This window comes from Melospiza georgiana, chromosome 2, assembly GCF_028018845.1.
Source record: "Melospiza georgiana isolate bMelGeo1 chromosome 2, bMelGeo1.pri, whole genome shotgun sequence".
NCBI classification, from domain to species: domain Eukaryota; kingdom Metazoa; phylum Chordata; class Aves; order Passeriformes; family Passerellidae; genus Melospiza; species Melospiza georgiana.
In genome coordinates, this window is record NC_080431.1 from 64,669,647 (window position 1) to 64,741,735 (window position 72,089).

At 41.0% G+C, this 72,089-nt stretch overlaps 1 protein-coding gene across 1 annotated transcript; it reads right to left on the reverse strand.

Annotated features, from left to right (window-relative positions):
- Positions 1-562: 562 nt before the first annotated feature.
- ZC3H12C (zinc finger CCCH-type containing 12C) lies at positions 563-38,418 on the reverse strand. The gene is made up of 6 exons (XM_058018255.1): positions 38,340-38,418; positions 18,404-19,170; positions 6,909-7,048; positions 3,997-4,231; positions 3,009-3,115; positions 563-2,260 (listed from the first exon to the last, which is right to left on the reverse strand). The coding sequence occupies exons 2-6, from the start codon at positions 19,096-19,098 to the stop codon at positions 861-863; spliced, it is 2,577 nt and encodes an 858-aa protein (XP_057874238.1). The 5' UTR covers positions 19,099-19,170; positions 38,340-38,418; the 3' UTR covers positions 563-860.
- Positions 38,419-72,089: the final 33,671 nt, after the last annotated feature.

A 72,089-nucleotide genomic window follows, 5' to 3' on the forward strand; every position in this document is an offset into this window, starting at 1 on the left:
TCTCTTAGCTCCCAAGGGGGCTGCAAATTCTCAGTACCTCTGAAAATCAGGCAATAAGGCTTTAAACATATCCATAAATAATTAAAAAAAATATATTCCCCCTCTGTTTGCATCTGATCTTACTAATTGACTGCATCAACAAAAACATGTAACTATTTAGGCAAAACAAAGAAAGCAACGAAAAGTGCCATACTATAAATTACCAATATATTGTTACCCATTTCACTGTTAACTGTTAACTTAGTTATTTGTTTCAAAAAATGAAGTCAGTGCTGTAGGAAATCTTTGTTTTCTACAAACAGGTGATTACAGCACAAAAAAGCTCACAAAAACAAACAAACATACATCAGACATACTCGTGGCGGTTTAAAAAGTTCAGAAACTTGGCTTGAAAATTGGCTTGAAAATTCCCTGCCAGAAGTAGCAAAATCCTCATTCTGCAGGTTAATATCTCACAGCCCAAGGATAAGCATCCAGCAAGTTAAAAAATGAAACTAAAAATCCCAACAAAATGTAACAATGATAAGAAAGTGCTGCATATAAACCCCTGATGCACCAAAGATTATAACCAGAGACCACAGATTTTTTTTTAATATATATATATATATTAATTTAAACTGGAACATCCTCCAGGTGTGAAAATAGCCATTTAAAAATTTTCAAACTAGAACACAAAACTTATCTGGTACTTCCAATGCATGGGGCTATACATACAGACTCCATGATACAGTATTTCACATAAACGGATTACTATATAACCTCCTTGCTGAGAAGGAGATCCCAAATGCTATTGTAGCAAACCTCCCTCAGCCTTAGAGCTGAGCTGAAAACTACGAGACACCACAAAGATGCGTCATCTCTCAATAACCTAGCTGAGATTTCTCCACTAAGATGGCAGCAGCGAGCTGCTGAGCGTCCGTCACGTGAGGGTTCTTCTTCATCACCATGCGCACGAGATCGGGGGGGAAGATGTTGCAGAGGTTAATGTAAACCTTCTCCCGGGTGTCTTGGAGCCTTGGGGGGTCTTGCGGGGGGATTCCACAGTAAGGGACGCGCCAGGGCTGCTCCTGCTGCTCAGGAAGGCTTTGGAAGGCGAACTGCTCGTAGCACGGCTGCGTGGGGTTGCTGGGCAAGGAGTACGTCTGGCGGTAGCCGTAGGCATCCATGCCGTAACTCTGCCTATCCCAGCCTCCCAGCCCTTCCTGGCCAGAGTAAGGCTTCCTGTGTCTTAAGGGGGAGTTTTCGTACAGGCGCGAATCTGAGATGCTGTCTATCCTCGTGGACACCAGGGCTCTCCCCAGGTGCAGCGCCTTCGAATGAGGCGAGCTCTGAGGCGCGGAGTACTCGTTGGGACAGCTGGAGCGAGCCCCGACTGCTGCGTGCTGCAGATGCACAGCCATGTACGGGATGGGAGATTTGTGGTGGTGCTTTGGTTCTTCGTGACTGTAGCTCTGCACTCGAGCCAGGGGCTCGTGGTAGCTCTGCAGGAAGGGCTGAGCATTAAGGCGGCCGTGGGCGTGCATGTGCTGGCACTTCAAGTTCTCCTCCAGCTGCGGGTCAGGAGAACTCATGTAGGAGCGGTCGCTGTAACCCACGTAGGAATCGCTGCTGCCACAGCTGACGCTCCCCTCGCTGCTGCAGTCGGAAGCTACGGAGCTAATCCGATAATCTGTGTCCAGGGAGAAGCGCCTCTCGGGACTACGCGGTCCCGATATGCTGAGATTTGAATATGCACTCAGCATAGAGTAATACCCTACGTCCACCGGAGACTCACATTTTGGATACTGGTCATAAGGCATTGGTGTTCCATGATTTTTGGTTGCCATCATCACTGTGGGATACTGTCCCTGTGGTCTTTGATCCTGAGGTGGGAAGTGAACTCCGGATGGAAGGCCGTTAGTTAAAGGTGCAGTACTTTGGGGTTTTCCAGCAGAGGAACTTGGTATGCTAACTAAAGAAGGTACAGACCTGGTTTCCAATTTGTTTTTGGTGGGAAGCTTTTCCTCCAAGTCCTGATAGACTTGAGTCCTTATACTAGGATCCGATTGCCTCTTTGGAGCAGCGCGCTTCAGCTCTGAAGTGCCCTCGCTTTTAGTGCTACAGGGAACGCTATTGCTTTTTACCAGTCCTCCTTCACTCGTAGTTTTGGCAGCTGTGCTTCTAGACATGGCACGGAGTTCATCAGCTACGGATCGCTGAGGCTGATTTCCTCTTTCTGGATGATAGTATTTGCATTTGTGTCCATAGGTACATTTCTTCCCTATTAATACAAATATAATCAGATTTTAAAAACTTCAAACAAAATCTGTTAGCCATCAAATAACAGAAATGCCCCTCATTTGAAGTTTTACTGTTGATTTGAAAGATCTTGCAAACAAGATTGGTTTTGTGCAACACAGGGTGTGCTCTAAGAGTTGCTCTCCTGTTTTGTGGGGAAAAAAGAGGTGGTGGCAGTGTCCTGCAGCTGGTGCTCTGGGAATGCAGACCAACTCTACCAGCCAAGTTTTGAGCTGGATGTGGCACTGCCAGGGAGGCTGTACCTGCTGTGTTGAGCCAAGGCAATATACAGAAAGAAAACTTAATTGGGAAGTCCCACAGCCATAAGGCCAGCAGGTTTCCGCTCAGTCAAGATGCCTGTAGGAATGCTCAGTAGCTAAACTTCAGATAACTCAATTAATTCTCTGGAAGAAAACCTCAATATTTCATGACACTAGAAACGGGCTTCTGGAACCTGCAGAATTTAGGTGCTGATTTGGATTTATTCTAATGAATGATTAATTAAGTTGCTTCTTTAGTTCAACTGGTAGACAGAAATGTTTTTTAAGTAACACATGAAAAAATCACTCCAGTTTCCACCATCAGCTCAGCATTTCAACCCATCTCAGGCTAAGATAACAATGTTAAAACCAATGTTAAAGCATTTTAAACAGTTTTGGCAGTGTCAAAATAAAGCAGGATGTTGGTCCCCAGTCCCAGTCCATAAAAATTGATGGGTTAAATCAAATTACCATATGGACATGGTTGCTTCTTATGCTCTGGCACAATAGGCTTCTTCCTAAGAAAATTGTCCAGACTTGGACCATGGCGGCCAAGAGGATCATCAGGAGGCATAAATCTACAAAGAAAGAACAAAGTATTATGGAAGCAAACAAGCCTTTTCATATTTCTCATGCAATGACCAAGAACCTCATAACTGTGCTACACCATAACCTGCCATCCTGATGTTTTTAAATCCGGGAACCTCAAGAGCAGTTTTGGAAAGCCACCTTTCTGCTGCAGATACTGCCTTGGAGGTGGGTCACAGGAACAGACTGTGTGGACACCTCTAGATTGCTAAGGACACCTCTGGTCCAGCTCAGCTGATGCTTTGTGGCAAAGCAGGGCTGCAAATAACCCATCCCAAAATCAAAAGTAAGGGTGCAATACAGGCAGCCATTTCTTAAAACACCACTACTAGCTTTGCAAAACTGTGCTGATTCTTGCATCAGCATTCAGGCACCTCAACACAAGTGCCTGCTTAGGGGAGCACCGAGTGCCTCCCACTACACAAAGACACCAGCAGGAACTGCAGTGGATCTGTAGGCTGGGGTAGAGTTACTATAGATGGATCTAATCAGACAGTTGAACTACAGACCCCCTGAAGTTCATTCCAATTTGGGTTCTTCTATGACTCTAGGACTTAGGAGTCTAACCACAGGCACTCAGAAATGTTGGTTCAGTATATCAACAGAGCTCGAATATTACACCATAGCATACATCAAATATACATTGATTGACATACACCAAAGAGGAAAAAATAGCATAAAAAGACATAAAAATGTTGCTACAAAAACATTTTCAAGTACTTCTGGTAAGAAGATCAAATTTATGATTGACTATTCCTCCTGTTTTCCTACATATACCTAATGATTTGGGTGTAAGATGAAAAATTTGTACAAATCTTCAAACTGTCCTTTCCTCTATTTCAGTGTCACAAGTAAAGACAGAATGACTTACTTGTCATTAACAAAAGAATACATCAACAAGCGTTCATCTATGAACTTCTTCCATTCTGGCTTTTCATTAGCTAGATCCCTGTAGTTATCATTGGAGACAATGATGCCATCTGACTCGAAGGCCAACTTCACTATGAATCGGTCATCGTAGCACACCACCCTTCTCCCCTGCACGCGCCGCGACGGAGTGAACACAAGAATCTTTTCCTTCTCCAATTTACGCAAGATTTCTTGATCTACAAGGAATAAGAATCAAAAGCCAAACAAGAAAGAAAAGAAAAAAGTTTGTTTAGTCTCTAAAGATATTAGACTTGAAGAAGAAAATCCAAGCATTTAGGACTAAAAATGTTTTATATGTTATAGTCCACATATGATATCTAAACTTATAGTCAGAAGTCTTCTGCCAATACTTTCAAAAAACCCTAAAAGCAAATCAAAGCCTCCTGCTCCACACCATTTCTCTAAGACTAACACAGGGAATCTTGTTCATGTTCCTGTGGCTCACAAGAAGAGCCATTTTATCAAAATGCCTGTGCAAAACTCCTCTGGCTAAAGGGGTAATTTTAAACACCACTGAATACAAAGTCTATATCCAAGTACAGCCACAGTTTTTCTGTAACTAAGATCCTTGGTAGAACTCAGCAAGAAACATCTTTTGAAAGAATTCCAGTAGCTCATATTAATGTGACAGTCTCATGAAAGTCTCTGCCCATCAACAGAAGGGGGTACCCACAAGGACTAGAAAACCCATATTCTGTACAAGCAAGCTCTCCGCACATATTAACAGCATTCCCCAGAAAGGCATCTGATGTAATTTTGTAACCAACAGCAAAAATTGTGGTGGTTTGTTTTGGTTTGGTTTTTTTTTTTGTTAACAACAGTAATAGTTTAGATTGTATCTTTGCTTGGATGGCTTACACATGTATATTTAAGTACTTATCAAAGCCAGACAGATTTCTCTTCAACCTTCTAGATAAGCATATTTAGCATTTTATGTAGTTCCTTCTTGTTCTACACAATCTGTCACTCAAATATCCCAAAAGTATTTTATTTTCCCTTTTTTCTCTATAGAACCTGGAGTTCCCAAGGAGCTTTGAAAGACAGACCTCAGGCTACAAAGGACATTGTACCAAGTACTGGGGCACCTAGCCCTTATGTTGATTCTCCTACCTATCACTCTCCTTGGAGCAGACAAACTATGAAGGAAAAATGCACAAATAAACTAGGCAACATCTAAAACAGCAGATGCTTGCATAGTGAATATGAGTCACTGCTATTAGCAATGGTTAAGATCTCAACTCAACTGTTTTGTAGCATAAGAAACTTGACAGGGAACATGCTCCATCTGAGAAAAAAATTCCAACAGGGAGAAATATAGCATTAATATCACATATAAGCAATACATTTGATACAAGCATTTATTTGCTTAGTAGAAAAAGCACACGATTTTAAATGAAATACAACCTTTTTGATTTCAACCTCCCCAATGAGTGAGAATGAGATGGAAGGTGATTTTTTTTCCCTGCTAAGAAAGAATAAAAAAAATCTGCCATGTGATTACTGGTGGGCATTGGTAAGAAAGATGAGGCTCTTGTTCAATCCAAGAGGCTTCTCAGGAATGCTGACAGTCCAGAACCATCCCCATGTTAGTCACCTAGGGCTTTTTCAGAACTCCAGCTGGCTGCGTATCTTAGGTGCGTATCTCCGGAAACAGAGTGTCAGCACCAGGTATTTTACACGCCTGGTGGCACACAGGCTTCCTGCATCCTTAGAGGAAAACAGAAGATGCAATATTTTTACAGAAGATACAATAACCTGCTCTGATCTTCCTCTCATTTCCAGGGATGACACATGGAAAACTGATTTCTAAGTCAATTCTAGCCTTGCTGCTTTCTTGAAACACCTTTTGGGGCACTTAGCCCTACACAAACTTCAAGCAGATGTCACAATTAGAAGTGGTCAAATTTTTATTTCTTAGCCAATGTTCTTCTCACACCCCAAACACCAGTACAGCAAAAGAGAAGGGTTTCAAGAGGAAGGCTCCACACTGCCAGTGCTGACAGGGTAACAACAGCTTTCCAGATGTTTCCTTGTGTTAACATGCTTTATTCTAGCAGCAATCAAGCAAATGGAATGAAGTGTTGAGAGGATCTTTCCAGATATTGGAAAATGCACATGGCAGCCAAAACATGCTTCTGTATTCTTTTAGAAGCTATGGCTCTTAGTCTCAAAAACTTCCCCTCCTTTAATGGTAGTCGTGTAGCCTCCTCCTGCTAAAATAAACAAACCCTTCCTCCTCTCTAACTTCTAGGTTTTTTTTAACCCCCAATTCCATTCTATTTCAACTTCAGGGCAGTTGGAGGATGTCTCTCCAGCCTTTACAAAGAACCTGTTAATTTGATGAAGGAATAAATACTTCCACATTAGATTTTTTTTTTCTAGGATAAACACATTCAAAATTAAAATTTTCAAAAATTGTTTATCTGCTAATAGTAATGACAAAGAGGGGTACCATTCCCTTTCTGTTTGGATAATTCCCATACCCCAAAGCATGGGCAGTGACAGGCCAGCCTGGCAGAATCTGCTCTCCACAAGAAATAATACTCAACAAATTACTAACTTCAAACCTCTTTGCTACTAATGCTGCACGGACATAGCAGATTTTAGAAAAGGCAACTACATTCTTTAAGAAGTAAGTAGCAATGGTATGGAAACTTCAGCAGATGATCAGAACAGAACAGGAGGACTTGGTGAGGGCATTGCTTTGTCTTTTCCCTGCCTATAGATCACAATGAAATTACTGCACCAAAGGTGCTCTCTGTTACAGCCTTTCATTGCTGAAGGTTTGCTCATTTGAGCAGTAGCACTTCTGCCAGGCAAAGCACTGAACAAACAAGCAAAGATGGAGCTTACCTGTTATAAGAGCATCTGGTCTTGACTGCTCTTTCCTCCACGCTGGCACAAACACAGTAACATCCTTGTGGCCTCTTTCCAAAAACCAATCTACTGCCAATTTGATTCCTCGACAAGAAAATACTTCTTTGTTCCCATGGCTGAAACACACACATGGAAAATCTTTATTAGATGACTTTTTCTATGACTATAAATGGAGCTCAGTAAAATGGAGATGTCATAGCCATGCTCTTCACTTGCTCCATGGTTTCTAAAGGCAGTTGGGAGTCTGTCTGAACCTTGCCCAAACACTGCCGTCATTTCCAAAACAGTGTGGGAGAGAGTTTCCAAACATATTTATTACCTGTACACACATTTGACAAGCAAAGAAAAATAGAAGTAGGGGTTTTTAAAAATTCTCATAGCCCAACCAAAAGTACGGGGTGTAACAGGCAGCTCAACGACTTGGTGAGGGAAAGCAGGAAGTCCAAAATACCAACATGAGAGTGCACTGTGCTTAGGAAATGGTAGCAGAGGAGCATAGGTGTGCACAGCAGCAGGGGATGGGACAGCAAAGCCAGCTGCTGCAGGAGCTCCACAAGGTCATGTGTGAACAGGGAATGAGAGAAGAGAAGGCCTCCAAGCCCAAGGGGATGGCAGGCACTCAACGGGACAAATTAGGCAAACTGGAGAGACTGTCCAAAATCAACATTGGCAAAACTAAGAATGTGCTTAGTATGTACTTCAGAAGGAGAAATTAACGTGTATTTAAAACACTGTGCAGAGACAATTAATTGTGATCAGACAAAAGCACAACAAAACATGTGTCTGTTGTGCAATAACTGTCTGCGGTAAGGCAGGAGACGCAATGATGTCATCTTCCAAAGGCAGACAAGTCCTTGCCCTACTTCTACATCTAGTTTCAGGCATGGCATTATAAAGACATAGATGAAATGGAAAAGATTCAAAAGAAAGTAAAAGGAGACCTATGGGGAAAGGCTGAAGGAAGCATATTTAGCTAATCTGGAGAAAAAAAGCAGCTTGTGGAAGAACAAACCAATCTTCCATGTATAGGAAATAACTGAAATGGAGGACAGCAATCAACCAATGGGTGTCCATAGAAAGGTTCTGGGAGCAGGGAGCTGCACGGTGGTTGCTGTGAGAAAAATCTGAGATTGCCCCATGATGGGCACACCCAGCTCTAGCCAGCTCCACAGTGCAGGAGATGGGAATGAGAGAAAACCATGGCATGAGAATGAGGAGCTGCTTCATGAAGAGCAGGTACACCCCCAGAGGGACTTGGACACTAGAGAACAGGAAAAGCACAAGAAGGAAAGGAGCAGCAGAGAAAAACTGTGACATTCTGACCCCAGTCCCCTGCACTGCTCACAGCTGCTCCAAAAGGACTGACTGCCACCTGCAGCTGTGACAAGGTGTAAGAGTCATGCTGTGGTGAGGTAGTGAGGAGGACACATGCTTGGAGTGAAGCAAGCCTGGAAAAGAGGAGAGTCTTTCCCCTAAATATTTTAATGTTAGTCTTTTTTGTCTCCCAATACCTGATTTAGAATTAAATATTTATATTAACTGGCTATAAATTAAATTGAATTCCCCAAGCTGAGTCTGCCTGACATAAAAAATTACATGATGAGTGATCTCCCTGTCATTATTTTGAGCCATGGGTTTTCTTGCTTCTGCTCCTCCTGTTTTCTCTCCCATTCTGCTGGGAGGTGAGCCACAGCCAACCCACTACAGTCCCACTGGATAAGGACAGAAAAGTCCTTAACTAGAGCTAGGAACAGCTAAGCACTGTGTTAGTAAAAGCTTTCTCCCTGATCTGTGGGACAGTGTGGCCATGGATTTTGGGATCTCCTCATGGGACACTTTGCAGAACAAGGTAGACAGCTCCTCTGAGGTCTGTCTAGGTTCTCCATGCACAGAAGACAAACAACTTTTGTGACATCCCTCCCAATCTTGCAGCTCTGTGTAGCAGAAGAAACACAGGGGCATGGAAAGAAGCCATCACCTTTCACTTGGCTGGCTTGTCATGAATAGCAGGTATGCCACAATCTGCTTTCCAGAAGGGTAAAAGACAATGCTTTGTCTGTGATTAGTGAAGGGGACAATATCATGACAGATAGCCACAGGAATTTTAGAAGTCCCTTTCTCCTTGCATGTCTTTGGGTAAATAAAATACCAGAAACTTATTTTAAAACTTTTTCCCCCTCAGTAGGAAAGTAAGTACCTACTTTTTCCACCTTTCTAAAACATAGCACTGCTGTGTCTTCTTGACATTGTGAGAACTTGAGTAATTGTGCAATAGACAAAGTGCCAAAGAAAAAGTGAGAACACTTTTGCAAAAATGTTCTGATTTCAGAAGCCTGTGAAGGAGGTGGCGTACACTTGCCCCTGAGTCAAGAGAGAATGAGTCATGGCTAACACTTCTTACAAAGCATTACTCTCAGCAAAGGCTGGGTTGAACGTCATAGATCCCAAACAAAACGAGGAAAAAAAAAAAAAGGAAAAAGGAAAATAAGAGCCCACTACCATTAACTGGATTTAAGTGAGAAAGTGTCCTACTTCCTCTTGTAATGAAACTGGAGACAATATCTGCAAACATAAGCATGTACTCTGATACTGCAATTGTTTCCAGGCATAATGATTCGAGCTTGTAGATTTTAGCTGCCATGGGGCACTCAAAGGATAGTTTAAGCCCATCCTCTGTGCCTTTAGGGCTACACTAGGAACACTGTCAGGAACAATATATCTATGTACCTCAATATCCTATTCAGCTATACTTATAGGGCTCTGCAGTAACACATCCCCTGTTTTCTATGATCACATCACACAATACTGTATTACATCATAACAACACTGTAATAATAGAACACAGACCAGAATATTTTTCTAGGCATTGTTTTATACTATACAACTATCCTTGTGCTTTTTTGGCTGCAAGAGTGGTATGTCTGTGTATTTCAAAACTTACCAGGAATAGGAAACCAAACCACACACAGATGTGAAACACTTAAAGTGCACATGCACACAATACATAGCAAAAATGGGCAATAGTATTTAATCCATGGTATAATTCCATCTTCCCTTGAAAACACAAGATTGGGACACTTGGTGCACATTCAGTGTCCAGGGGGCAGCCATAAGGCCTCCTTTGCAAAGCCTGAGACAAGAGGTTACTGCTCATGCTATCAGCAGGCTGGGTGCAATCATAAACATATTGTAATCCATTTTAAAACAGTCAGGAAGATCTTGTTCCAGCTATTAAATTCCACTGGAATCACTGTACTGTGATTACTCTAAACAATCTCCATGGTTTCAAGTGGATAAACCCACTTTTCATTCCTGACAATGAAAAAGTGGTGCATTAGACTACGTTTTAGCAGCGCTATGTTTCCTTCCGCAAATCTGAGAAATAATTTCAGGAAAAAAATCCTGGACTCTTGGAAAAAAAAGACGTTCTTGCTTGTTGCTTTCCATCAGGTTGTAGCTCAGGCCATGCTTTTAAAGGCAAAGGGAGAACCAGGCAGTTCAGCTGCTTAGTTTTCTATTGCATAGTACAGAGTATTAAAATTCTTTCATCCAGAATAGAAGTTTTAAATGCACTTAAACTGTATGAAACAGAAGTGGGGAATGCATTACAATGCATATCAGCTATTCTGCACTGCTGAGTAAGTGAATTTATAACTTGTATAAATCTTCACTGTTTTTTCTGCTCCTTTTCAGACACGTGCCTGAGCTTGGATCTGAGCGGATACAAATTCCAAGGAATTGAAATAATTAGTGAGAAAGTCTGTGAAAGAGATGTGCAATTAAAATTTGTTCTTTTGTTTTGTTGTCAGGCAGATTTGATGCTCTTCATTTTGTGATCATTGTGCTTCGTCAGCTTTATGATACGTCATATGGTGAAAAGACTGAAATCATGCTGCTGCTTCTGACTTTTTTTCCTTCTTCTTAGTTGTGAAGAAGATGAGAAATGTTTGTACTTCTTTGTCAAGAAACTTCCTTTAAAAAAATCTCCTTCCAATCATTAGGAATATGAGAAAGCTCAGATCAGTCAGCTGTAGCCCTGGGTGAGATACTGGTTTATAGTACTTTGGTTCTGTTTGATGACTATATTTCATCTACCACTCTCAGTTGCAATATAAAGTTTATTCCTTTAGAAGTACCTATTTCTTTTTCATATCATGTATGAATGATTCCTTTTACCATCATGTTTATATTTGGTCTGTTGATAGTTGTAATTTTATTTTTAAATGAAAGAAAATAAAGTAGCATGTCTCCTGAGCAGAAAAATCAATCAAGCATTTTTTAAGCTAGGAGAATTAGTAAAAAGTGTAAAACTTCTGATGAGCACACTTCACTTTCATTTTCTGTTACCTTCCTAGACCCCAAGTTAGATTTCCTACTGACTGTCTTGGAAAGACTTGTGGTATACACACTTAAAAGACTATTTAGAATACTTGCAAGACTTCTAGTGTCCTCCAATACAATATCCAAACCAACACTCAGATTCTGAAAGCTACAGAAAATATGCCATTGATGACAAGAGGCAAGGTCTACAATAATGTCTGCTGCATACAGGTCTTTATACAACTGAAATCTGGACACATCCACACACCTACCATGTAAAAGCATATTGATTGAAAGCAAGAACAAACCAAAACACATACCTGCCCATTACAAGTTATTACAGAGTTACCAACCTATTTTCTTCTATCATATCCTGGGAGGAAGAGTGTTCAGTCCATAGCACAGACAGAGAGGAATTTCCATCCTGTATCATATTGGTGACTCATAACCCTGCAGCCTGATTTTGTAACTAGCCTCATCTCTTTTTAATTACTTTGGTTTTTTTTGAGTTCTACTAATTCCCTAATCACATGAATCATTTGTCCCAAACCATTTCTCATTAACCTGAGCCTTCTATCAGTCCTGCAATTGCTCCCTCTATAAATGTATATTTTGGTGCTGGCATGAAGCAGATAGAACAGGTGCCAAATGTTTTTTTTTTTCCATTAGCCCAAATTACTTCAATTCTTTGAGGTGTTTTAAAGAAAAAAACCTTGGAAGCTGTTGCATATTACAAGATACCGTTTGCCTGTAGGGCTTCCAGTGCTGGAGCACTCTCCAAGTGCAGCAGGTGCTGTCTCCAGCCAGAACTGCACGTGGGTCTCTGTCAGAGCACGAGCCACACACTCAGCACTTGGGGTCAAAACAGGCAAAGACAAGCTACACTCAAAGCTGCCAGTGACAAGCTCCTATCCATGTGATTGTTACTTGCTGGAAAAATATTTTTATCTATTCCTTATAGTGACTTCTCAAAATAAACTAAAAAAATAGATAGATAGTAGTACTGAAAGATGAATGTCTGAATCAAGGTACCAAGATACAACTACATCTACCAAACTCAGCAACACAATCTGAGGAGAGGCTAATGCAGCTATACTGTTAGTTTGTTAAAATAAATGAGCAATTAAATTGTCACGTGAAAACTCCATGTGGCATAGACAAGACAACTGAGCCATCATCCTGCCACAAAGGATGCAGTTGTGGAGAACCCTCTGTGTTAGTAGGATATCAGTGAACCTTTTACTACAGCCAAATGACCTGCCTCAGGGTTAACACCGGGACCAAGGCTCAGTTGTCTGAACAGAGATATGGAACACTGGTTAGACACCCCAGTGACACTTTCTCCAGCTGAATGCCACTCCTGAATGGCACTGGGGGCTCTGCCCATGACTGTCAGGCCTGGGTGTATGTTTCTGGTGCCACCAAGCACATACAACATCCACAGCTGGCAGGATGGCTGGGCATGAAAGCTAGAAGAAAATTGTTAAATATCTGTCTTAAAACTGGGACTGTATTTAACTAAAAACCAACTCCTCAAATCAGCATCTTCCTCTTCCCAAACAAAAATGAGTACACTGTTTATCTCATGCTGTGCTTTCCCTTGTGCAATGATGCACAATCAAGGATCACTTAAATACACAGACCAAGGTTTTCCAGAAAGGGAAGCTGAAACGCATCACCTCCATGGCCTGAGAATCCCAAGGGTAAAGTTTTCAGAGGAATCTAATTGACCAAAACAACATCAATTGATTTCAATCTGCAAATCCAAACAACACGATCAAAATACTTTGATTTCTTTGCCCATAAACTTCTGAAAGTTGTCTAAAACTAATAATAAAGCAAGTAAAGTAATCAAATAATTTTACATCAGTGTTGTCTTCATGTTGCACTCTCTGTAGGCAAAGCAAACTTATTTTCTGCCAGTAAGTTTTCAGCATAAATTTTTATATATATTTAAAACATTCTATCCACAGTCAGCAAATAAAGTCTGAAGGCACCCAGGACACTGAGTGAAAACTATCAAGGTCCACGATAGCTCTAGGGGATTATCCAATTTGCTGTTCAGCTCTGATTTTAAGTTTATATACACAGAAAAATCAGTCTCATCTATAAGAGCATTCTAACAAAAAACCTTGATGTTTAAGACTTAAACTGTGGGCATCTTTCCTCTTCTGAAAAAAGATTAACTCAACACCAAGAAAGGTAGAATGACAAAACAAGACCAGACTTGAAGTATCCTATAGGAAGCTAAATAGCAATTCTTCAAGTCACAGCTTGCAAAACCTCCTTTCTGCTATTCAGTTGAAAGAGGATGTTTTCTTTGTTTTTAAAACTTCAGCCAATTTGTATTATTTAGACCATATTGTAGCTTTGAACTTGATATACACAAGATGCATTTGATGACTCATTTACAGTTTAATGCACAAATGACAAGCAGTGTCATATGAAAGTTTAAGGAAAGCTTTCTAAATGTTACCAAAAGGCAGAAAAAATGACTGTTGGGTTTTTATGAATCTACAGTTTGCTAAAACAGCTTGTCTGTAACAGGAGTAGTCACCAGACGACTGGCATACATGTGGGCTCTGGCTTGCCAGAGTAAGTTGTTCTGACCCAAGCCTTTTTCTGTACTGCTCAAAAGAAATTCATGAATCCATCAGTTCATTAGATGCAACCAGTTCCACAAATATGAACATCCAGTCACATAATCAGACATAAACTTCCTCCTTTGTGTTGGATCGAGTTGTTCTCCCAATGACAAAAACATCAGGTTATGTTAACATGTCAAATGGAAAAATAATCTTTTCTGATCCTTCCCCCTGCTCTCTGATTTAGGAAGGTGAATCAACTCATTTTGCAGCCACCCAGTCACTAGATGAGACACAGATAGGAAAGCATGCCTGGCAGTGGGATAGAGGCAAGGCTAAAAGTAAATCACTCTGTGTCCCTCACCGGATGTTTTGTGAAACTGCATCCTTAATTAGTCATGGAATGGAGACACAGGGTAGCACAGTGTTTGAGCCTTCCAGAAGAGGACAGCTATCTCATCCTACTCGAATTATTGGACATCAGAATCCTTACCTTCTCCATAAAACTTTCCCTCCCCATCAAATACATCCTTTAAATGAAAATTAAAACTAGCTATTATCTAGAATAATTCTAAAAGTAAATGTTATCGTCAAGTATGTGCATTACAACAATATGGGAGTAAGAATACAGATCACAGTTAAACTGTTCCTGTGATAATGTGTGAGAAAGCTTCCAAGAACACCACTCAAAAGACTATCTACAGTCTTACTTAGGGCACAGGCCCATTTTCCTTTAGCAATTCCAGAGTGAACTCCTTGGCCACAGCTTGGAAGAGTGAAGACAAAACCATGACAATTTTTTGTAATGCTACACATGTGTAATGCTACACATAACAGGATCCTGGACATTTGCATACAGAAATCTGAAGAAGATTGAACTGCAAGTGAACTCCTGTCTTTCCTGCATGTAAAAGCTGAAATCTTTCCAGTTTTTGAAGTGCTTAGTTACTAGTACCTATTTTCTTGGAGGGGAAAGGGCAGATCCTGTGGGCAAACAACTGGTTGCACAACTGGTGTCAGCAGCTGAGACTCATCTTTTACATACATGGGACTGGCTTTCCTAATCAAGGACTGATTTCTAGAAAAAGGTGGGATGCACTGGATCCATCAGCCAGTTGGCAAAGATGCTTTTGTCCTGACCAACACAGCAAGGCATCAGTAATCCAGGAAGTTTCTGGAGTGCTTTTGCGGTAACTTCTTAACAAGGGTGACTGAGTACCTAACAAGTGCACCAGCTGGGCCTCATACTTAGAAACAAGGGAGAAAGAGACTGAGATGGGAAGGTCAGGGGCAGCCTCTTCTGCAGTGACCATGAGAGGCAGATCCTGTGAAGAAAGAGCAAGGCAAAAATCAGATTACAAAATCAGAATTCTGGAGAGCAGATTTTGGCCTACCAAGGAGAATCCCAGGCAGAAGAGTGCACAGGAGAGAAGGCAGATTTTTCAAGGATGAAAGCTTGCTCATGCCAAGCTCAAGACTGGCCCAAAGCAAAGTGCAGAACTTGGGCAAAAGTAACAGGACAAGACTTTCTCTCAGGTGACTTTTGGGAACAGTGAAATGTGATATTGCCAGGCTTCTGGGCCCTGGCTGATGGGTGTTAAGGGGGCTGGCTAATGACATTGTATGGCCTCTCTTGGCAATTTTTGAAAGGTTGTGGTGATTGGGGATATTCCTAACGTCTAGAAAAGGGCAAATATCCCTTCCATTCTAAGGGGATAGAGAAGGGTAATTCAGGGACCTACAAAGCTGGTCAGCCTCACCCTGATCCCTGCAAAGGTGATGGAGTAAATTGTCTTGCAAACCATTTCTGCATGTAGATTGGATGAAGATGACTGGGAACAGTCAGCATGGATTTATGAAGAAATGTGCTTGAGCAGCCTCACAGCCTTTTATGGTGAGATGACTTCTTCAGTGGATGAGGAGAGCTGTGGACACACTGTTTATTGTGGCTTTAACAAAGCTTCTGACAGCTTTGTTCTTGTAGCAGCCTTCTCTTACCACAGCCTCACTGCTCCTACTTCCCTAGTCTGTCAAAGTTAGAGCAGAGATGGACTGAAATCTGACTGAACTGCTGCACCCAAAGGTGATCAGCGGTAAAAAGTCCAGTTGAAGGTCAATCAGTATCTGTGTACTCCAGGGACTGGCACAGGGGAATGCATTGCTTAACATCTTCATAATGACCTAGATAACAGAATAGAGTCCACGCTCAGCAAGTTTGCAGAGGATGCTCAGCTGGGAGGAGAACACCAGATGGGTGTACTCTCATTCAGAGGGACCCTGGTCAGGGTAGAGCAACAGGCCACGATGTACCTCGGCAAATCCAACAGAGGGAAATGCCAATCCTCCAGCTGCAGAGGTCTAACACTAATCATCACTACAGGCTGGGGGCTGATCACCTGGAGAGGAACTCTGAGGTGAAGTACATTGGGGTTCTGGCGAACACCAAGCTGATCATGAGGCACCAATGTGCATTTGCAGCACAGAAAGCCAACAGCCTCCTGGGCTGCATTAGGAAAAGCACTGCCAGCAGGTCGAGGGAGGGGATCCTTCTCTACTCATGCATATGGAGTGCTGGGCTCAGTTCTGGGCTCCCGCATACAAGACAGGCATAGACAACACTGGAGAAAGGCCAGTGAAGCACAGTAAAATTAATCAAGGGACTGGAGCACCTTTCATACAAGGAGGAGGGGCCGAGAGATCTAGGACTGTGTAGCCTAGAGAGGAGAAGGCTTGGGAAGATCTTACCCATGTGTCTAAACACTTGATGGGAAAAAATAAAGGGAACAGAAACTGATTTCTCACTGGTGGTCCAATGACAGAACAAGCGGCAATGGGCACAAAATAGAATACAAGAAATGTTGCTTTAACATAAAATAAGGAAACTTTCTTACAATAACAGCATTCAAACACTGGCCCAGAGAATACATTGAGTCTCCATCTCCTCAGAGACATTTAAAACCCAATTGGACATGGCCTTGAAATGACACAGCTCTGTGTATGGATCTGCAAAGGCCCCTTCCAAATGGAATGATTCTGTTATTACATTTGGTAGAAAACAAGTAAAGACTTGATAATTTGATTCTTAGATACAGAACAACCATTCTATGAATAGATTTAATCTATTTATTAAGGTCCTGCAGCATGCATCACATATATTTATAGTTGGTTCATTTGATGCAGGTGGTCAAGAAAGTAAATTGAACATACGAAGGCAGATCCTAAATCTTTATGCTAATAGCTGAATAAATATTAAGGAAAAATTACAGATCTGGAGCTAATTCTGGAATGTGTTCAGTATAGTTTGTAGGAGAAGTTGAACCTAAGTCCACTCACCGAGTCTGAGCTGCGCTAACTAGCTAACACACAACCATTTTGGATTTATGTGAAGTACAAAAAAACCCCATTTCAGAAGTCACTGGGTAACTTGGTTGAGTGCCACAATTGTGTTTGTTCAACTGGACATGCCTCCTCTACAGCTCAAGTTGAACCAAGAGATAAAGAATGACACTTCCAGCAAAAAAAACTCACAGGAATATACCATATTAAATATGTAATATCTTTGCCTTATGTGCTAACTCCTCTACTTAAAAAAACCAAATCATATTGGCATAAATAAGTGGTATATTTAAATTTCATTTTAAAAAGCTTCATTTAAAGAGTATTGACTTGATTAAAAGCTAAAAAAAAGTCCCATGGAAATGCCAGGGGTTTTCTTTAGCCCATCAAAGTCTTGCATATTTTTAAGGTAATGAAAACCACATCAAGTCATCAGAAAACTGACCTCCTAAACCTTGCTGTTAGTAATCAGACAATCCTTATGACTTACTGAACCAGTTACCAATCAATTTATCATTTAATAATTTATATCTCCATAAAAACCTAATCTCTCAGCATGTCTCTCTGCCATTTCCTTCCCTCTTTAATCACCGATGAAGCATGAACCTCTCACCTTCACAGGCAAGTTTCTTGTTATGCACCCAGATGACTGGGTCAGCATCAGTGAACACTGCAGCTAAATGTGCTAGCTGTGGGCATGTAAGTGAAAGTCATCTTTCACACACTAATCTCAACAATTAATGGCAATAAAACCTAACTTCAAAACTGACAACCAAGATCAATCTTATGGGCAGATCAGTTCTCACAGATTAGCCAACTAAGAAGTATCCCTTAAGCTGCTTAATTCTATATCACTATTTTATACTCTTAAGGAATCTTACATTTGCTGTTACTTTCTGTACATAACTCCATCCAGAAATTACCTGTAGCAATGGTGACTACCAAAAATTAAGGACTAGAGTGGTAGTAAGAAGGAGAGATTTGCTATCTGCCTACAAAGGGACAATGGCATTAACCTCTGGCTGTTCTAACAGTGAGCAGCACACCACTGAAGTCCTACAGACAGTAGCCTGATTGCAATACCAGCACTCTGTGTGGTTTACAAAGACACTTAAAAGAGACCCTGCATACAGTTTAAGGAAGTCACACCAAACATCAGTGCTTGAACTGAGGGGGAAGAACCTTCTGTTTCCATTTAAATAGAAAAGCAAAACCTTCATGGTCACATACCTCATTGCAACATTGCTGCCATCAATAACTATTGGCCTCAGGTTGTCTCCATCCTCTGTCACATCCTCCTGCAGTGGAGACTCTGACCTCTGAGACTCTATGGAAGACGCTTCACGCATTACACTAGTGTTAGCATTAGTTACAGTCTGATCAGTCTCAGTTTTATTCCCAAGTTTGACAAGTTCTCCCAAAATATCATTTATTAAAGCATCAGTACCAAGTTTATTTAGTACAAGTTGAACCTGCTCTTCAGAGTAACCCAACTTAAGTGCAAACTCCAGTTTGGTTTGATATTCTTTCACCACATCAGGAGGCTTTTTGACTTCCTTAGGTACTATCTGAGCCTCTTCTATCCTAAAGTCTTGCAAGATCTCATTTCTTTTTAGTATATGAGGCTCTAAGCAAGGAGATCGGCACAGCTGTCGATGAGTCTTAGGCAATAAATGTGACTCCGATGCAGAATTATTCAGTCTCTCTGAATCATTATCAGAATTTGTGCTTTCTTCGGAGTCACAGCTGGAGCTTCCAGAAGTCTCTTCAGATGTCTCCTTTTCTCTGTCTTCTTTCCTAGAATTAACCTTATCCATCGTTGGCTTCTCCGCCATCGACCAAGGTACAATTGCATTTATTTGTGTGCCAGTGCTCCCCACATAAAGGTGGCCTAAGTCATGCCCCAGATGATCCTTCAAGCCCATGAAGCTGCTGCATGCACTTGACTCCACTTTGCTGTTTTTCTTGTATTCCTGAATATAAAGTGTTCCGTATTCCTAAAGAGAAAACAAAAATGTTGCAACTGGTTACACGCATTACTTGTTTTCTATTTTCTTGCTGCTTCCTCAGAACTGCATTTATTCTCTTGCAGCTGAGAAATAGAACTTCTTTCTTTTTTTAAACATGGAAGGCTTTTTGTGGAAAAAACTTTCTAAGGAATATCTCTACTAAGAGGATAAATAACTAACCACCTGTCTTCTGAATGTATCAAATGTTTTACTTATGCATTTCTAGAAATGGATTTATGAAAGAATATGAAACCAAAGACTCCAAGTTTACCTACGGTAATGTAGAGACAGGAGTAAAGTAACTATTTAAAAATGATGAGATATTTCTTCTAGCATAAGACTATGCTGTAACAACAACAACAACACAGAAGTGACCATAAAATACTCCAGAAAAGGTTTTCAAACTAAATACCTTACAGTATGTTGTACAGAAAGAAATTAGCATAGTGCAAGATTCTTTGGCTTATTAGTAACAGAAAGCATGATTAAATAAAAACTTATTGGCCCTGAAAGACACTATCAGCTCAACTGAATACACTCAAACTCTTTCTGAATTCCCTTATAAAGTGATAATTAAGTCAAGATAGACTAATTGCTCTCAACAGAGTGTTGTACTACTAACACATACAGCATTTAGGGACGTGGACTGATCTAATGGCCAATAAAGCCAATGAAAGTCTTTGCACTAATTCCAACAGACCATTCATCAAGCCAACAAGGCAACAAAATCAAAAGCTGGTTTCATCTCCTGCATTAGATTTTTGCAAGCCTTTAGATAAATCAAAACTATGCATGTATAAATATGAGTCGTTTAGGAAGAATGGAAGAAAGAAGTTGAAATTTTCTGGACTTCATATACTCGCCATATCAGATTTTCTTGAGGAATTTTGCACAGCCGTAGTTATACAGAAGTTAGTTACCCATTTCATCACAAACATTACTTCAACCTACATTTAAAGGCAGATTGCTACCTCTTTCCCTTACTTTGTTCTTTGAAACAGCAACCTTTGCTAACTGTTTCAATAAAGAAAATGAAACATAAATTATTTCTCATAAATAAAAATGGACCATATGGACCAATTGTACTGCAAGGTTACCATGAAAAAGAAGAATTGAAATTAAGGAAAGACTATGAAACAAAGAGTTCTTTCACACTTCCATCTTGTAAGACAGAATATAAAGCAAGATATAGAGACAAAGGACTTCACTTGAACTTAAAATTTCTGTCAGCAAATACATTAACTCTCCCATCCTCTTACAGGTGAGAATTTAAGACTGGCGTGGTATTTTTAATATATAGTGTACTTTCCTCTTCTTGCAATAAAGATTTGAGAGTGTGCACCAGAGCAATTAATCCAGGTTTAAGATCAGAGAGAATCAAACAAACAGTCCAATCCATGGCTCAGTAAAAGTAGATTCTATAGGCAGGGAATACCAAGACATCACCATTGTGGTAGAGCATTCTGGGCCACAAAAATCTTACTTTACCTGAACATTTCTAGTTAACATAAAGAGATCATATCTATCATCAGTGCTTTCATCTCCAAAACCTCAATCACAGCAAGGTCGATAAGGAAGAAAACAGTTTTATTTAGATCTTATCTTGTTAGAAGGCAGTAGGGTTGTAATTCTCAGGCAGTGTATTAATGAATATTGCCTTCTCTTAATGTAAAGGATTTCTAGCAACCCGGAGATAAAACACAACAAGAATTTAGGAAATGGACCTTTTCACACGGTGATTTATTAACTAAGATAATACACTTGATAGCACAGAGGTAGTAACAAACCACAATATTCTAATAAAAAGATACAGTTAAAAAACCAACACTGTGGCCTTCACAGGACTGACACACACACCCCACACACAAAAATTAAAACAAATCGCAAACAAGCAGCCCCTATTGGAAGCCAGGCTGCCTAGCAACCAGCCTCTAGTTGCTAGGATGCGCTCCTTTAACATACCATCATGAATACTAGCACAGCCAAAGAATAATTTGGTATGAACAAAAGCCCATGAAAGAGAGCGGGACTTAAGTGCGTCTGGTTTCCCCTCGGAGAACAATGCAGCTGCCAAACCAATCTGGAAGCCCCGACATCATTGTTCCACCAACCCCACAATCTGCTCTGACTCGAGGAAGTCTAGTTAATGGGCAATACTTTTAAGCTGGACTGAAAAGTTGAGCTGGCTCATGTACCGCTGCTGCAGAATACAGGGAGATAATGGGTCACTGCCTAAATCCATGTACTGTGAAATGTCATTTTAGTATTGAACTAAAAGTGAAGGGAGGGTTTTTTTGGAAGGGGGGGAAGAAGAGTTTGCATATTAACAGCATCAAATACCAAAAGCCTGAAGTGCATAGATTAGAAAGAGGATTTTTTTTTTTTTTTTAGTGTTAGTTAAAATAATACTTAAGTCATTCTCCAATCACTTCTTTCTTGAAGTTTAAGTGCTTTACGGGAACTACAATCATAACACCCTCCAGTGCAATTCAAAAAAGTCACTAGCATATGAATGTGTCTGAAGATCAGGCATTATACGAAACATACTTTAGATGATTTGCACATCAACTGCATATGAAAAATGACCATAGCCTGAGCTTGGTCCATTGTTAGGAATATATACATAATCAGCCTCACATCTATCTGCTTTAATTTTCCTGTCAATCTCCATCATTCTTCAACATATAATTGCTTGTTTTCCAAAGAACTCTACTGTTTTTCAGAAACTATTTAAAGAACAGAATAATAGAAGGACCTTTAACATCTCCCACAGATAATATATAGTCATTATACTATCGCTTTAAAAGCATAGTTAAAATTGTATTTGTACTGTAAATTCAAAGCTAAATATTTCTGAAATAGTTTTGCATAAGCAGTATACTTTTCCTGGCATTTGGCCTAAAATCTGCATGCAAACTGGACTTATTTACAGAAAAATTTTTACAGTGCCTGGAAACTTTGTGTATCGTATTTGTGGTCAGTAGCACGTCTTAGAAACATTACACTTGGAGCTCCCATCATGATGTCCTTTATGAGATTCACTGACTAGAACCATGAAAATCAGATGTCACTATTGAATGCTGCTGATTATTTTGTCTTGGTTTGGTTAGTGAAGAGCAACATGCCAGGCAGTCAATTTGAATGAATTTGTATTCCAAATAAACACTAGTGTACCTATATACAGGACAATGGAGCTCATGAAAACCAGAAAAGATCACATTTATCTAACGAGCAACAGCAGCTAAGAATTCTTTATTCACAAGGAGCTTTTATTACACACATATGGTTTTAAAGTATGCTGACTAATACAACTCAAAATAGCTAAGAAAAGCATCTACTATGAATTGATTTAAATGAAAGATAAACAAACAAAAATCATCCCAAAAATTCCAGTCATGAAAGTCTTTCCTTTTTTGTTATGCTCACCACAGCTCAGTAAAACAATTTGTATTTATGAAACAGTTAATCAAACGGGTAACTCCCAATTTAGACATACCTATGATAACATAAGTTTTAAACTGTAGCCCATTTGAAATGACAGTATCTCACACTGTGTTCACTGTTAAAGGCTTAAAGTACTGCACATACATTTATCAGGTATAAATATAGCAATCCAGATGAGCACTTCATTGTAGAAGTATAATATTTTATCATGTCTTAGAAGTTGTCACTATTTCCCACTAACCATTAGCAACAATCAGCCCATCAGTTCATCTCCACACAAAACAGACACATTTCTCAAAGGGACGTGGACTAGTAGATCACCTAATCTTTTACTGTGTATTCAGAATACTTTCCACTTACAATTGAGCATAAAAAGTCATTTTATGAAAATTTAGTTCACAGAGGAAAATAACAGAGTAAAGTAGTGTCACGTGGCATAGTATAACAGAAAATGTGTATTTGCAAAAGACCATCAACAAGTTTCTGAAGATACAGTTTACAAGGAAAGAGTTCTACATGTTTTCACACAGGTAGACTTTTTCTAAGTCTCCTGAACACAAAATGTAAAATATTGAAATCATTTTGTTGAAACACTGCTTGTCACAAACAGAAGTGCAGAGTTGATCAGAAAAGAGAAAAAAAGAACTTATCTGTTATCCAAATGATAAAGATACTGCAACAATGCAAATAAAATAATGAATATGTAATAAATACCTACTGCTGTAGTTTCTATGTATTTAATTACCATTGTATTTGAGCGAGTGCTGTTGTCTGCATCATTCTATCCAACAAAGGAGGGATGTCCCATTGAACAGATTGGTTAATGCTCTGGGGCAACAGATGTCTACTGGAACTGCAGGAGACCAGCAACTGGTGGCCTGCCCATCTTCTGAAAACTTTCAATAGACTCATGCATATGTTCACACAATAGGGCATGTGGTAGAAATGCAAACCTCTTTTTAACCCTTTTATATGCTCTCTTTCCCTCTCAACTGATATATGAAGGTCTTTGTTTTGGACTTTTTTTTTTTACAGGATCCTTGGAACATAGGCTCATGGGTGAGCACACAGTGTTTGTTCTTCACCCTAACATCTGAACTCAAAATATAAAACAAAACAGATCAGAAACTTTATAAAAACAGCTGGACTAGATCTGACATACTGATAACTGGTTTTAAAAACTTAAAACCTTTGACTGTATCTGAGAGCACTCTCATGCCCAATCTTACATGTCAGTCTCTTCAGATAGCCTATAATGGAGCTCTTCCTACTCCCACAAACATGGCAAATTTCACCCACGGTGTGGTATAATGGAAAAGGCGTCTAATTCTGGTTTTCTTTCTAAGAGCTTTTTCTACTACTCACAATTTAAATAACAGCTTATTTGCAAAAAAGGGTAAATACCTGTAACTTAGAAGTTGAAACCTCTCCTTCTCCCCAATGGACTAGAGAATTCATTCTGTTGATGGCTACTCCTACCATTTTCAAATTCTGGGAAATGCACCATTACTGATGCTTTCAAAAGTTCCTTAACAGAATGCAGTGTGTCAATGCTCTTTAATATACTTAATCTTAGTACATAGCTGTTTTTCTATCCCTCTTTTTCCAAGAGACACCCAAAGTGTGCAAATCTCAGCCGACACGCAGGCTAGCTTGTTGTCCAAAAGCAAAATGATAAGGCTGCAATGCCAGAAGGGTGAACCGTCCCGTTTGTGCAGAGAGAAGCCCCCATACTCACGTTGGCTGGAAAGCACACAGACATTGGTTTCTCTTAGCTGCTCCAGAAGCAACTCCTTAACACGATTTCAGCTGCAGACTTCAGGCAAGCAAGCAGAACAATGAATGGACGAACAGATGGACCCGCGATGTCTTTGCTTAACCTACTACTGAGCGGCCGCGGAGCCAATCACGGCCGGCAGAGCTCACAATTAGTTGGCTGGGCAGATGCAAGGCAACCTCCCCATCCTGCATCAGGTTCCGAGGTTTCTAAGATAAGCAAGTTGATGTCATTCTCAGGGTCTGCCCCGGGCAGCATGTGTATTAACGAGGGGTGTGCAGCAACAATAGGCCATACAAAAGAGACTAGCAGGCAGCTGCTGTATGAGAGCCAGAGTCATTAGGGAGCAGGCTGCCAACAAGAAACACCTGGCTTGGGCAGACTTCAGCTTCTCCTCATTGTTTCTAATTCATGAAACAAAGAAAAGAATTATTTTTTAAGTAGTAAAAATTGTGAGTTTCTATTAAAATATATCAGTCTGAAGGAATATAACCCCTTTTATTATGGAAACAATATGTTCTTTGTCAGGAAAAATATTAAAGAAAAATAAATCTATCAGGAGCTATTGTAGTCCCCTTTTCTTGTTAGCAAAATTAATCATAGTGGTATAAAGCACAAGGAGGTATGAAAGGAGCCCACACTAAACACTGAAATGCATTCAGAAACTGCTTTCTGAATTTTCTGACCCTTTTCTACATTAGTCAATAATTGCAACAAACTTGCATTTACACACAACTGTAAGAGTACTTGTGGGTAATTTCAATGGAGTGGGTGAAAGCCTTTAAACTAAAACCACATAATATTAATATATGGAATAATGGATATTTTTAAGCAGTTGAAACATTAGAGCACTTGACAGAAAGGATCTACAAACCACTCTTTTGTTCTGGACTCCCTTACATTTGTTTGCAACACAACTGCTTTCCTCTTTTATTTTTTCACAGATCTGTTCTAGATGCCAAGATCCTTCCATCTCTTCTGGATGACAGAATATTTCAAGAGAAGTCTGGAGCTAGGCTATAGCCAACTCTTTATTGTTTTTATTTTCAACTGAAGGAATCCACACAGAAACACAAACTCCAGTCCACATCTCCCCTCACTGCCCAACATTTCCATTGCCGAGCACAAACATTTAGCAACATAATTGTAGCAAGGTTTGATGCTTGATAAAAAAAAAGGTAGTGCACTGTGGACTTTCAAATAAGAATTTGCCACTGCTGATAACTTCAGCTGAAGACAGGTCAACACACAGAAGGAAGAGATTCTGCATTTGCAAATGTTCATCTAAATAATTACTAGAAAAGCGTATTTACTGAACTTCAGCATCATTACATGACTAAAAGCAATAATGAGAACCACAGAGGCAGCTGTCCTCCTCTGCTTATGAGGACAGGCAAACTGCTGGGAAATATCTACTGTGATTTAACAGAAGGGAAGAATGAGAGTAGGTTTGTTAGAACTGTTTCAAGTAACTTTCCAAGCTCTACATGAAATTAAAGCAATTCAACACAGTAAATGAAATTATATATTGTCATGCTATTGCACTGATGCACTTATCAGGTGCCCAGATATTAAACTTCAAAGAAGAAACCCCAACTATAGTTTCTCCACACTGTCCATTAAACACTCCTAGAAACAACTACTAACACCGCAATTTTGGAGCTTTTAAGTCGGAGACAGGAGGAGACTCCACACTAATTTCTGCCACTGTGAACACAAAGACTGAGAGAAAGCTACCCACGAGCACAGTGGGACGCCTGATCCCCAGCACTGGATTAAGCCTCTTTGCAAACAGCGAATAAAAGCAGTGATCTGAAAAAGCTAATCAGTCCCTGCTGTGGTATTTAGACTACCTCAGTTGCCGGTATTGGATAACGTTAAGCATATTAAAACTTCTGTAGGCAAAATTTGAAGCCAGTCCAGTTCACCTATGTCCAAGAACTGCACTTAAATGCAAACAGGATCACTTGGCTAGTCATTTGTTATCTCCCTGATGAGAGCCAGGCATTTCTTTTGCAATACAGAGATGCTTGCTTTGCAGAGACACATATGATACCCTTTATATACATCTATAACAGAGAACTCTCTGGCAGAGAAGTGCAGTACTTGTGGCTCTACAACCATGACTAGTGCAAGTGTATTACCCAGCTTAGAAAACTGCCTTAAAAATAATGCTGTAAGACATTCACTTGCGAAGACCTGCCCCCTCTACATCTTCTACAGAAGCAATAAGAACACCACCCTGTTTCATGTGCCCCCAAAATCTCCACACACCAAGTGCATGTCTTCAGGGAACCAGGGATAAACTTTAGTTGCAGATTAAGGTTCACACAAACACCATTCTGCAGCACTATGACCAAAATGAGAATGGATGCAATCTGAAGACTTACATTATATTGTTAAATTTACAAAAGATATTCTAGTAAGCTAGAGTTGGGTGAATTAGGAAGACCTTTTCTAATTCTATTGTGTGCGCAACATCAGTTACTTAAACCAGATGCCTCTTCTGGAAGCATCTTCTCAGCTCTTCCCTAAAAGAAGTTGGGTTGTTGAAGGTTTACAAGGTGTCAGATCATCCTATTAAATCATGCTTGTGATGACAGAAAAGCATTCATACTAAAGCTTATCAAGTACATGAGGCTTCCTTGTGGGAATGATGAGCTCACCTGCGGCAGTGCCATCACATCTGTGAAAGGCAGATGTGCCTAACAGCATCACCAGAAGGTACAAAGCAAGCACAAGGCACACAGCACAAAGGGACAAAGCAAGTTTCACTTTTTGCGCTAAAACCTCCAAATCCAATAATGAGTTCAACAGCTTCCTATTATGATACTCAAAATACAAAGAGGTAGTAAATTAAATCCATTCACAGCAAATGTAACAGCTCCTTCAAATTTCTGGTCTTGCAAGATGAGTAAGCTATAAAAACCTGTATTTGTGGCTGCTAGGTATGGGACATTTTGTACAGTGCTCATCAGATCCTTAGTGCCACTTGATTAACAGCAGGCCAGCACAAAATCCTGAATTGCTTGGAGGTGATGGGTTTGAAGTCTCTGTGGTGGAAGGAGGTTTCAGAATAGCATAGCAGAAGGGTATGGGATGCTACAGAGAGACACAGACCAGGCTGTCTCTTGGTTTGGGTGAGGGGTGGGAAGGAGAGCATCCCCTTTATCCTCCCCCCCCCCCCCCCCCCCCCCACTGCCCAGTGTGGTGTGAAAAGTACACATGGAAGGGCCAGAGAGACCAAAGGGGGGAGAGCTGGAGCAGCTGGGAATTTCAGACAGCAGAGGCTGAATATATTAGGGAAGCAATACTATAAGGCAGAAAAAACCCTCTAAAAACCCTCCAAAAAAGCTGCTAGCTCCAGCCAAATCTTGTTGTTTCAAACACATTGAAAGCAAAGCCTTATTTAAAGAGAAATTATTTTATGCAAGCATACAAAATGGTCATTCTGTCATTCTGTAACTCCAGTGGTATTATTGCAGTAATTAGAAAGACAATTTGTCCCATTAACATGTTTAATTTTCTTTTATTTTACAACTTTGTGCTAAGCCTCCAGTAATAAATTATGTTCTTTGCAAGAACACACTGCAGAAGTTAAATCAATCACGTACCACTGCATTTACGAAGTAGAAATTAAGGTTATAGGCTACAGACAAAACACAGCCCCAAAAAAGGTGAAAAACTTATTTTTAATGTTGGACTTGGGAGCTGCAAGGGAGATGCTTATTTTTAAAATTACAAGGTGGCAATGCAAAAAAAAATATTCCTTTCAAGTTATACGAAGAGATAGACTATCTTAAATAGAACACTTGAAAGAAGATCACCTAGTTTTGAGGAGTGGTAAGTGGTGCTCTCAACTGGATCTACTCACAGTCAAAACCAGACAAAAAACCACCACTCTACAGCCATACAAAGGACTGAATTAAATGACCCATAAAGAATGCCTAGAATTCAGAAAAAGAACTGATATTATGATAAAGATGAGTAATGTTTTGCCTAGAGAATGACTAACCTTTCAAAACCACCATATTTTAAAATAAGGTTCAACCGTATTTTCAAATGCAGTGCAATTGCTCTGCAGAAAAATATGCACTTTCAAATGCATTAAAACAAAGTGGTGAAGAGTTCTTTCACTCTCTGAAAAAAGACTCATCTCTCTTTAGTTATCCTGAAAATTAAAAAAGCAGAGATGCATTTTCCAGCAGGGCATCATCTTAAAGAAGGCCAGAATGCCTACAGTTTCTGGGATAATCCCATTAGATCATTGGTATATTGGCTGCATGCAAGACCTGAGCAAACCATTGCAACATTTATCAGGATGTCCTCTGATGTGTTGAAGTAGAAAACCCCAAGTGTTATCATACATAGCAATTACTTTTTTTTTGCTAACCATGGGTGAAACAGATCCAGTCTTCATTTTTCTGTTGGCAGACAAAGGCAGTGACCATGAGTTGTTCATCACAACATGACAAAGCACCAGCCTGCAGCTGCACAGTGCGCCTACATAAGGAGCCCAAGAGGCTTGAGCCACACCAACCAGCTACACAGAAAGCATAAAGCAGCATTCTGTGATGCCAAAAAGCACTGGCATCACCCTCACTACCACACTGAGATGTAGCACCTGAAATGAAATACATTTTCTGAACCATATTTTAATTTTAAAATGAAATAGTTTTGATTGTGTGACAAAAAACCCCTCCACTGTTTACCTAAGAGGATGATGATTTCCTCAGTACTTTACTTACAGATATTCACTGAAGGCATGGATTCCTAAGATGCACTCCTTTCACAGCGTCACAGAATCCCTGAAGTTGGAAGTGACCTCTGTAGGACATCAGGTCCAACTCCCCTGCTCCAGCAGGGCTACCAAGAGCCAGGTGCTGTCCCCAGACAGCATCTGAACATCCCCAAGAATAGACACTTTACAACCTCCCTGGGCAGCTGCCAGTGCTTGGTCATCCTCACAGAAAAAGTGCATTTCCTAATGTTCAGAAGGAATAGTCTGTGCCCACTGCTTCTGGTCCTGTCTATGGGCATCACTGAAAAGAGGCTGGCTCTGTTTGCTTTGCACACATTCTTCAGGTATTTATATGCATTGATAAGAAACCCACAAGTCTCTTCTCCAGGCAGAACAGTCCCAGCTCTCTCAGCCTTCCCTCCTAGAGGAGATGCTCCACTCCCTTCATCATCTTTCTGGCCCTTCATTAGACTTGCTCCATAACTCCTTGTCTCTCTTCTGCTGGAGGGCTCAGATTTATCTCACCAGTGCCAAGCAGAGGGGAAGGATCACTTCCCCTGCCCTGCTACACAACCCCTGCTCATACAACCAGGCTGCCTCCAGCACAATGACATACAGCAGGCTCAAGGATTTCCCATCTTTAAGTGGATGCTCCAACTCAAATGTGGTTAAACTCCAGCACAAACACACAAGCCACTGTAACCACACCTGCACAAGCACACCAGGGCATGCACACAGAGGGACAATCCTAGAAGTCTTGTTTCCAAGGGCAGTAAGTCACATGGCCAGAAATTCTTGGGGGTTTTTTGGGAATAGACACAAAGCTCTGCTGGAAAGTATTCAGGCGTTTGCAAGCCAGAAAGCACTGAAACCCCTTTCTACACACTAAGGTGGCTGTTGGGCAACTGCTCTCATCAACACCATCTCATAAACTTCAAGTGTGAAATGCACTGTCTATTTCTGCAACAAATGGGGGAACAGTGCTCACTTAAAGATTGCAACTGCTTTTCTATTTTTTAGTTTTATTATTTATGAATTGAAGGAGACACAAAGCTACAAAGTGTTCAAGGGAAAAAAAGTTTCCACCAGTACATACATGTCAGATTTGATCTTCTCCCACTTCCAGAAAGAGTCATGTTGTCTGGATGCTTTCTGAGCATGAAAATTTGAACTGTCTAATTAACTTTCCCTGTGACAATACTGGATGGCCAGGCAATGCCTACAACTGTACAAAGTGTATACCATCATGCTTAACAAAGTACTTTTATTCAAATTCATTCTGTCAGAAGAAAATCCTCTTACAAAACTAACATGGTTATGTGAAAAAAAGTATTCTCTTCATTTAAATACACTTAGCTAGTCAACTTAATATCTTTTATCTCTGCCACAGACTATTAAGAATTTGAAAGGTTTGTCAGAGGAAAATAGGCTTCTCAAACTGTCTAGAGACATGGCCAGGTTGTGTTTCAGGCCATGTTGCTGGCAATGGAGCCCCATAATCTCCAGGGTTCCTGGACACAGTTCAAGGTGTTGGTTGGACTCTGTGTCGCCCTAAATGGCTTCACAGTGTTATGCTTATTTGAGACACAATTCCTATGCCTGTACCACACGGCTGCAGTTGTCTTTTTGGCCTGGAGCCTTCGGCAAGAGAGCTGCCAGCAGCGGATTTTCTGCACGACTTTCAGCCTTGCCATTTACTCTCTGCTGGGATGAAAGAGTCAGAGAACATGTTAAGGTTCAATGTTTTACCCAGATTTAGTAAGCTAAGAATCAGAGAAGACGGAGATGATCACGTGGTTTGTAAAGACACACTTGGCACATAACTGTTTCTTACTTTCTGAGGAAGCTTTCAACAGATCTCACAAGTGGCAACAATAGCCACATCTTACAAAAAGTGGGTTACTGTAGCTGCAAATCAAAGTTCCAAATGAACTTGGATTCTTGGAGTGAAAGAAAAGAGCTGCAAAGAGGTCTATCTTATTACCTGTCATTTAAGTATAGCTTTTCTTCAGATTTACTGTATTCCTGAACTCAGGAAAGGCCATCAGAAAGTCTCCACACTGAGCTACATACAGGCTTTGAAATCCTAGTATCTTACACGTTAATAAAACAGCTTGCTCATGTTTAATAACCTAATACATCAGAAAGAGACAAACTGTGTCAGTGATTTCACATAATTTTTCCAGCTATTTGTAGTGTCAGAGTCATCCTGGGCTCAGAAGTTTGCAGCTTTTAAAGTAGTAATTAATACTGCTGACCAAATTTTCTTGTATTTGGTTGAAAAGCCATCTAGATTTTAGACCTGTGAATTCATGCACACATTTCTTTAATTAGGCTAACATTTTGAGCCCTTCTGAGCCCCCAGTGCTCATACTTTGTTTTTCCAAGTCCTTGTCATGAAGTTAGATCTGATAAAGACATGCAAATGGGAATACTTTATTCAGAACTGGTGATGCTTTAACATTTAGTATTAAATAATTTAGTTTGGAAGGAACCTCTGGAGGTCAACTAGTCCAACAAACCCCCACTTAATACAGGATCAGCTACAGTAGGTTGCTCTGTGTCTTTTCCTTTTGAGCATTTCCAAGGCTGGAGACTCCACAACTTCCCCAAACACCTGCCCCAGTGTGTAAGTATTCTCATGGCGACATTTTTCTTCCTCTTCAGCCAGAATTTCTCACTATACCTTGCCAACTGCTGCCTCTTGTCCTTTTGTTACATGCCTCCACACAGAGTGCTCTGTCTTCTCCAAACAAGTTACAGAGCTGAAGATGGCAACAAGATGCCCCTTTGTCTTTTCTTAAATAAGGCTGAACAAACTCAGCTCTCTCGGTGTCTCTCCTTGTTACACAATGTACTCCAGCCCCCAATCGACCTGGTTGCCATCCACTAGACTGGTCCCTGTAAGGCAATGTTTTCTCTTGCCCTTTAGAGATCAAAACTGGGCTCAACACTCCAAATACAACCTCACCAGTGCCAAAAAGGTTAATGATCACTACACTTAGCCCAATGGTGATCCTCTTGCTAATATGCCCTATTTAGCCTTATTATCTATTTCTGCAACATCATCTTACACTCATCAAGGGACGAGGCTTTACGGTCCACAAAAGGATCCCATGTCAGCAGATGAACTAAACCCTATTTACAATGCCCACTGGAGGTGTCTGTTTTCAGTCTGCCCACTACAAACATTTTCTCATCAGAGATCTCACAGGCATAATGATAAGTGCATTCAAGCTGCAGATGAACAATTCAAACTTCTCACAGAAGTAGCAACAAAGATCAACTTTAACATGATAATGCTTATTTCACACTAAGGAGTTTGCTTATCTGAGGTGTCTCTTGCAACATATGTATTTATCAGAACCAAACTGATTTGTAACATACTAATGTCCAAAATTCATCAAGGCATTACATGTGAATTATAGTCCTACCACAGCCTTCTAAAACTTGGAGCGGCCAGTTTTATTAACAAATCAGACGGCAGACTACCACCAAATACTGTACAAAACTATAGGGAGAGACCATGCACTCTACCAACACCATTATAACTTATCAAAGAACAATTATTCTCACTCCTGAAAAAAACTGGCTGCATAATTTCACAATGCAAACACACACAAAATCTCAGTGAGATCTGTAGTTTAGCTTCTCCTAAATGATGAGGCAAGGGTGGTTTACCAAGTTTCACTTATACTACACAAAACTCATGACTTTGAATGAGTCCTGGCAGTAAGGTCAAGCTCCAGGAAGTGAGCACTACCTAAACACTATTAGCCACACAGACTCTTGCTAGAACCAGATGAAAATCCCATCAATGTATGCATGATACCAGGTGTTATTTTCTTCCACAGAACAGCTACAGTAAAAAGCTATGAAAAGAGAAGTGAGCAAGTGGCTGGGGAAACAGTAGCTGAAGCAGAAGACTCTGATTTTAATCTTTCACCAGAAAGCATGGGCTGTACATGCTCAACAACTTCAAGAAACCCAGACTGTAATCCCAACAGTGACAGTTCCAGTAACTCTAATGAGTCCAATTCCCAGCTCGGCAAGGATGGCAAAATCCTAGCTGGCAACACAGCAAGAATGGTAGTACAAACCCCAGAAGCAGCTGCTACAGAGACTTGTGAACCCAGCTGCACAGCCCTGGGCACTTGCACATCACAGTCAGTCCCTAGCCAGAACAAACCATTACCAGAGGTGTATCTGGCATTACAAATAGCATGTATTAGAATTATTGGTGAAGCAAAAATTATCTGAGGTTTCCAAAGCAGTCAAATGTTTTAAGGTGGGGAAGCCTTAGGGGATGTTGCTGCAAGCTATGAGGCTCTAAGGCTCTCCACTAAGATAAAGTTGAGATCTCCGTGCAAATGTTTATGGCACTTCTTATAAGAGAATTGTCTCTCATCAATAATGAAGCCATGTATCTAATCTGGAAAGACAGATAACTCATCAATTCAAATATTAGCTTTACAGATAACAAAGGACTGAAGAGACCTGTTGAGACTCAAGGCACCAACTATAATGGTAACTATGAGAGCAGAGAGATGAAGAATGAGATACCAGCTACTTACGTTAACAGTTTAAAGAACAAAAGTAGACTTGGAAAGTAGCTTCTGCCAAGACAGGCAATCTGTCCCTTTTCCAGACAATCTCTGCCAAACCACCAAATTTCATTAATCCTAAGATAAAAGGTCTAAGTCATAGCAACACTGAAATTTTCAGTTCATCACGAAACTTCAAAGTTTCATGGGACTGATTCATTGATTTCACAACTTAGCACGTTACTTTTTACAGCTAATAGGAGAGCATGGCTCACACAAATGGTTATTTAGGAATTATCATGTGAGTTTCTGTCAAGCAGTAAAGGGCTCAAGGATTTTACTCTTTAAGATGCTCCCTAGACTCTGAACTTTACCTACTCAGAGCAAGCAAAATGCTTTTCAGGTATTTGCAATAACCTGTGTCACATTTACTGAACACCTCCAGCTTCTCTGATTCTCCAGTCTCTGGCACTCCTCTGCAACTTTCAACCTCCTCCCAAGACATTCCTTTCATACCAAAAGAAGCTATTCTATTTCTTCCATTGGGAGGATTAATAACATCCATTAAACTTTTCTGCACTCCCATCCATTGAATGACTTGCCCCTCCCTCCTCTCTACCCACTCTTTTCTCAAAATACCAACCTCTCATAAAGTAAAATCCCTCCTTCTTAACAAAGCTTTCGTTTCCTCATTATCCACCCTGAAGAAAACTATAATTTTAAGCAAGAATACATTTTATATACTTTGTATAATACTGCAGAAATTTTATGCAAAGAACACAAAGAATTTAGAACCAAATCACTTTGGTCTAAAACAGAGATATTGGGAGCTACATTTATGAGGACATAGAAGGTTTCTACATTTAAAGGACAGCAGAACCTGGGATGGTCTAGGATTCTATTCTGTATCCATCTACATGTGTACACACACACATGCACATATAAATATATAAACAGACACCCACACTCCCAGGGAGGAGGATGATGTATGTCAAATTTTAAAGTGTTACACTGGTATCACAAATCAAGCAAATAATACCTTTAAATGGTCAGCTCATCAGGAGAGGTAGTCTGGTGCTCACTATGACATAAGCCTGGAAGAATTATGAATCTCACAGTTGCAGAGGGTGAACTATGTTACTCCTCAGGGGAAACTTTGAAAACATCTCGTCTGGACCTTTTGAGTTGGGAGAGTAGAGGTGCCAGTCTTAAACTTGAGGTATGCTCTCAAAGCATTCTCATTTTGCAGCTATAACTCAAGAATGAATGGAGTTTGAGTTTACCAAAGCCCTAAAATAATTCTTTAATGGGCAGTACAACACTCTAGCAGAATGTGAAAAGTCAGTGTCAAATGTTAAGCCCAGCACTCCATGCTAAGGAAATCACAATTTGGATTTTTGGCAGTGCAAGCTAAGCTTTTTACATAAGACATGTGATCTAACCTGAAGTAATCAATTCTGATAGGTAAAAGAGAAATGCCTGGTTCATCTAAGCAGAAATCCCCAAGGTTATGAAAACCTCTGTCAATTTCTACTCACTACTAAGCAACTCGGTAAGGAACATGCTTTTTGACAGAGCCTCAAGCTGTTATACAAAAACATTTAAAGATGAAGACCTTTTCAATGAAAAGTCCCCTCTAGCTCTGGAGATCTGCCTATTCCACAAGATACACAGAGGAAAAAATACAGTGAGAAAAAAAAATTAAAAATAAAAGAAGGATGAAGAAAAAGGAGTGGGGGAGAGGGGAAGAAGAGAGATTGAAATGCTTCATAACTCTACCAGGAAAGCAATTATGAGCAGATTACAATTGATTTCCTATCTATTTTCTAACTGAAAATAACTACAGTTTGAGGCCAGGAAGTAAGAAAAATTATTCTTATTATACCATCTCACCTCTGGTTTTTTTATAGTTTACTTTTAACATATAATTTAGCAATTGAAATGAAGTGTCAATTCTTTCAAGCATAAAAATATGGGCTTGTTCAATTAATGGGTTTCTTGATTCAAACATATGGTAGAAGTAGTACATTTATTGTAAATATTTAGCAAGCTTGGAGAAATGAGGCATTTCACACATAACTATATATGATAAGAGATATAAAGCATCACTCTACAACTTCAGTCCGAGGACAGAAATGGCTCAGTCTCTTCATAGAAACAACTCACTGCAGTTTTTGTACAACATCTGTTTCTTACAGTAGCTCAGACAGTTTTCAGTACCCCAAGTGAAAAAGCAAGGTGCAATCACCTTGATCACTAATAAGGCTGCTGGCTAGCTCCCATGGCAACAAACACTATGGAAATGACTGAATGATGAAATATCTCTTGAATAACTTAGAAAAACTCTTATCTATGGCTACCTAGCTACATGTGAGACATTGCTTCAGAGAACAGCAAAAGCAGCAGAATAATATTTACAGAAGAGGAAAAGCAGAAGTTTTACATCACACGTTTTCTACCCTTCCTCCTAGTTACTATAAATCTCTCTCCTCATTATTTACTACTGTTGCTCTCTCTGAAGCATTTAAGTTTTTAAGAATTATTTAAAATAGAGATTATGAAGAGATTGATCATTGGATGCCGAGGCTACCAAAATCCAGATTATGATCTGTTTTAATTAAAAAATAAATAAAGGACAATTAGGGGGGAAAAAAATAACAGACTCTCTAGTTCTGGGCAGAATTTTTTTAATAACTGGCTTAAGACAGAAGTTAGGGAGATCATGCAGAAAATACTGAACAAGATTTTATTACTCCTGTAATGAAAGAAGTCAAACTAAATCACACATCTCTTTTCTACCAAATGGAGTTGCTTAGCTGTAGCCATTTCTAAGTACAACAAAAACTGACCTGAGCCAAATAAGTTCCTCATTTTACTTCACACTGACTTTGAACTGCTTTTTCTCCAGCTTGCTTAAAGAGTGCTTTCAACTGCATGTAGCATGTGTAAGACCTCACAAAATAAAATTTCCTAAGGTTTTTGATTTACCTATGTAAAACTGAGCAGTAAATATCTAGTCAATAGGTTTCATCTAATATCTAACTGCATCTCCAATATTTTCAAGTCTCACCAACTGCAAGCCTAGTTTTCCTCAAAAGTATCAACAGCTCTGGAACACCAACAGTGTTTTTAAAGGTTGGTACAACCCAGAGAAGCAGGCAGTGAAATCACTGCAGCAGTGTGTTGTTCAGCACAGCAGTCAGCATGAAATGCACAATCTGCACAGATGAGTCCAGTCTGGATAATCCCTTCATGCTCTGTCAGGTTGAGAGTATGAGGTTTGTTTTTAAATTGCATACCTTCAATAAACTCCACTTCTCTGCATTCACATTTTAAGGCAATATTTTTCAATGCGTGTTTTGATTTGCAGATGTGTAGAAATACTGTTAGTGGAGTTCTGTCTATTAGGATCTTATAAATAATAACTGCCTTTTAAAAAGGACTGCAAATGGTAATGGTAACTGCAGCTCCCCTGGGTGACTGCTGCCCAGAAGTCTGGTGTAGTAATAAAGGTGTAATAACCATGGTAAGATTTGCAGAGAGATGAAATACTTTGAATTGGTTCAACTACACCCATCAGGAAAAAACAAAAAGTAAGTTTTCGAATTTTCAAGACTAAGTGGTCTAATTAATAAAGAAGAGGGAGCAGGGAGAGAGAAAACATAAAATTTTCCCCCTAATTCCCTAAAATTGTTGCAAATGTGTTTTACACTGACATAACAAATTCTCTGTAAAATGCCAGCATGCTTGAGTTCAGATTCATTAATGACAGATTACACCCTGTTGAAGTGTAGTATCACCCTGGAGCACTACCAGTTAGAAAATTCAGTTCACAAAGATATATCTAATATAATCCTTCAAGAAGTCTTATTGTCAGCTCACTGGCTTGCTATATAGGCAAATGCTACATGGTAAGGAGACAGTGGAAGAGGAAGTACCCTGCCAGTTTGAAAACCCAGACATACTTCAATGGTTTATTTTCCTTCCAGATCAAAAGACCATGCTACTGCTATCTTAAGTATGTTGTTAATTGCATAACCCTAAGAGCTGCAACTATGAGTTATGTCTCCGCTTTGCAAACACAGATCAAGAGGACAAGACACAGTAAACACGACATTTCAATACATCTGTTGTTCAAGAAACGTAGCCTGCCGTTCAGCGGGATGCATTTACTTAACCCAACTTTTGGCAACACCATCGCTTATTTCGCCCTGTCAGACGCACCAAGGCAGAGCCTGCACGGGGAGTGCGAGACAGGGCCAGGTCCGGCTGCAGAAGGAGCGGCACAAGCACAGCCCGGCGGAGTTTCCTCCCCCGGGGCATTATAAAACAGCGTCACCGCTCCACAAATACAACCCTACACGCCCGGCGCTACTCAGACATGCCTGCAGAATTACGCCCCAAACACACAGGTGATTGAAAATTAATTCTTACGAGAAATTACTGCTTAGAAGCCACAGCCAGATCTGAGAAGGGTGAAACCAACAGATATTGCGGTTCGGTTAGAGAAAGCCAAATTATGCAGCCTGTCCTCTCACACAAAGCGGAGGAAATAAATCGACACCCTCCTCACAGAATTATTAAAAACAAAACAGCCACAAAAACAACCTCAAAAGTTAGAAGCGGGGGAACGGCAGGGTAGGTAGAGTACCTGAAACAAGTTTAAAATTCCTTGTCAGGCTCCCGGTGCGGGCGGGTACGCGTGTCCCCGGGCCGGCCGCAGCTCCGGCACGGCCGCGGGCGGGGCCAGCCCGGCGCTGCCAAGGGGGCACGGCCCCCCCCGCCGCCCCGGCCAGCGGCTCCTGCCGGGGTCGGCAGCGAACAGGTCGGGGAAAACTTTCCGGAGGGACGGGGCCTGCCGAGGCGAGGGGCGACCCCGCCGGCCCCTCGGGGCAGAGGGCCGGGGCTGTCTCCTCCCTCACCGGGAAGCGCCGCCGCGCCGCGGCCTCCGCCGCCCGGGCGACCTCCACCGGGACGACCTCGGGGAGGCGCCGGGGGCAGGGCCGGCGCGTGTGTCAACACGGGGCCGCGACGCCCGGCCCCGGCAATGGGCGGCGCCGGGGCGGGAGCGCGGCAGCCTCGGCCCGGCGCTCCCCGCCGCCATCACCGGGCCCGCCCGGTGCCGCCGATCCCCGCGGCCCCGCAGCCACCCACCCACCTGCGGCCCGCCGGCAGCCGCCGCTGCGGGCGGGAGGAGCGGCCGCAAGGTCGCCTTCACCTCGCCCGCTGCGGCGCCGCCGCCCGCATCCCCCGGGGCCCCGCCGGGCCGCCCCTCGCCGCCTCTCGCCGGCCACGGCCGGGGCGGACGGACGGGGGGCACTCGGTGCGGGGGAACCGCCCCGGCCGGCCTCGGGGGGGTGAGAGACGCGGCTCACCCCGCGCGCCGTGGGTTCCCGCCCGCAATTGCCAAGGTTGCCGCGGTGCCCCCTCCCCAAACGCCGCTACCTTACCGGCTGGGGCCAGCGGGGAGGGCCTGGGCGGCGCGGCCTGGGCAGCTGGTCCTCCGGCCCCGCAAAGGTCCTGCCGCCATCGGAGAAAACCTCCCGGTGCTCACGGGCGCTCGCTGTGCAAGTGTCCCTGTGCCCCACCGCCCCGGCTGTGCAGGTGGAGAGAGGGCGGTCGGAAAGCTTTCCGCCAAGGATCACGAACTCCTTTTGTGACAGAGCTGGTAGAGACCTTAATTTCCGTCCCGTGTTCTAATTACGAGATGTTTCCTCCCACCCCGCAGTTACTTTTATGCAGTTGAAGTAATCTACCTCTCACCATCCCACCCAGCCTTCTGTGCTTCTGCCGAGGCGGCTGAGCGCCAGGAGCTGCTTAGAAGATATGAATGAAAGTCTGGTGTTGTGATTACGGCTTGTAGCTGATGGAGCATATCGTATACAAGATAAGACATACAGCCATTGCTACTCACAGGCTGCAAATGTGTCTGTGTGTGTGTGTGTATGTATATATTTATATGTATATATATAATTGTTACCCACTGCTGTTCTACTATTGGAATTTATAAAAACCTCCTCCGGTAGCCACCAAAAAATGGGCTAATTTAAAAAAAATTTACATCCAATTTACACAAATTCTACACAGAAATGTGAGCCCAACGTGCCACTTTGAAGGGATTATTTTTTCAAAACAATGTGATAGATTTGCCTCAACAAAAGACTGTGGAGGCACAGGGCTATGTTTCTTTCCTGTATGTTTCCACAAACCCTCCCTCTTAGAGCTGACATAGCCTGTAGAATGACGTCATGATTTTGTTTGTTTGAGTCATTCATTACAAAGTCAGTTGAATTTTTCAGTGGATCTCATCCCAATCCTAGGCACGAGTTTGGAGGGTTCAGTTCATGATGCAAAAGGCCACCTCTCACCCCTGGTTAGTTTATTTAGCTGTATGAAAGGAATTTGAGGCCTCTACTTAAGAAATCAAAATGCTTGTTCCCTCAGTCCCATATGCTGATGCTGTTTCAGAGCCAGAGTGGTGTCCAAATGGGACTGTGAATATTAATTTAATAGGGGAAATTGGTGAAAGCAAGATGAAAGAATGAGACACTTGTAGTGTGACTTTGCTGCTTATTATGGAAGCCTTTGTTGGTGATTGAGAAGCATATGAGTCAGTTAAGAGCACTGCAGTGCTGGAGAAAATGATTCCCAATTATCAGAATAAGAAAGAACAGAGCAATATGGAATTGATTTTGAAACTACTTAAAATCACGAGAATTTCACATTAACTTCTTTTTCTTAGTATACCATAGCTCCTCCTGAGTTTGTCTAAAGGGTCTTTTTGACCTCATCTCCTGTTTACAAGATCTTGTGATTCTGTAAACCTACAGTGCATTGTGAGTGATGAAAACACCACACTCATAGCCATGAGTTACGTCTGCTCAAAGGGGAGGGCTAATCAAAATGAAGAGAGCTGCTTGATGTCACTGCACTGCTCATTGGTAAAACCTCATTTCCTCCTTATTGCCTTAGGAAACAACTTGCTTCTCAATTAAAATAGAAACAGGATTCTGACTTGGGAGTCAGAAACCAGGATTTTTCTGTTCCGTGACCACACACCCACGATATGGTAATAGTTCTTATGAAGGAGGGATTGTAAGTGTTAAAACACTTTCTCGGGGTAGGACAGTCAGAGGCTGGGGATTTATATGCCTTCAGAACTTCCCACATCTCTTTCTTCCTTCCCCATTGTATGTCCCCAGTCATTCCTACATCACTGTTCTTCAGGTTTTGCTAAAACTCAGGATTTCCGTGGCTTCTTTGGGACTTTCACAACACTTTCCTGGTCAGCTAATGAAATAAAAAGTTGTTAGTAAATGAGAACATACTCACAGGATTAGTCAGTACTTAAAAGCAAGAAAAGGGAAAGTGGGAGCAGCTGCCCCCTTTGGAAACCAGAACCTCCTTTGTTTCCAGAATCTGTATTGGCATAACTACAATGTAATATAAACTAGCAAAAGTTTGTAAATGATATTTTTTCTAAAACTGATCTCCTGTATGTGTTAACTCTGATTTCCCTTGTCTTCCTTGTCAATCTCTGTCAAGTCAAACTTCCATTAACAGCTCTACATCAGTTATCTCTCTTTTTAGTGTAAGAAATGCACATTCATCTTTTCAGAATTCCTTTGCCTTCTCAGTTGTTGTGCACCTTAGCTATTTTCCATTACTTGAATATTTTCTGCCTCAGACAGGGAACGGCTCTTTAATTCCTTCAGTTGTCCAGTGCACTGGCCAGCCCTTCTAATTGAACCTACTCCTCACCCTCTCAGGCTGGGAAACCTGTGTTTTGTGCTTCTATCCACAGCAACCTGCTTCCAAGGCAACCCCCCAAACTCTCTTGATCCACCTTGTGCTTGAGATATCAGATATGCCAGAGCAGATAACTGATTTCAGTATAATGTCATCAGTATCAGTGCCTGTTGCTTTTGTCTTCTTAAATAACTGCTGCTTTACTTGAAGATCCTGAACATTAAGTGTATTTTTTTTGGCTTTCTGCATTGGTTGTTTGAATACTTTTGGTAGGTAGACACTTATCCTTTCCTTGCCCTGAACCACCATTATGGTGCCTGAATCCAAACTGACATCCTTGAAATATCCAGGTGGTTTGTCAGCCCTTTGTTTAGCCTTCACCTGGCATTTTTTTACCTTTTTTACCTTTTTTATCCCGATATTTTTTCATCTGAGAATCTTGTGCTGCTTCTGCCATTATTTGTGTGGAAAAGCTTACGTACTTATATGACAAAGCTGCTACAACAATGTACATTTTGTTAATTTATGTTACCACAGCAACTGAGTCATGCAAAAATGTAGTGTTTCATTGTTTGGTGTTGCACTTTGGCATTCTGATAAAAAGCTAGGGGAACATAGTCTGTGTGCAGCTGCTATGGAGCTGGGTCTTAACTAGGTAGATAACCATGCCTGTTGACTAGGTATCAATAGCTGTTGTCAAAATCGGCTTACCAGGTAGGATCCTGTAGGAATCTCAATCCAGTTCTGTTCAGTTTTGTGAGAAATTGCAGGCATGCTGGAAGAGGGGTTTGGGATTTTGACATGTAGAAAACTGATCTAGAAAACATAAGACACAGGCTGGGAGAGCAAAAGCAGTGAGCATACATAGGTATGAAAAATGGCACAAATTCAGGAAACAAACAAGGGGTTAAAAAGTAATCTCCCAGAAAGGAATCTGGAGTCTTCGGTAAGCCACAAGCTGAGTATGAGTCAGTGATGTGTTTTCCTGGCAAAAATGGTAAGCATTCCAGAAAGGTATAGGTGTGGGGAGAAATCTGTGGGAGAAATCTGTGAGAAATCTCTATGCAATATTGGTAGGACATCAGTGGAAGGGCTAATTTTGTGCACCACAGCTCAAGTACTATATGAGCCAACAGGAGTCAGTGCAGGGTGGGCAGAGGACTGGGAAGGCTGAGGAAGCTGGAGTTGTTCAGGCTAGAGAAAAGGAGGCAGAAGACAGACATGCTAAGACTCTTCATAGACTTAAAAGGCCCTTGCAAAGAGAAGGGGAATCATCTATTCTTGGTAGGTAGGGTAAGATGTAATGGACTTAAATTGCATTAAGGAGGAAAAGCTTTTCTAATGGTAACATTAGTGAGGCACAGCTTTGTATCGCAGGGTGTAATGGTGTCTCTGTTACCGGATGTCTTGAAGTACATACTGGACAAATATTAAGTACTATTGATCTGGCATTGGAGTTGGAGGATGGACTAAGTGACTAATCAAGCTCTGTTACAGACCTATTTTTCTGTGATTACATATAATCTGAGGCTTCTCATTAATCATTGTTTCTTTATCCAGTCCCATTGTACATTCTGTTTTCTTTTTAAGTCAGATCCCTGGTCGTCTCTCTGTTCTCTGAAGGACAAAAGGAATATTTTGTTCTGTTTTTCTTTCTGTGTAGTTAAAGGCCAAAGCTTTTCTTGTTTTTTTGGTAGCCCACAATAGACACGAACTGATGAGTTACATTGCATTTTACTGCTGAGGTAACTATTATAATTACACCTGAGTCAAACATGCAATAAAAATTATTTAGATGTTGTCAATCTGTTCAGACATGTTGTACATAAACTACACAAAATTTTAACATAAATCTGAGATTCTCTAGTCATATTCTAGAAAAAAATTACTCAGTTCTGTGTTCCAGACCAATCTAATGCATGTAATCTCAAATTTGCTGATCTGCACTGACCATAAAAATTTTTAATGTAAACTGTACTATGTTATTTATTTTTAAGCATGATTTAGTTTTAAAAAATCTTGTAAATTTAAAAATTTCCATTCAGTTCTACATTTCAGTTTAAAATAAATAGCTTATACCAAGAATAATTGGCATTTGTTTACTTGGCAGATCTGTTCAATGGCCAACATTCCTGATAGGTTTTCTGGGTTTTTTTCCTGATCATATTTTCTAAGTAGGTATTACTTTTTTCTAAAAACTTTGGTGTTTATAACCTTAAATCAGCATCTCTGTCGGAGTAGACTGCTGTGTGTTTTGGGCATAAAAAAAGCTATTGCAATAGATGCCAATGCTAAATACTTTATTTGCTGAGCTTGTAAAGTGAATGCCCATCAAAAGTTTAAACCTACTCTTTTTCCCCTTAAGGACAGCTTCTCAACTGTACAGTCATTTTATCCTGTCAGAGAATGAGAATTTTCTTTCTGTAATGATTTTTTTCTGAAAGATTAATAGTGTGCTTTTCTACACAGAGCATGTATTGCCCATGTACCTGTACTGATGCACATATTCATTGGTGATGGGGAAGAAACAGGTGGGGGAAAAGGTGACAAAATTTCTCTATAATACTGGATTTCTCAAGGTCATAAAAATTAAATTCCAAAATGAAGAACCATTGACTTCATGTAAGGCCAAGGATATTTGAATTGTAATGAAAACATCAATGTGGCTGAAAGAAATACATATTAAGATAAGAATAGGAAACATACAGTGCCATTATGCCCTTATTTATGGTGCTCCAGGTTTTAATGCCACAAGCAGTTCTTGCCTTTGCATCTCAGAAGAGATACAGTAGAACCAGCAAAAAGTAATATGGATAATCAAGGATTTGGGACATTTTTTCCATGAAGTGTGGCTGAACAGACAGATTTAGCCTGAAAAGGACACAGCCACGAGAGGGTATGAAACAGATCTCTAAACCATGGATGGCACAAACCCCATGAAATGAGTATTTGTCGCAACACAAGACTGCCACAACATGGCACCCTCCACGCCGTTCTGCTTGACACCATGCTCAGCCCAGGGCTGCTTTTACAGCTCCACCTAGGGTTAGGGTTCAGAAAACCACAAAACCCAGAGCTCCATGCCCACTTCGCCTGCCAAGGCATGCCAAGGAGAGCACAGGACTGCCGCAGCATGGCTCCCTCCACACCTTGCTGCTTGGCTCCAGTCTCTGCCCAAGGCTGTTTTTACTGCTTCTCCTAGGGTTAGGGTTAGGCCTAGGGTTAGGGTTCAACCAACCAAAAACATCAGAGCTCCAAGCACAATGCAGCTGCAAAGTCATGCAAAGGGGAACACACAACTGCCACAACATGGGTCCCTCCACACCTTTCTGCTTGGAACCAGCTTCAAGCCATGGCTGCTTTTACTGTTCAGCCTAGGTTTAGGGTTATGCCTTGGGTTAGGGTTCAGAAAACCACAAAGCCCAGGGCTCCAAGCACACTGCAGCTGGAAAAGGCATGCCAAGGGGAACACAGAACTGCCACAACATGGCTGCCTCCACATCTTTCTCCTTTTGAGGAGCTGTAACCCAAGGGTGCCCTTACTGCCGAGGGTTAGGGTTAGGGTTTGGCCTAGGGTTAGGGTTCCGAGAGCCGCAAAGCCCAGAGCTCCAGGCACACTGCAGCCACAAAAGGCATGCCAAGGGGAACACAGAACTGCCACAACATGGCTGCCTCCACACCTTTCTGCTTGGCCCCAGCCTCATCCCATCGCTGCTTTTACTGCTCTGCCCAGCGTTAGAGTTACATGTAGGGTTAGGGCTCAGAAAAGCACAAAGCCCAGTGCTCCAGGCTCCCTGCAACTGCAAAAAGTCATGTCAAGTGGAACACAGGTCTTCCACAACATATTTCCTCTGTCTTTATATTGGAGCTCTGGAGTATAAAATAAAATGGTCAGATGCAGTTTTCACCCATAGAAAAGGGGAAATTCCCTGAAACGATCTTATTTTTCAGAATGCAGATGTATATGCCCATGGAATAAAAATCCAGCTAGATCTGTGAAAAGCTAAGGTGTAGGTATCTGTGTTTCAGTATGTCCCCAAGGCAGCCCCAACTTCCAGCCTTGCTTGAACCTTTATACATTTATTTAATCCCTGTGTTTGGCAAAAGGAATCTTCATCTGGCCACTGTCAGAGAGAGATTGGGGGCTGGACTTAGACACGTGCCCCAGTGTGACCATTCTTACTTTGTTGTTAATTTGCCTGCTGACTGAGAAGTGTCTGACACCCTTTGAATTTTGTGGGTCTGTGCTTCTGCAACCTTACAGCACTGCAGGAGACACAGCCTGGGAAGTGATCAAAAGAATAAGCAGGAGGCGGGAATCTGCTTTTGATATGTAATTTTTTCAAAGTAAACTAAAAAAAAAGAAAAAAAGAAAAAAAAGCGAAAAAAAAAGCAAAAAAAGAGATTGCTTCTCACATCCTTGGACACAGTCAAGCATTGACAGATGCCTGACTCCATTATCACCTTCTCCTACATCCTGATAAAGCCAAGCAAACTCTTAAGGCACTCTTAAGGCCACAAAAAGTGTTAATAATGCTGGGGGAGGGGGAGAAAGAGTGAAGAAATTCCCTTGCTGTGCCTTCTTAGGCAGATGCAAAACTACTTTCTGCAGCTGGGAGATATCACAGGGCATCCCTGAAGTGGGTCAGGATAGGGGTCATGCTCACTGTTATCAAAATTTTCAGAGCATCAGCAAGAAGGAGAAGTATCCATTGTTGTCATATCTAGTGGTATGAGTGAAAACTAACATGGGATTCTTCTTCACTGCAGAACACAGGAAAGTATGAATTTGATGCTTGAAAAAGACTGACTGACAGGAATATGAAAAAGGGCTCCAATGAGCAGGGTGTGTATGTCTTGGCTTCTGGAGACCAGGCAGGGTATAAGTCACCTCAAGCAGCAGCTTGGTGGAAAACTGTGAGACTGTACAGACAGAGGGAGCATGCCAGGCATTCTTCATACCTGTGGAGAACACTGGTAGAGGGTGATGGAGTAACCCAGCAGTAAAAAAACAGTTAAGGAGGTCTTTATTTACCCCATATACTTCATCTGTTGTGACTGTCATGCTGTGGTTTAGTGAATAAGGAGAGAAGGATATGGGAGTGTAAAATGTACATACCATGTAGTTAGTATTGGTTACTTGTATTTTGAAGCAATGAAGTAGTTGCTGCAACATTTCATATTTTGAAACAAAAACCTTAAAATATTCAGCAGTTTAGTGTTCCTACGTTTTATAGAATTTTCGTTTACTAAAAAAAATTTGTGCTTCCATCTTTAATTGGGGTTTTTACTCCTTGATTAGGAAGAAATTTTCACTGAAATTTCCTTTAGTTTATCTGAAAATATTTTAAATGCTAAAGATTCAAATGAAAGAGCACTTGGGAGATAATTTTCAGATACCCAAATGTTTTATTTTCTTCACAACTGGCAAAAATTGGCAGAGAATTACAGAGGAATTTCTGTTCTTCTGCAACCAATATGGCTCTTAGTCCTGTTCTGCTGCTTCACCAGATAGTATTTTTATTATAAGTTTTATACTTCAGTATTGTGAGAAGTTAGTGTTTCTTTAAGGTGAAGTGATACCATTTTGTTTCCTTCATTCCGGTGAAATCTGATCTTACTGACGAAAAAACCCCCTCAAACACCAATGCTTGTGCTTTTTTTTTTGTTTTCCTGGAGTGGGGTTAGTGTTATTTCCTATAAAGTTCTGTTTCATAATGGCTCAGAAATGAACATAACAGTTACCACAAATGAACAAAATGGCTTTTGGTTGCAGTGAAAATAAGTTTTTTTTTTTTCAGGAACTGTGCAATTTGCTCAAAAGCTGCTAACAACATGCTACCATTTTCTTAGTGGATTTGCATATCATTAATAAGAAAGCAGTAATATCTTCTCTCATAATGATTGCTGTTCTTTAGACCTCATCTCCTTGGAGAAGAGAATCTCTACCTTCTTTATTCCCTCCATTTATATAATTTTCTGCCCTTTTGTTTTGAATGAAGACCTGAAAGCAAGCAAATTCAAGACAATTGAATTGTCTCCGTATTTATTAATTCATTGTATTTGAGATAGAAATGCTGTGATAGTTGGGGCTGAGCATCCATGTTGTCAGACTTTGTTTCACTTTGATTTCTTTAACAATTTTTGAACCAACAGAAGAGTTTCCAGTGTCTGTATTTTAGCTGGGGGGCAATATTGACTTTAGACTCTTATCTTCACTCTGCTCCAGTCTTTGAGTCTCTTTTGGAGCCTTTTTCCCCCATTCCTGGCCTCCTTTGTGTGTTCTTTACTGTGACAGTGGTCAGGTAGTAGCACATGTTGCCCAGAGAATTTGTGGACGTCCCATCCTTGGAAGTGTTCAAGGTGAGGTTTGATGGAACCTGGTCTGGTGGAAGGTGTCCTTCGCACAGCAGAGGGATTTGAAGTAGATGTGTTTAAGGTCCCTTCCCACCCAAACCGTTCTATGATTTTGTGATTATAAGCAGAATCATAGAAATCATAGAAAGTAATATGAGAAGAGATGTTATTTGGCCCATCATTATAGTCCACAGCAGGATCATCTCCATGTAAATTAGCAATGAAGGTGTTTGTCCTACTCCTAGATAATGTGTGTTGATGGAGACACCATATACTCTGTAAGAAAACTTCTCTAGTACTGACTGGTCTACACTGTTTTCACAGTTTCCCTGGGAAATGCCTTTCAAATAATCATCCTGGGATTAATTATCTAATTGTACGTGTCTATAGGTATATATCTACATATACGGTAAGCTTCTGAGTTTCTACTAGAAGAAGTGGAGATATGGATTGTTCTTTGTTTGTCTACAGATGGGCCTTTAGACCCATCTGAGATAGAAAGACGCTCCTAATGTCTCATCTGTACTGAAAATTCTACTCTGTCTCACCTGTAGAACAAGGATGGAGTGCAATTTATTCCTTTCCTCTCTGTTGTGCCCTTTACCCTTATTCTTTCATGTTGCTTCTCATCTTGTAAAGGCTAAACTAGTTGCTATTTCTTTAAACGCTGTTTATTTCCAGCTTATCCTTTTTGTTCCTCTTTTGATCCTTTCAGCTGGTTCACACAGTTCTCATAATACGGAACTTGAAACGAAGCACGTGGTGGATGAGATACTGCATGATATCAAACCTCCTCTGCGAGAACCTCAGCTTATCTTTTAGGAGGGCGGGTGGGGAACTTGATCAGAGGAAAAGCCCTCTCCAATTACATCACCACTGGAGCAAAAGCAGTACAGGCAGCTCAGCATTGCTTACTTCAGGCAGTGTTTGCTGTGAAGCTGAGCACTGCATACCAGGGAGCCACAAGGCCTGGTAGGAGAGTATTGAAATCAGCAGGCACCACAGCAGCAAAAGAGTGCTGACTCTTTCGTGGCGTTTTATGTCTACATTGCTTTAAAAAGGGTGCATGCAAAAGCAAGATGCCAGAAGTGCTCTTTTATTGTCTTTATTGCAGGTTTAAGAAGGTATCACCTTCATTCTTGAAGTTCTGGAGTAAATATTCAAATTAACATGTGAGGGAGGAATACTGAGAGGATTTTTTTCATATATCTGAAAAGCAATTTCATCTAAAAATACGGTCCATTTAGTTAAGTGTTCAGAAATATTACTCTTTTCAGTTCTATTTTTATAAACAGCTTAAATAATAGTTCCTTAAAAAACATCCTTATTACTATAGTACATCCTATGATGGAGGATAATTGCTTCTGAATCTTCTACTTTTTCATCTGTCAATCAATCTATATGAAACTCAGAACAGTTTTGTGAGAATTACAGAACAAACTTCAAGTAGAGTGAATTCTCTGAAGTCAAATAAAATACAAAGGAAAATGAAATACAAATGACCAGGCTGATGTTAGGACTGTGGGAGAATGCATGAGTATCTGCAAAGAGCATTTGGGATAAATCCATGCTACTTTGATCATACCCTAAGTTTAATAGCATTATGATACTAATAATGAATATAAGGCATATGTAGCCTGGGATTCTGAATTTCACATGATTATCATTGGTTTAGAGAAATCATCAAAATTTCAAGGATAGAAACTAAGACTGAAGATAGAAAATTTATTTAATGTGCTGTTTCCTGTGTTTATTCATCTAGAAACATCTTATTTAGCTCCTGCTACTTTAATATTCTGGGTTAAAAGTCATCTGAGAGGAAAGATAGGATATACTTGTCTTTGTGAAGACAGAGATGAATTAATTTTTCCCTAATAAACTGTCCTTGCACCTCCGGATCCCTAGGACACAGCCTACTGGAATAAGCTTTTTTGATCAGTTGTTTTGATGCAGACCCTGGATGGGTCACAGCTATGGGACCTGACACATGGACTGAAGGCTGTTATGTAAAAAAACAGAGAATTCTTTGGTTTTGTGATTCTGAAATTGAAGATGAATCAACATCTCGATAGAATACTTTCTTCTTAGTGGTATTATCTAATAATGTTTAAGATTTTCTGCTGGCGCCATAGTGCTTTATATTCATATTGCTATTCATGAACAAATCTCTCCTGCAGTGATCTCTTGCTATTGTTACTGCTACTTGATAAAATTTTAAAATTAAGTTATCAGCAAATCAGAATCAGTTCATTCATAGAAACACAGATTCACGGAATATTCTAAGTTTGAAGGGACCGAAAAGAATCATGGAGTCCAACTCCTGGCCCTGCACAGCACCATCCTCAAGAGTCACACCTGTGCCTGAGAGCATTGTCCAAATGCTCCCTGAACTCTGTCAGGCTGGTGCTGTGACCACTTCCCTGGTGGGGAAGTGCCCAACCACCCTCTGGGTGAGGAACCTTCTCCTAATACCCAACCTGAACCTCCTCTGACACAGCTGCAGGCCATTCCCTCAGGTCTGTCACTGCTCACCACAGAGAAGAGATCAATGTCTTCCTCTCAAGAAGAGGCTGCAGACTTCAAGTCTCTCCTCAGTCTCTTCTTCTCCAGGTTGAACACCAAGTGACCTCAGATGTGAGGGGGGGCTTTCCCTCAAAGGCCCTTTACCCATCATCATTGCCCTCCTTTGGACACTCTCCCATAGTTTAACGTCTTTTTTATGTTGTGGCACCCAGAACTGCCCCCAGCCCTGGAGGTGAGGCTGCCCCAGCCCAGAGCAGAGCAGGACAATCCCCTCCCTTGCCCAGCTGGCCGTGCTGTGCCTGATGCCCCCAGGACAGGGTTGGCCCTCCTGGCTGCCAGGGCACTGCTGGCTCATTGTGATGTACAACTGCTTCTACATTTCTCCCTGGCCTTTGGGGTATGGGTTTTGTCTTTGTAAGGCTTTACATTTATCATGACTTGCTGACATAAAGGACAACCTGTTTCTTCCAGTTATTCAATTATTATTTATTGTTTGTATTATTGCTACACTTGTTAATAGTTGTACAACAAGGACTTGTTCTGGGTGTTGTACAGGGAATGAAGATAGGATCTCTGTCCCCTCCATAGCACACCTAACTTAGAGCAAGAGAAAATAGTGCCTCAGTCAGAGGCATGTGATCTGAACAACCATTGGTTTTGGACATATGAAATGAGAGATTTCAAGATTTACATGTAGACAGTTCCATTTTTCTCATTTGAAAGTGACTTTTCTACTGAAACTGATGATGAAAAAGCCCCAAATCATCAAAACTGAACTGAAATCTATTTTAAACTCTGGTGGTTTGGTTGGTTTTTTTTTTCCGGTTTTTTTTTTTGTTTGTTTTTTTTTGTTTTTTCCAATTGATGCAAACACTGCTTATCCTGAATAGGGGTGGAGAATTTTTCTCAGTTCCCAAAAATTATTTTCAGGTGGGAAAAGGGGAAATCACTTGCAATTTGCTTCTTCCCCAGAGGACTGTGGAATGAGGGAAGGCTCTTTGGGTCTTGTAGCATAGATTTCACAAACACAAGCTTGCATACTGTAAACTCTACAGCTTTGGATCAATTTTGAGCAATTTTAAAGTCAATCTCCCTGATTTTGACTTCTTCCAAGTAATATATAATAGCAATTATCAAGCATGTCACCAGTACTTCTCAGAATTTAAAGGCAACTGTGCTGTAGGTCACCTGTGTTAAAGGACATCTCTTTAGAAGTACCATGAAAAACAAACTGAAACTAAAGCTCACCACCTAGCATTTGAGAGGTAGGATGTGGAAAAGGCCCTGACCCTGGTTCTTTTTTATTTTCTTGTCAAATGTCAGGGTAATTTTAGTAACCACTATTGCTTTTACTTGATGTTTATCCCAATCTGTAGCTGGTTTGAGCACTGCAGGCTATTGATGTTAAGGCAGAGTAACACTTAGTAGGGTTGATTCTGTATTAGCAGAAGATTTGTTATTGTTTGGGCGCACTGTTGGGGGGTGAAATCTTGCCATCTATTTAAAAATAATGGTGTGAAAAGCTGAAAACCTTAGAGAGGCATAATCGTTTCCAATTTGATGTTTCAGTATGTCCTACTGCAGAATTAGCTGGCTGGCTTGATTACTCTGTGGGCAATTTGTCAAAATTACTTATGCAAAACATGATTTGAAAAGGTGGCATCTTAGGCAGAGGAGAAAAAAATGCTCAGAAATCCTTTCCTAACCCAAATATCCTTGCCCCATGCTAGGCCTGCCCTAAAAAGGGATGATTAATCTTTCAAATGTTTTTAAGTCCCCAAAAGTATTTCTGCATTTGACTGTGTATAGAACACATTAGCTACGATATATAGTGATTTCCTTCATGGTTCATGTAAAAATAATAGTGCAATTGTTTATTAAAACACAGGATTGATTTAGCACAGGTCTAGAGGAATGTACGTAATGCTAGATGGAAAGCTGCTTCTCTGAAAACCCCCAGCATGTGGGTTTTCAGTAAACGAGAACATTTGGTAAAGTTTCAGTTTTCACAGATGAAAGGTAAGAAAGATTTACATTTATACATAAACATGCACGGCAGGGGGAAGGTTCGTCTGCCTCACAGCTTGTAGCAACTCTTCAAATGAAAAGGAACACTTCTGAGGAGTTGTGTTCTGGGAAGAGCTACGAGTCCATGCTGCTCACTGTGCCAATGGCCCCAAGAGCAATACACCTTAGATGTATCGCACAACATGGCCTGGCTATCAAGCGTGTCCTCAACTTCAAAGCGTTATGGAGTTCAACAATTGTTTATTGATCATACATGAAAGAGCTCAGCAGCTCATGGTGAAGGTTCCATCATATACCAGAAATAGCCAGACTTTGTCCTAGGGAGTGACACAGGTTGGTAATGAAACACCATTAGTACAATTAATGAAGCAGCAGGAGCTGGGGAGGCAGGAAGAGTCTGGGCTGTATATCTGCCTTGGCACCTGAGCACTTGTATTTCTAATTTAAAGAAATGCTGCCCAGTTTGGGACAGGCCTCTGTTGCAATATCCTCAATGGATTTGTCTTACTGGATGTAAATCTGTCTTGATGTTTTTTGAAGGGATGAGCACAGAGCTGCTCTGTTCCTGGGATAGATGGGAGAAATGGTGTTCTAGATTTATGTGATGCTGGAGGATCCTCTTGTTGGGTTTGGGAGGAGTTGCTTGGTGGCAACATTAAACAGATTGGATTTTAGCTCTTGTTGGCTGGTGGCTTTTGCCACAGCTAACAGTCCTGCTTCAGGAGTGTGCTCAGGGAGCTACTGCCTAGGTATCCTGCATGAGATTTATGTTCACTTTGAATCCTTGGCTTTTGGTTGGCAACCAAACTGTGCCTGTTTATTGAGCAGGAGAATTACTCCCAACCATGGAGAACACAAATCCCCATGCTGCTTCTTGGAGCCATAACCTGTTAGAGATAGGGCTGTGTGTTCCTGGAACAAACTCGTCATGTGAGAGGTAACCAAGTACTATAAAGAAATCACAAGATCTTTGCCTCATCCAGGTCTTACTCAAAAGGGAATAATTTGGTTGCATATTTGCTGCTTTTTAGTAGGTAGCAGCGAGACTTTAAAGTAAGAGATAGTTGCCTGACATCAGCCAGGCCTTGAGTTTAGTCTCACCTCCTCCTGCAAAAGGCATTTCTAACCAAAGAGTAGATGCTTGTAGCCCTGGCTCAGCTTAGCCATCTTTATAACAGTTTATAGGTGTCTTGCCAAAAAATTAGCACAATATGTATTAGGACTGGCTCTAGGCATATTGCTGCATGAAGGAAGCCTCTTTATAGGCTTCTCCAAATGTGTTGCTGAAGGCTACAGTTGCAGGAGGATGATACTCCAATAATGGTTTGCATAAAGTTAAATTTGTATCCTGTTATCCAAGAAGAGCTTGCAGCAAGCCTGAACAAAACTTGCTGTTCTTGCCTCATATTCTGTTAAAGCGTTTTCATATCACCTTCGAGTATTACTGCATGTATATTTGCATTTTAATTAATCAGTATCATCCATCTGCCCTTTTTGACAATCTTCTGTATTAGGAAAATGCCAGGTCCTTGCCTTAGATGTCTCAACAACTCTTCCCATATCAGTTCCTATTTTGAGGATTAATTAAATTTGATTGAAATGATGTCTTACCTTGGGATTAATACGTTTTATTTGAGAGTAGACAAATGTTTCCTTCTCTAGTGTGATTTATTGTTTGCCTGAGTGAGAGTTAGGTGTTTGGAAGAAAGCTAACATGTGTTAGCTAACAGACTCCCACTCCTGAACCATCCATGAGGCTTCCAAGGAGTCTGAAAGGGAATCTGTTGTCTTCAGGATCACTCCTAACTCTGGTGTATTTAAGTCTCTACTTTTCCAGCTATCCTAAAATCATACAGAAATATGTGAGGTTATTTCTTTTTTGTTCACCTACAAAGCTCTCAGGTTGCTCACTGGATCCAGTTTTTTAATGACTCATCCTCACATTTGCTTGTCTTGGTATGGATTCTCATTATTCTGATTCAAACTTATATCACTGCTTTTCTCCTGAAGCTTTTAAGGAAGAATTCAAGGAAGCCCTCAAGTGAACCTCTGTAAATATATTTGTGGACTTTTGGAGTACAGTTTATAACTGTAAAATTGTAACTGTAGCCTCTGAAAATGAAATTTTGTGTGAGCATATTATTTAAGTATTTAATCGGGGACAGAATGTTTATGTTTATAAAAAGGTGAAAATTGTAAGTGATTACTGGTGCTCTATAGATAATACCTATGAAGATACCAAAATTAATCTGGGAACAATAACATTGGTGGCAAATAACTCTCATCTTTCCCTGTGATTCCCCAGGTCTGGTTTTCTAACACTGGGATACCATAATGTATACTAGAAAATTGATAAAACCTCTGACAGTTCTGTGCTGGTGCTTGCACATGAAATAACATTTTATATTGAGCAGATGTTGTCAAAAAGTCTTTACTTTGGATGCACCTGGTTCAGCTGAGGGAGGAGATTCGTAGTGCAATTTCTCACTGTTCATTGCTGGCCTGATGGCACTCATACTTCGCTGCTCTGTCGAGGGGATGTGGAGGAAATGGAGCCTTTTTGGAGTTTTATCTTTTTTTTAAGTTTTATTTCCATTATTGCAAACTGTGATAACTCCATCTGGTGCTTGTGTGTTTTTAAGACTTCCAGCTATTGCTTGCAGGAGGCTATATATATATATATATATATGTATATGTATATACACTTACACATATAAAAAACAAGATTAAATGCTTTCTGCATATTCATCTTTAAAATCCTAATTTATTTATTGAATAGTGATCAAATTTGGTATGTTTTAAAATGTTTTTTTTCACTGTGCTCTGGTAGCTATGCAGTATCAGGGAGGGTGGCATTACTAACCCATTCCATGTGATGTTCTGCACCTGTTGATTTGCTAGTTTTTACTTTTCCTTCTCAAGAAGTGCAGTACTTAACAGATACCTTGAAAAATTGTTCTATTTTGCCATATTTTTCTTCATATTTGAGGAATGTGGTTTTACCATGAAAGATTTTGATAGAGAATTATTTTTCCCCTCTGCTTGGTGATTTTGTGCCAGGCTTTATGAAATGCTGATGTGTTTTTCTGTCCAGAGAAAGCATTGAATAATGATATTAACATTTGAGGGGAAAATGACTGATCACAGAGGATTCGCGCTAGTGGCTATGGGAAGAGCCTTGTTCACTTCAAATGCTAATGGGTATTGCATTAAACTAAAACAAAGTTACCACAGGCTCGCTGCAGTTATTTGCAAACCATCTGGGGTGAGATAGGCAGTTGGTCAGACAAGAGTCCCTGAGATGTTCTATTTAACTGTACAGGTGTGCTGTAACAGATAGTCACATGAGCCTCATTGTCTGTATTTATTAATTGTCTATAATTATTCTCTGTCATGTGAGTTTAGAAAGTATTACAGAAGCGCTTTGAGATAGAGCATATATTGAGAAAAGGCTGTGAGATCCTCAGAAAACCTGGCTCAGGACTGCCTAAGCACTATTCATTAAGTGAAGCCCAGTATTTAAATAATCTCGGCCATTTCTTTTTCTACCTTAATGTTCTTCCATGCTCAGCATAAGTAACACTCAGAAAGCATGAAGAAGTAAGTGCATGGTATATAAGCCCTCCTTAAAATAAATGATAGGAGAAAAATAGCCTTGTCATCAAAGGCACATATTACTCTATTGCAAACCATGTGAAAGCTTCAATTCCTGTAGGTGCGATTTTTTCTCACCTACTGTGACTCTTTTTTACTCTCTTTGACATAAAGAAAAGCATTTTCTAGGCCCTCTTAAAAAATTAGGCAGTGTGCTACCATCCCAAAAAAGCAGCTCTTTCTGCATCCAAGGAGTCCTTTTGGTCTCTCCTGCAGTACTTTTCACACAGAGCCTGACTAGTAGAATACAGCCTGCTGCTCCATCCCTGCTGTCCCAAAGGCTGTCCCTGATCCCAGAGCACAGCCCCAGCTGTGATGTCCCATACACCAGAGCTCTTACATGGGTCTCAGGAAGCTTAAAGACAGCAACACTTGTTTGTGCTAAGTGACAGTGTGTTCGCTTTGTGACTGTGCTCTATCCTGTACTGCCTGCCCTCCCAGTACAGTGCCTGGTCCATGGACAACATCCCCTGAAAGCCCCTACACCCCTAGCATGAGCCTCCTGGGCACCTGCTCCTGCTGTTCTGGGGTGGTGTGTGATGGAAAATGATGTTCCCTTCTGGGGGGCATTATGGACTTGTCCCATAGCCAGGCATAATCCAGCTTCCTCAAGGTTAAAGGCAGTGCCATGATCTGAGGGAGGTGTGTTTAAAGCCCTAAGTGTGCTGGAGTTTGTTTAATGTCAGAGGAACTCACACATGCTAGCAGCTAAATAAATACCAAACTAACTGCAGACTCACAAATATGGAAACTCCTTTCAAGATGAGCTTTTAATTAGGAATCACCATTCCCAAGATATCCATCTAGCTTGTCCCATGGGTCACCCCAGCTATATACTGTACTAATGAGACCAGGAATCACTCTGTCTTCCCAGTGAAAATATGTAGCAGGTGTCAGTAAGGTAGGAGGCCAGGCTGAATGTTACCTTTCCAAATTAAAGGTCAGATGTGCCAGCAGAGAATTGCAGGAGCCAGAACAAGATGCTACTAATCAGATCTTTGAAGCACCTTGTCCCAAGATGAAGCACGGGATGGAGGAGCAGGGATCTGAAGTTTTTATCTCTCCTGTCCTACAAGATATCATGGCTCTGAGCTGCAGCTCTCTGTGTTCCTTGTGAACACTGCCCATCAGATTTCTTGGTTTCTGAGCAGCAGATTGTCCATCCCTCTTACTTAGCAGGGACTAGCTGCTTGTAGCCTTTGTAAAGTGATTATTTTGAAGGGCAGCAGCCCAAGGGAGGCAAGGTAGGGTTAAGGATTTGAAAGATGTTCAAAAAATTGCTAACATCAGTTTTTGAAAAGTTGTGACTTAGGTTCCTACATCCTTCCCTCCTTCTCTCCCTTTCCCCCACTCAAATTGCTACTTTTTTCTTTAAAACACTTACTTCTTTTTTCTTCTGGCCCTGCCTTCCCACTGCCTGCTGGTGTCTCCATTCTTTATTCCTGCAAAGTAAAAGTTAGAAATTAGATTAATTTGTCCTAAAGGCCAAGCTCCTCATCTGACTGCTGGCACCAAGCTTTGAGCTGGAAATGGGCCGGAGTTCAGGTAACAGCCTGGCAGCTGAAACCATAGAATTCAGCCACAGCTGAGAATGGACTGGGACCCCACTCCCAGACTTTAGGCAAATTCAAAGGGCGGAGGGGAAAAGGTAAAAAAATGCAGGAAAATGTATTTTAAGAGGGTCAGAGGAGCAGGGCTGAGAATGAGGGACTCAAGGAGCAGTTTTGTAGTTCTGTGCAGAAAAAAAAAGAGCATTAAGGAGCAGCATCAAGGTATTTGTGGCATCTCTACCTTCCCAACTCACTAGTGGGATTTCCTATGGCAAGTGCTTACCTTACGTTAAAATTGGTCCAGGACTGGGATTTTCTTTCCTGAGAGCAATTAAAATGCATAGAAAAATATGGTTTTCCTTGTGTCTGATGTCGGCGTGATGACTGCTGTCAGCCTGTTGCAGAGGTTTTGGCCTCGATATGTCAGGATTAGAAGTGCTGTTAGTTGGTGTCCTGCATGGGCTTGCTCTGAGTCCATTTTATACTTCATCCTGCTATCTAGGCCTGAAAGACCATTAGGATTAACTCAAAAATAATTTAGGAGAGTGCCATGATTTGAAGGGCACAGTGGTGGTTGGAGCCAAAGATGTCAGGATGTTTCTTTTCCACTAACTAATAGTGCATAAAAACAGTGCTCATCACACATCTTCTGCAAAATAGATCCCTCAAATATGCCAAAAATTAGTACATAAAATAAAAGTTTTAAAAATCAGACTATAATTTATTATGCATTTAGATTTTTTTGGTTAAGAGGATTGTAAAAACGAAATGTAAAATGGGTGAGCCCTAGAAATAGAATGCAAATAATTTTTGCCCCTGTTATGAAACCTAACTTCTCATTAGCTGAACTCCTCTCCTGGTGGGTCAGTTCCAGCAGCAGGGCTGAACTTTCCTTGCATATAACACCTCTGAATGCTCCTGTGGTCATTACTTGCAGTGATACTCAGAACTAATTTGTAGAGACAATAGGCAAGAGAGAGGAACTGAACATTTCATTCTAGAAATTTCCGGAAAAAGTTAATAACATAGCTAAAACATTAATTAATATTATTTTTAATCTTCTTTCTGAAGCAGAACTACTGACATTTCTGGTGTAACCTCCAGGACACAAACCCAAAACAGCTTTCACCCACATACGGTAGGAACCAGAGATGTGAGCATATCCTTGCTTTTTGTCCTGTTCAATCAACCTTACCTACCAGCAGCTTTGCCTCAGTGGCAATGCCTTGGGCATGATTCCCCATTCTCTGTGCCCTGACTCAGTACCTTGCCCTGAATGTAACCTTCCTTTTCTTTCTTCAGAGAAATTGAGGGCAAAAACCAATTTTCTGGTAATAGTTCTGCTTTTATATGGCTGGAGAAAATATTCAATCTATTTATGGAAATGTACATTTGCCTTTAATGTGCTTATCCTGTAAGCTAAAAAGATATTGCAAGGGTTTCTTTTTCCCTCAGTGGGTTTTTCCACATAATTAGTGAGAAATGGCAATTGCAGTGTTCACCATGTACTTGTGCTGTAAGCAAATGAAAAACGTAGTGTCATTTCCCACTAAACTTAGTGAACAATACTGTTTCACCTACTGAGTGGCAATCCCTAAAGCACTGTCTGCTCAGGAGTTGATGCAGAATCATAATTGAGTGGCTGACATTATCTGTTTACTTACAAAGCCTGAATAATATGAATTTGTAGTCCAAAAGATTATGCATAGCATGTAAGTTTAATTTCATAGAATCCCTTCTTGAGGGCCTGTCATGGTTTTGGTTTGCCTGAAAAACTGGCTATCAAGCAGTCTCAGGTGTAAGGGCCATGCAGGGCTAAATATGGGCTAGCTTTGGGCTGCTCTCTCAGGTACTGGTAACAGGGTGACAGCGGTGCTTGGCTTGTGCTGCCCATTTGCCCTTTGTCCCAGCCAGCTGACTGAAGCTGGCAGCTTTGGGGGTGCAGATAAATTCCAATTAATAGTAGAATGGGGATCAGAAACTTAGTAATTACTTTAGCCTGAGAGGACTGAGATAAATGGGCCATCTTGGAGGATAAAAAGTCCCCAACCCCTTCATTAAAGCCTTCCGGTGAATCCACCTAGGTTTTGTTAAGATGAAGCAAAGAACCACTCACTGCCTTGTTCACTTGCCAAGCCAATCAGGGAAATCTGAGGACTTAAAATAAAGCAAGGTCATTAAGTACAAGACACTATCCTGATCCCTCCCGGAAGTATTGTGACCCCTTTAACAAACAACACTTCACTGCTCCTACACCATGCAACAGTTCCTCCTTCAGCTGGTATGCAAGGGCGCACGCTGAATAGCTGGAATGAAATAGGGTGCAAAGCTGAAAAAAACCCAGTTCTCAGTCATTTTCTGTTACCTGTTTGACAGGTAATCCTAATAACAAAAATTTATTAAAGGATTCATTGTTTTTTGTACAGGAGGTAGTAAAAGGTCAGTTTTTCACTGTTAAGAGAACAAGATTTGTATTACAGGTGTCTAGGTTGCTGTACACATACAGTGTGCAACATCCTGAGCATAAAATCTGAGTTTAACTCTCCTGGCCAGTTCCTGACTCTGGAAGAGTACAAAGGCCTGATCCCATAGTCCTTCAAAAACAAGGAAATTACTGAAGAGCACTTCCATCCATTACAGAAAATGCTCTATCATGGATTATTTAGGTTAACTACAACCTCTGTTGAACTCAGTGCAATTGCTAAATATTTACCTGGGTACAGCAGAACAGGGAATCCAGCAGGTTATTTCTGCAGTGAACCTCAGTTCTCAAGGCTGGTCATAGGACACAAGCCTTATTATCTGCTTAGAAATCAGTGCAACAAAACTTGCTTTCTACTATTGCCTTTCATTGTAAATCAGCTGCAGTATTTAACAGCTTTCAGACAGAGAAATCTTTCACACTGTATTGAAGAAGCCACTTTAACAATTACTTGTTAGATTAAATGGAAAAGCATAGGAAACCAGGTGCTGTTTGTTTTAAATGGAATCAGAATCAGTACCTTTATAAACAGATGTTTCTCCAGCAGTGTCAGAGCTGGGGGTGCTGTGTGACATGCTACACTCCAAATTACCATATGGGAACCCAGGTGTGATATTGGACACCCTGGCCCCTTTTCTTTGCCAGTTTCCTATGTGACTGAGAATTATAGCTGGAAAAAAAAACAGGGCTGGATGGCTCCCTACAGGTCACCTACTTGTCCTCTTACCTAAGGGAAAATAAACTATGCCATCCCTGAAACATGTTTATCCAGTAAGTTCTTATGGATGATGGGGATGAGCAGGCCTCAGCCGAGACCTCACCTGCTCTTCAGAGATCTCATCTTCCCCAGGTTTCCTGCTGGCACACCTTCAGTGTTTTCACCCATGAGGTGATTTATGTCTCTTTGAAAGAATTTAACTTTTTTTTTTTATCCCATGCTTCTCTCTAGCTTTAGCCTTTCCTGAGCTTTCCTTTGTCTTTCTGCCTGTATACAGCATCTGTAAACGGGAACTATGGAAGTGTGGAAGTATAAATATTATGCTAAGGAAAAACAGAAATATTATTTTTTCTCTTGTTTTTCAGCACAGGAGATTGGGAAAAAAGGCAGCACTTCTTATCTTGGTTTGGTTAATTCATAGCAAAGTTCCCAGCTGTACTAGGTCAACACCATTACCATGCCTCTTGGTTGCCTGGATAATACAAATCAGCTGGATTCATTCTGGATGCATCATGTCCCCCAAGGCAGGAGGAATGTGGAAAGTGACTTAGCTTTTAACTCACTTATAAGCCTGGTCCAGACACTCTAAATTTGAAATAATAATAGAAAGTGGCACTTGGGGCTGGTTCAATAGATGAATAAAGAATTTTAACATTTGTAGCTAAAACTTGACATGGTCAGCTTGCACCAGATTTATGAAGACATCTACATCCACAGAGAACAGTATTATTTATAGGAGAGTGTCACAGATGGAACAGACTAACTGAGATAATCGCCACATATTTTTAAAATTCAGTAGCAGACCTACATTTCAAGAGGTAGTTCCTTTCTGTTTCCTCTCAGCTTAATTTCAGCAGGACTGAATTCTTGTTTTAAGGCTGGTTTGCACAGACGGATTATCTGGCAAAACATAATAGAGACACTTGAAGAATTAGATTTCTGTAGCTGGTTGTCATAATTCACAGCATATTTGAGCCTGTAAAATTTTGCAGCAGAAGGAAAATAGAGAAGAAAAGATGAGAAGCAGAAGAAATTATGCCAAGGTCATTTGAAGGTCATTAAAGTCGTGGAGAGGAGATTAATTCTTTTCCATAGCCTTTGGTTTGGGCCCATAGAAGACAACTTATGAGAGCCCAAGGGCTTTGGAGTGAGTTTGTCTCTGCAGTTTATTACAGGTTGTGGGATTGATGACTCCACTAAATTCACAAGCAAGAGTGAATTTAGTCGAGTCATCAATCTCTCTAACAACTCCTCGACATGCCTCCTCTTTCTCTCCTTCTATTTTGCTGCTCCTCCTTGGCAGCTCAGTTTTGCAGCACGTGGAGTGAGGCAGATGCCTTCCAGGTCAAACTGGGTTGGGGTATTGGAGACTCACCTGATTAATATGCTATGGGAAAGGAGAGTAGGTCAGGGGAGAAGAGCTGATGTGGGGGAAAGTTTACCTAAGAGTCTCCTGCTTGAGAGCTGCAGGCACTATCTACTTTGAGAGTTCCCTGCACCTGTGAAAAGAGTGGAAAAGAGAATTTCTCCAGGCCTTTTGGACCCATGAGTACTGCTAAAGACCTGATAATTAAGTCTCTAGAGGCCACCCCAGCTTCTTTGGCAAGAGAGTTAAAGACAAGACACAACTGTCCAATATTCAGGGTAGGACTCAGTTTGAGATTACAAAACCTCCGTGTAGGGGACTGAGAGCTGTAGTGCCAAGGAACCCATCACAGGTCATGGCATCCCAGCTGAGATATCCCTGGGGTGGAGGGAGCTGCTCAGTGGCCAGCCACTAGAGACCTGCACACCTGGTTGGGTGGCAGCACACAGTGTCATTTCAGTTGCCTTGCCTCCAGCAGGCCATGATCCTTTGTAGGTTATGAGTGGTGTCTGCCAGCCCCATCTTGGGTGTCCCAGGGCACCCCAAAGAGCCCTAGATCCTTGTGTATGCAGAACTTAGTGTAGGCAAATATACCAGGGTGAACTGTTCTCTGAGGTCTCCCGGCTATACTTCCTCAGGATTCAATCCAGTTGTTGGCATAGAGGTGCCCATGCTGTCGAGATGTGTTTGAGTATCTAAGACATCCATGTGGGCTGGTACACATGGCATAGGCATCCATAGGAGATTCATGCCTTATGTAGCTGCATTTGGGGACCACAAGTGTCAGATGGGACTGAACACCTAATCTGAACTGGGCTCTGTATCTCCACTGACCACAGTGGGCCCTTGGTGCCTAATTTACAGATAGACTTCCCTAAGTAAACTCCTAAGAGTACAAGGACGCTCTGCAGCTGCTGGCAACTCTAGGCTAGCTACCCTTATCTCCTTCACTAACCATACCTTGAGACAGGGATGTCATCTGATAAACACAGAAGGCACTTTCACTAAACACAGTTCTGTCTGTAGAGTACAAGTTCCTTACCTTTGAACAAATGGGGCAAAAATAACTGAATATAGACCAGAACTTTTATTCTTTACTTAGGCAAAACAATGTTCAGGGTTGCTGGCAGTGATGAAGAGCATTCATTCATATTGAATAATTATTTAATAGTGTGTAATCATGCTAAGATATTGCAGAAATTTCCCAGGCAGTAATCTCTAACCACAGAGAACGATAAATTGACTAACATTCATTGATTTGTTTGTGACAGTATTTAAAAAGTAGAAGTTACCAAAGCACTGTTTTGAGCAAAATGATTTCACTACTAGATATCTCATCTATCTTGCTAGGTTGATTACGCTCCATATTATTAAGTCTGAAACTTGGTTTCTTCCCACAAAGAGTTGTTCTAAACCCACTTTTTCCATTACACTGTTATTTCTGCCTGTTTTTTGCATGTGTACTGCTAACAGCTGAAAAGTCAGTGTTGGCAACATGGTGTTATGTGAAGCCCCAAATATAGGAGATGAGGTACCCCAAAATGCTGACTGATTAGTGGCAGATACCCTTCATATACTGCTAACATGCTAGAGAAATCAATGTCACAAGGACACCACATCACCTGGAACATTTTCTTCACACTGCAAAGACCCTCTGTGTGGGGTCTGTGCCAGCAGGGCCCTGAAGCCATGGCAGACTAACTCCAGTCATCCAAAAGTCAGGTCCAGGCTAAGCATTTGAATAGCCTCCATCTATGGCCAGAGAGGCAGAGGAAGACATTTCAAAAGGTGATTCACTTCCTCCTTGGCTAGAGGAAACTTAATCTGTACCTGAGGCTGGATACCTCACTTTCAGAGAGCTGAAGTTGTGTGACATGAATACCTCCAAAGTCCAAAAGCTGTAGGAGTACTACTCTGGAACCTTTTGCTCTGTAGTTAGAAAATTGCTGTGTCTGCTATGATTTCAAGTAAAGGTCTTTTGTCAGTAAAACTGAGGTTTGAGTAATAAGCTTGACATTTAAAATTGTCTTAATGAATGGAGAGACCTGGAAAGACCATTTCAAGTTCTATGTCTTTCTGTCTGTGCACTGAGTAACTAATGCTGGTTGGGTTACTAATTTCCACATGGTATAGCAGGTTACTCAGCCTATTATATTACTCATTTCATCTAGACCAGAATCTGAGACTGACAAGTACCACTGTGCATAATATTATCAATCACTGCCACTCATTTCTGCAGTTCCCTTAATTGTGCTCCATTACTTGTGCCTGTCTCTTGCATTCCAGGACTTCAAATAAAATGATCTTAGTGTTAAAGGTGCTAGTGGAGAGGCTGGATTGGACTTTGGTACCTCTGAAGACTGTTTGACAGTGAAAACTTTGCCAAAAGGCAGAAAGTTTACAATTCTTTATTCTCCCTGATATTAGCTTTTCTGTAAGTGTGATTTTAACATTTACTTTCCATTTCAATGAATCATATGTAATGGACTGTATTTTGATCATCAGCTTTGATTTTAGAGTGAGATTTGAATCTCCTAAAAGGGCCTTGATTTTTAATCATATGAGCCTTTGGCTTTTTTATGATAGCACCAAGAACCTTGATTTTCCACCTTGAGTTGCCTTTTACAAATTCAGGGTTACTGTTTTAAATAGGAAAACAGAACAGAAATACCAAAAAATGGGTGATTGTTACCAACTGGACAATAAGTTTCATTATGGTTACAAAGCATTTTAGGAGTCATTGAAATGATCAAATTTTAAAATGCAGATCTTGGCCAGTATCCTTCAGAGCTGACAAATCACTTAAGACATCTTATTTCCTAAGTAAACACCTTGACACCTTGACAAAAATTGCTGGATTTGACAAATGTGCCAACTCTCAACCTCTGAAAAATCAATTCCTTTCATTCAGTCAAACTAAAACTCTCGAAACATTGACTGCTAAATGTACTGATCTTAAGTTTAGGAGCAAAAGGCACACTTCTCACTTCCCAAGCTATTTTTTCAATCAATCAGATTAATGAGCTATTTTGGCTTAGAAAGTATTTTCTGTACAAGTTTTCTTTTGACCTTGAATATTAAGTTTGGCTCTGACAAGCAACACCAGTCAGAATTTAAATATATATAGACTTGGAATTTCAAGGTTTGTTTTTATATTTGTCCCCTTTATCTTGTGCCAAAAAGTCTTTTATTACAGAATTATTTCTTTGCTCCTTTTCAATGAATATGTAAAATTCAACCTGTGGGAGAAAATTATCTCCCTTTTGATAGGTATGTTTGCAATATTTTTTGCGCACTTCCTCTTCTCATCCCAGTTCTACTGAATTTGAACTGCATAAATTTGCAGTTATGATCAACAAAAATAATTCAGTTTTCCAAATGCCTCACTGAGAAATCTGATTATCTCAAAACAAAAGAAGCAGGGGGCTTGTATTTACAAACTGTGTCTTATCAGGATCAGAGAATAGAGTTGTTATATTAAGATGATAAAAGCTGCTTATGCTACAATCTCATATTCAAGACTTAAGATTTCCTTTAGTGAGATGAATTATTATGGTGTAACCCCAGCCAGCAGCCAAGCCACATGCAGCCTCTCACTCACGCCCCTACTGGTGAGATTGAGGAGAAAATTGGAATGGTAAAAGATAAAAAACTCGTGGGTTGAGGTTAAGACAGTTTAAAAGAGAAAGCAAAAGCCACACACAAGCAAAGAAGGGATTAATTCACTGCTTCCCATGGGCAGGCAGGTGCTCAGGCATCCTTGGGAGAGCAGGGACCCACCACGTGTAGCAGTGACTTGGGAAGATAAAAGCCATCACTGAGAACGTCCCTTCCTCCTTCTTGCCCCCAGTTGATACACACAGCATGATGTCAGATGGTCTGGAATGTCCTTTGGTCACTTGGGGTCACCTGTCCTGGCTGTGTCCCCTCTCAACCTCACAAGTACCTTCAGCTCCCTCCTCAGCATGGCAGTACAAAAGCAGAAAAGGCCTTGGCTCTGTTTTAGCCCTGCTCAGCAATAATAAAATTATCTTGACATTATCAGCACTCTGTTCAGCACAAATCCAAAACAGATCCACTGTCAAGGAAATTAACTCTACCCCAGCTGAAACCAGCACAGGAAGAAACTCACCACCAATGGCTCCAAAAAGTGTCTTACACAGAAAGACATATAGCCTATAATTTAGCCTTCTTATTTTGATGTGTAAGTCTGAGAGCTCCATCAGACACTGATTCTTTAAAACACATCTTTTTGCTGCTAGTAACTGATGAGAACATCACCTTTTCAACGCCAGTGTCAGTTTTTGTGGGAGAGCTTTGTTCTCCTTTGATGATGGGTCATCCTCAGAGAGCTGCCTGTCTCAAAGCCCGTAGACAGGCACTACTTCTACAACACTGAGAGCTGAGCACTCCCATTAGATGACATTCCCTTGCACACCTGAGGTCATGGCTGATGGGTCTATTTGGCACAGAACACCCTGGAGATGTGGCAGTGTCCTTGCCCTAAGGTATGAAGAGACTGCTGTCTCCTGAGTGAACAGAAATTGAAAGGGTTGATGTGATTTGGAAGATTTTGAGAGACTTTATGGGCTGGTAGGTAAAAGCAGGCTGCTCTCTTCTCTTGAGCTTTCCTTTTCCCACTGCCTGTAACCCATCCAGCAATAAAAGTGACAATGCAGAACAATCAATCAGACAAAACTACTCGAGGATTAGACTTGGATCAGAAAAGTCAAGAAGAATTTGTGTGATTTTTGGAGTCGGAGGCTCTGTGCCATGTGCAAATCAGATCCTCTATCCAGCTTCATGTCAAATTTCTCAAGCTCATCCTCAGACACCAAGGTCACCAGAATCAGCATCTGCTTTTTAAAACATGGATACTAATCCCACATTAATTTTAAAATGTGGACATTGATCCAATGTTGCACATTGAGATCAGAGAATGCAATTGAGATTTGGTGGAAGAGACATTAATATTAAGAGATTCAGAGATGATTTAGAGGATTTGTCTGCGGTTACTCAGAGTGCACCACTTAACCGAACCTAAAGTTTCAGCTTACTTGCGGAATTTTCATCGTGATGCGAATGAAGAGGTCACAGAAATGTTTTGCCAGGCATTTCAATGAGCACATCCCTTGGAAGCACATGGAAGAACAAGGAATTGATTCATTGACTCAGTGAATTAAATCATGTTTTAAGCGTTAAACTGGCAGCTGCTAAGCAATTAAAGGATATGCCTATTTCCAAGTGCTGCTATAAAGAATATAGCAAACATCTTTAAAAAAGTGTACCATTACAGCATACTTTATGACAGGTTTCAGTCTCTTACACTTCATGAATTATTTGCCAGTTTGACAGTGTAGGCAGGCTTTGATCAAACCAGTCCAGAGCTTCACCATTTCCTCAGAATTGCAGACATGAACTCCAGAAGAAAAATGAAATAACTTTCCTCCCTGCTTTGGGCTACAGTGAGGGGAGTGTGATTGCTGTTCCCATATAATTTCGTATTTGCAACACTGAAGCTTTTTTTTTTTTTAATCATCGAGGAGCCAGTATCACAAATAGAGACTAAGCTGTTTGTAGGCATCCCCTTTGTACAGGCTGATTAGGAGCAGACGCTTGTCTGCCAAAGCCAGAGCGAAGCCTCCCTCTGGGTCTCGTGTCCTGCCTGGCACATGAGCACAAGCCCCAGCATGGCATGGGGGTGACAAGTGCTCCCCCAGCCTGCACCCACCAGAGACATTCCTGCATCTTTTTTCTTATCAGAGACTTTCTTTGTGGGGATGAACTTCCCAAACTCAACACATCCTAACACTATCTTGACAAAATACTGCATCTCTCTGCCTGTTAGGTTCAAAATATGTTTTTGCTATTAATTTTCAAAATGTTTTTCAGTAATTGTGCCTCTTGTTTTCTTTCCCTTGACATTTCTTTGATGAAATAAAAGGGTCTGTAGCTGTCTGTTTGAAGAAAATCCCTTCCCTGCTTTCTGAAGACAAGCAGACTGTACTTTCAGTATAACTTACTTGTGTTAAACCCTACTTTGAAGAAGCTTATGATTCACAAGACATGCATAAATGCTACCTACCTACTGTTCACCACCTCTTGCTATTACACAATCTCTCAAATCTGATAAACACTTCTAGGGCTTTGTCATATTCTCTTTGTTCAGGTGCGTGAACAGTCTTCTGTAGGATAACACATAATTGATATAGTTTGACTTTCACTGTATTGCAGATTTATATCCCGCTGAGCATCCTAGTTTATCAGAGGAGAGAAGTCTTCCATTTGGGAAAATGGGCTTAGTTCAGTACAAACTACTCTCTAGTGAGGCTAAGAGGGAAAAAAGAAAACTAAGCTGGAAATAATAAAAAACACCCGTTCATCATCAAGACCTTGATGCAAATAAAAAAAAAAAAAAAATCTTACCTCTAGGCCAGCTACAGAGATTGCTGCTGAGAAAACACCTTAATGGCAGAAAGGCAGCAAGCTGTCAGAGAGGGAAATTATCCCATTGGTAGACTGCTTCTGCCCTGTGAGGACTGCACCAGAGATATTCCATTTGGGAGTGCCATGGGAAATTTCTCCTCATGGATGGCAAGAGGCAAGTTAAAATGGAAGATGCTTTAACTTTCCAGCATGTAGATATCTGCCTTTTTGATGCCAGCTAGATGCAACAGTGGGAGAGCTTGTAGATCTGACCCTAACTTTTAAGGAGTAGCTGCACAGTGGTCTGCCTTTTCCCATGGCTGTCTTTGCTGAAAATGCTCCCAGTGCCACGTGTTAGCACAGAAAGCCTGAAAATCACTCTCAGGTTGTGATTTAGGAAATGAGGAAAAGAAACCATGCAGAGTTGACAAACACAGGAATGATTTGAAAATGTGGGTTCTACGTTAAGAAATGCTAGAAATGAAGGTGGTATTCAAAGTGGGAAAAGTTTTATGGAAAATAAATAAACAACTGTGAGAAAGCAAAGAGCTATAGCATCTGGAAAGCATGTCTGAAAAGCATGTCCTCTGGTAGAAAGGTATGAAAAGCGACGTCTTCAGATGAGTGGCAGTGTTGAGGCTGATAGCTCAGGAGAGAAACAGTGAAGGTTATTCTGAGGAAAAAATTCCTGTTAGAACAAGGTGCATGTGCATGTCATCACACACAGACACACAGACAGACACACAGACACACAGACAGACACACACACACACAGAGACACACAGAGATAACTGTATCAAGGGGTGTGTGCTTCCCTGAAATACTAGAAGTCTAAAAGCTGAAATTATGGAACAGTTATGTTTGCTTTTACATTTGAAAGTTGACATAGCAGACACCTCAGAACCATAAAGGAAAACAATAATTGTTGGGATATTGTAGCAATTAGGAAAAAAAAAATTACTATTAAAAAAAAAAAAAGGAAAGAAAGGCTGGCAGCTCTAACAGTGCATCTGTATATTAAAGAAGACACACAGTCTAATCAGGTAATTAGTTTAAATGGCTGACTCAAAATGCAGTTGCCATGCATAAAAGCTCCAGATCTAAATACCAAAAAAGCAGTTTTATGACTATACTTTAGCCTGGGATGGATAGATAGAATGAGTACAATGATGACAATGCAGGAAATCAATAAGAATGAGATACATGAGCTTATTTATATAAATGAAGTATGTGCAGTATGATTTTATATTGTATATATATATATATATACATATACACAGTATATATACAATATGTACTATATATATATATATATTTATATACCAATAATAATATATTGGTATATCTTGTATATGTATACCACAGATGAGCTAGTCAGAGAAAAGGCAGGTGGAACAGAAGCTCCAGACTGAAAATGGAGCTATGCACAGGCCTGGGGTTAAAATCCTACTGTCAGAGCCACAAGGGCTACTGGGGTTAAAATCCTACTGTCAGAGCCACATTAAAAAGACCCCTAAAGCAACAAACAACAATATAAATATTAGATTTCAAAGGAAACAAATGAAAGGGTGAAGTGTTCACAGGTGATATAAGAATTGTCGGATAATACCACAGATTTGAACAAATGCATGATCACTCAATAGCAGACAGACTAACAAAAAACCCACCATCAAAATGCTGTGGGTTCAAGATTGAGGTAAGGTCATCCTTAAAAAATTATCATGGTGTGTAAGGCAATCTCGTTCATATACTTGGGTTTCCAGAAGGCTTTCAGGAACAACAAAGCAACACTAAAGACTCTTCAAAGATAATAACTTGCCAAGGATCAAAGAACACATTTACTCATGGATTAATAACTCATTTAAAGCTAAGGAAAAATGAAGACATGGATCCAGAGGTATTCAAAGACTTTCAAATCTTTGTGGGAGTTATTAAAGCTCTTACTGGAGGTGGGATGGTATCAGACAAGTATTTTGAGGAAGTTCATAGCTGTACTTTTATGTAATAGTGTTTCCTTCTAGAGTGACATGTGATAAATGAAACAAATGACTCTTAGTTGCATAAAAGCAGCAGCATGTCAGGACCTCACAGGATTTCATTCAGTTTCTTCTTTTCCTGTCAAGTCTTTCATCAAAAGTGATTCTGCACTGTGAAGACTGGTGTTTCTATTTTTTTCTTCTAATGTATTTGGCTAAAAAAAGAATCTTTCCATAGAATCCACAGAATCATAGAATTATTTAGGTTGGAAAAGACTTTAACATCATCAAGTCCAGCCATAAAACTAACACTGCCACATCCAGCATGTCCCTAAGTGCCACATCTATGTATCTTTTAAATACCTCCAGGGATGGTGATACCGCTGCTTCCCTGGGCAACCTGTTCCAGAGCTCAACAACCCTTTTCATGAAGGAATTTTCCCAACTATCCAATCTAAACCTCCCCTTGTGCAACCTGAGGCCATTTCCTCTCATCCTATCACTTGTTTCCTGGCAGAAGAGGCTGACCCCACCTGGCTCCACCCTCCTGTCAGGCAGCTGCAGAGAGTGCTGAGGGCCCCCTGAGCCTCCTTTTCTCCAGGCTGAACACCCCCAGCTCCCTCAGCTGCCCCTCACAGCACTTGTGCTCCAGACCCTTCCCCAGCTCCGCTGCCCTTCCCTGGACACGCTCCAGCCCCTCAATGTCTCTCTGGCACTGAGGGGCCCAGAACTGAGCACAGGATTGGAGCTGTGGCCTCAGCAGTGCTGGGTACAGGGGGACGGTCCCTGCCCTGCTCCTGCTGGCCACACCTGGCTGATCCAGACCAGGATGCCATCGGCCTTCTGGGCCACCTGGGCACACTCTGGATCATGTTTAGCTGCTGTTTGCCAGCACCCCCAGGTCCTTTTCCACCAGGCAGCTTCCCAGGCATTGCCCCCAGCCTGCAGCACTGCCTGGGGCTGTTGTGACTGAAGTGTGGGACCCAACACTTGTCTTTGCTGAACCGCATTCCCTGGGCTGAGCCTTACTGCCTTCCAGCAATCAACACTCCTGCCAAATGTGGTGACATCTGCAAACTGATAGAGGGAGCTCTTGATTCAGGTCATCAATGACGAAGTTTAACAGAGGTGTTTGTAAATCTGATCCCTGGGGAATGCGACTAGTGATCAGCCCCCCAGCTGGACATAACTCCATTCAGCACCACTCTCTGCATTTGGCCATCCAGGTAGTTTTTTTACCCGATGAACAGTGCAGGCATCTAAGCCACAAACAGCCAGCTTCTCCAGGAGAATGCTGATGGAAACAGTTTTAAAGGCTTTACTAAAGTCGAGGTAGACAACAGTCATAGATTTTCCCTTATCCACTAAGCAGTAGAAGTCACTTTGCAGTAGAAGTTCGCTAAAGGAGGACTTGCCTTTCACAAACTCATGCTGTCTGCTACTGATCCTCTTGTTGTCCTGAATGTGACACGTGATGGCACTAAGGACAATCTGTTCCATGACCTTCCACAGCACCGAGGCCAGGCTGACAGGCTTGTAGTTCCCTAGATCCTCCTATCCTCCACATTGATG

Bases quoted from the DNA above. Each gene is read 5' to 3' on its own strand.
- ZC3H12C (XM_058018255.1), bottom strand. From the start codon at position 19,098: ATGGGCTTGAAGGATCATCTGGGGCATGACTTAGGCCACCTTTATGTG. The intron at 4,232-6,908 runs GTAAGCTCCATC...TATTCCTTGTAG, and splicing joins ACCAGATGCTCTTATAACAG to ATCAAGAAATCTTGCGTAAA. The intron at 2,261-3,008 runs GTAATTTGATTT...TTGTATTAATAG, and splicing joins GAAGCAACCATGTCCATATG to GGAAGAAATGTACCTATGGA.